Genomic DNA, 72,089 nt, shown 5'->3' with positions numbered 1-72,089 from the left:
TAAATACAGACAGTAAATACAGACAGTAAATACAGACAGTAAATACAGATAGTAAATACAGACAGTAAATACAGACAGTAAATACAGACAGTAAATACAGACAGTAAATACAGACAGTAAATACAGATAGTAAATACAGACAGTAAATACAGACAGTAAATACAGACAGTAAATACAGATAGTAAATACAGACAGTAAATACAGACAGTAAATACAGACAGTAAATACAGACAGTAAATACACATAGTAAATACAGATAGTAAATACAGACAGTAAATACAGATAGTAAATACAGACAGTAAATACAGACAGTAAATACAGACAGTAAATACAGACAGTAAATACAGATAGTAAATACAGACAGTAAATACAGACAGTAAATACAGACAGTAAATACAGACAGTAAATACAGACAGTAAATACAGACAGTAAATACAGATAGTAAATACAGATAGTAAATACAGACAGTAAATACAGACAGTAAATACAGATAGTAAATACAGATAGTAAATACAGACAGTAAATACAGACAGTAAATACATTTACATTTAAGTCATTTAGCAGACGCTCTTATCCAGAGCGACTTACAAATTGGTGCATTCACCTTATGATAGTACATACAGACAGTAAATACAGACAGTAAATACAGATAGTAAATACAGACAGTAAATACAGACAGTAAATACATTTACATTTAAGTCATTTAGCAGACGCTCTTATCCAGAGCGACTTACAAATTGGTGCATTCACCTTATGATAGTAAATACAGACAGTAAATACAGATAGTAAATACAGACAGTAAATACAGACAGTAAATACAGACAGTAAATACAGACAGTAAATACAGATAGATATAGAAAAATAATACGGAAGGTAGCCCTTTTTATTCAAGGTTCTTGTCTAAATATTCCGCAAAACGCAAATACACAACGGGCAAAAAAAACATTTGTTTTTCTCCTCATCACTCAGCTCCATAATACCAGGGTATATCTGGTGGTCTGTCTCCTCATGACTACATAATACCAGGGTATATCTGGTGGTCTGTCTCCTCATGACTACATAATACCAGGGTATATCTGGTGGTCTGTCTCCATAATACCAGGGTATATCTGGTGGTCTGTCTCCATAATACCAGGGTATATCTGGTGGTCTGTCTCCTCATGACTACATAATACCAGGGTATATCTGGTGGTCTGTCTCCTCATGACTACATAATACCATGACTACATAATACCAGGGTATATCTGGTGGTCTGTCTCCTCATGACTACATAATACCAGGGTATATCTGGTGGTCTGTCTCCTCATGACTACATAATACCAGGGTATATCTGGTGGTCTGTCTCCTCATGACTACATAATACCAGGGTATATCTGGTGGTCTGTCTCCTCATGACTACATAATACCAGGGTATATCTGGTGGTCTGTCTCCTCATGACTACATAATACCAGGGTATATCTGGTGGTCTTTCTGGAATAAGAATAAGTGTCTGTCGTGGTCAAAAGGGCAATAGAGGATAACATTTTGTTCTCTATTTCTTCGAGGTCACAATAGTTAGTCCTTCCTCCATCTGCTAAATGGCATATTTCTTTCTTCATATTTCATTTCACCACAATACTGACCTGTTTTGATACTCAGGGACGATACCGATCTCTTGTTCTTAGGTAGGTTGTACACAATATATCTCTCACACATTAATTCACCCTTAAACTAAATATTCTCAATTTGGGACTATGATTCATCTCCTCCATCCATTTATTTTTCATATTTCATCAACAGTTTAAAAAAAAAAGTAAAATCTGTCTCCTTTAACTTAGCATCTTAAGCTTGTGTTCGGCTGCTCGGCCATGGAAACCCATTTCATGAAGCTCCCGACGAACAGTTATTGTGCTGACGTTGCTTTGAGGCAGTTTTGAACTCTGTAGTGAGTGTTGCAACCGAGAACAGGTGATTTTTCACGCTTCAGCACTCTGAGGTCACGTTCTGTGAGCTTGTGTGGCCTACCACTTCGCAGCTGAGCCGTTGTTGCTCCTAGACATTTCCACTTCACAATAACAGCACTTACAGTTGACCGGGGCAGCTCTAGCAGGGCAGAAATTAGACAAACTGACTTGTTGAAAAGGTGGCATCCTATGACGGTGCCACGTTGAGTCACGGCTCTTCAGTAAGGCCATTCTACTGCCAGTGTTTGTGTATTAAAATTGCATGGCGGTGCTCGATTTTATACACCTGTCAGCAACGGGCTGAAATAGCAGAATCCACTAATTTGAAGGGGTCTCCACATACACTATATATACACACAGAAGTATGTTGAGTATTAGTTGGTTAAACATCAGACTGACTGTTGATTGGTTAAACATCAGACTGACTGTTGATTGGTTAAACATCAGACTGACTGTTGATTGGTTAAACATCAGACTGACTGTTGATTGGTTAAACATCAGACTGACTGTTGATTGGTTAAACATCAGACTGACTGTTTATTGGTTAAACATCAGACTGACTGTTGATTGGTTAAACATCAGACTGACTGTTGATTGGTTAAACATCAGACTGACTGTTGATTGGTTAAACATCAGACTGACTGTTGATTGGTTAAACATCAGACTGACTGTTTATTGGTTAAACATCAGACTGACTGTTTATTGGTTAAACATCAGACTGACTGTTTATTGGTTAAACATCAGACTGACTGTTGATTGGTTAAACATCAGACTGACTGTTGATTGGTTCCACAGGGTCGACGGAAGACCGGAGGAAGAAAAAGATGAACAGAGGACAAGAAAAAAAGGGAAGGAGAGAGAGAGGTGGAGTGGATCATTGGACACTTGTCTTCTCTAAAGGAGAGAGGGAGCGAAGGATAGATGGAGAGAGTGGAAGATGGGAGGGATGGAGATTAGACTTTTCTGAACTTTTCATACGCTGACGCTCCTACCTTTACACACACACACACGCGCGCACACACACACACACACACACACACACACACACACACACACACACACACACACACACACACACACACTCTTATAACATCAGTATCAATAACCGTAAGTTGTTTTTGTGATGCATTGTGATATTGTTCACCACATCTGTTCGAGAGAGAGAGAGAGATCTCAAATGATGAAGATCCCATGAGTTGTAAATAGTATCTTTCATGTCTGTGTTATGGTTGTTTTGTTGATTGACTGACTGGGTGCTGTTGTATAGCTTTTAGTTCCTGTCTGTTCCAAATGGTACTGTATTCCCTATATATAGTGCTCTACTTTGGTCTCTGGTCAACAAGAGTGCACAGTATAGGGAATAGGGTGTTATTTTGGCCCCGGATCTGAAAGTGCGCTACTTGTTTTACCCTCAAAATGAAATCAGTTTTTAAACAAGGCCTTTCAGCAATGCTGTCTTTTTGTCATGTTCCCCTGTGTCCTCTTCGCCTGAACCCTGACTTCAACTGAACCCTGACATCAACTGAACCCTGACATCAACTGAACCCTGACATCAACTGAACCCTGACTTCGCCTGAAAATCCTGACTTCGCCTGAAAATCCTGACTTCGCCTGAAAATCCCGACTTCGCCTGAAAATCCCGACTTCGCCTGAAAATCCCGACTTCGCCTGAAAATCCCGACTTCGCCTGAAAATCCTGACTTCGCCTGAAAATCCTGACTTCGCCTGAAAATCCTGACTTCGCCTGAAAATCCTGACTTCGCCTGAAAATCCTGACTTCAACTGAAATCCTGACATTAGATTTCCCGTACATTTACTATTTTACTCTTTTGTGAAGTCAATCATGTAATTTTTCCTTTGTAGTTTTTTAACAACAAAAAAAGTCAATTGGTTTGTTTACAGCATTGTATATTCACGCCTTGTTGAGTTGTCGTTTTTGTTTTTTTAAACCCTCTGGGAGAAAATTTCAGAAAACTGTGTCGGAATGTTGAATGTTTATTATAAATCAATAAAGTTTTAGTGTTCGTTCCATTTGACACCTGGCTGGCACCTCCTGCTGTGATCAGATGTGGTTTTAGTCTGGATAACGCTGCGTTAGAGACTTGGTCTAGGTCCCAAATGGAATCCTGTATAGTCCACTACTTCTGACCAGAGGCTATAGGGCAGTGAGCATACCACCTTCATACCACTGCTGGCTTGTCCCAAATGGCACCCCGTATAGTCCACTACTTCTGACCAGAGGCTATAGGGCAGTGAGCAAACCACCCTTCATACCACTGCTGGCTTGTCCCAAATGGCACCCTATATAGTCCACTACTTCTGACCAGAGGCTATAGGGCAGTGAGCATACCACCTTCATACCACTGCTGGCTTGTCCCAAATGGCACCCTATATAGTCCACTACTTCTGACCAGAGGCTATAGGGCAGTGAGCATACCACCTTCATACCACTGCTGGCTTGTCCCAAATGGCACCCTATATAGTCCACTACTTCTGACCAGAGGCTATAGGGCAGTGAGAAAACCACCCTGCATCCCACTGCTGGCTTGCTTCTGAAGCCAAGCAGGGTTGGTCCTGGTCAGTCCCTGGATGGGAGACCAAATGCTGCTGGAAGTTGTGTCGCAGGGCCAGTAGGAGGCACTCTTTCCTCTGGTCTAAAAAAATATATATGCCAATACCCCAGGGCAGTGATTGGGGACATTGCCCTGTGATGGGACGTTTAAACAGGTGTCCTAACTGTGGTCACTAAAGATCCCATGGCATTTATCGTAAGAGTAAGGGTGTTAACCCTGGTGTTCTGGTTAAATTTCCCAATCTGGCCCTCATACCATCATTGCCACCTAATCATCCCCCCAGTTTCCAATTGGCTCATTAATTCCCCTCCTCTCCCCTGTAACTATTCCCCAGGTCGTTGCTGCAAATGAGAACGTGTTCTCCGTCAACTTACCTGGTAAAATAACGGATAAATTAAAAATGTAAAAACTCAAAGGTCCCTGGTCAAATGTTGTGCACTAGATAAGGAAACCTGTGCCATTGGAGATGCAGATACATACCCCACTTTGGGTGGAGTCTCCTCATCTCTAGATAAGGAAACCTGTGGAGATGCAGATCGCGTCACATCCACCCAGTCAGCTCCTGTTTGTCTCTGTCGTATCGATAAAGTTGTCCATACAACCAGACTTTCTGTGGTTTCTTTATGTAATGTATACACTCACATTGTGTTGATTTTTTTTTGTTGTTGTTGTCACTCCGACTACACACCGCAACTTCCTCAATCCTCTGGAGACAGTTTACAATATATAATATAATAATAATATAATAATATATGCCATTTAGCTGACGCTTTTATCCAAAGCGACTTACAGTCATGTGTGCATACATTCTACGTATGGGTGGTCCCGGGAATCGAACCCACTACCCTGGCGTTACAAGCGCCATGCTCTACCAACTGAGCCACAGAAGGACAGCAGTATGTAGGGTATAGGGTGCAGGCTTAACATGTGGGATCAGTTGCTATGGGAACTGTCTCGTCCACCGCCATGAAAAACAGACACAATGGAACACATTCCCAAAAGAGAGGAGGTTCACCAATACAACATGGTGTTCCATCAGTAACACTCCTACAATGACATAAATACCAGACTCGTGGTAGTGTAACAGAACATACAAAACTGTCATCAAATTGAGAGAGGGGTCCGTGTAACCAGCTCAACACAGTTACAGCAATGACAGCAAAATATTTAAATAAAAAAAATTATCCTTAAGGAAAAACATATATATATCACATGATCTTATGTGAAGTTAATGTGATGACATGTGAATGCAACGTGTTAACATGAAGCTATATGTGAAAACATGATCTCATGTGAAATAAATGTGACAAGATGGGGATGCAACATTTCAACATGTGATACCATGAGATTACACGTGACAACATTTGAAAACTGAAAATTCTATTTTCAAATGTGAATGTGTAGGGAGGGTGATTATGCTGTGTGCCTGGCGGGTGTGGGCCTCAAGACCACCCAGGTTTTCTGAACAGCAACCCCACTCTTCTGCAGCTTCAGGTGAGGGAAACTCCTGGAGGGAGAGGGCAGGTCGCCCCCTCTGGGTCGTTTCCCATCCACACTTCTCGTAATGGAGTCTGATGTCCACAGCGTACTGCAGCACAGTTCCCCTGGTGGATTGATTTGATATGAGTCCCAAATGAAAGCATCAGGACTGGAGTCAATTCAGGAAGTACACAAATTCAGGAATTCAAATTACTCAAATGTTTTTTAAATTGGGAAAATGTTGAATTTGAATTGAAGTTTGGTTTACTTTATAAATTGCAGTGTAATTGACCCCAACCCTGGAAATGATTATGGAAGCCTTCATCTCAGGTTCTCCGTGCCCTCTAGATCTCCTTTCTCCTACCTCTTCTTCATCTCAGGTTCTCCGTGCCCTCTAGATCTCCTTTCTCCTACCTCTTCTTCATCTCAGGTTCTCCGTGCCCTCTAGACCTCCTTTCTCCTACCTCGTCTTCATCTCAGGTTCTCCATGCCCTCTAGATCTCCTTTCTCCTACCTCTTCTTCATCTCAGGTTCTCCGTGCCCTCTAGATCTCCTTTCTCCTACCTCTTCTTCATCTCAGGTTCTCCATGCCCTCTAGACCTCCTTTCTCCTACCTCTTCTTCATCTCAGGTTCTCCATGCCCTCTAGACCTCCTCCTTTCTCCTACCTCTTCTTCATCTCAGGTTCTCCATGCCCTCTAGACCTCCTTTCTCCTACCTCTTCTTCATCTCAGGTTCTCCATGCCCTCTAGACCTCCTTTCTCCTACCTCTTCTTCATCTCAGGTTCTCCATGCCCTCTAGATCTCCTTTCTCCTACCTCTTCTTCATCTCAGGTTCTCCATGCCCTCTAGACCTCCTTTCTCCTACCTCTTCTTCATCTCAGGTTCTCCATGCCCTCTAGATCTCCTTTCTCCTACCTCTTCTTCATCTCAGGTTCTCCATGCCCTCTAGATCTCCTTTCTCCTACCTCTTCTTCATCTCAGGTTCTCCATGCCCTCTAGATCTCCTTTCTCCTACCTCTTCTTCATCTCAGGTTCTCCATGCCCTCTAGATCTCCTTTCTCCTACCTCTTCTTCATCTCAGGTTCTCCATGCCCTCTAGATCTCCTTTCTCCTACCTCTTCTTCATCTCAGGTTCTCCATGCCCTCTAGACCTCCTTTCTCCTACCTCTTCTTCATCTCAGGTTCTCCATGCCCTCTAGACCTCCTTTCTCCTACCTCTTCTTCATCTCAGGTTCTCCATGCCCTCTAGACCTCCTTTCTCCTACCTCTTCTTCATCTCAGGTTCTCCATGCCCTCTAGATCTCCTTTCTCCTACCTCTTCTTCATCTCAGGTTCTCCATGCCCTCTAGACCTCCTTTCTCCTACCTCTTCTTCATCTCAGGTTCTCCGTGCCCTCTAGATCTCCTTTCTCCTACCTCTTCTTCATCTCAGGTTCTCCGTGCCCTCTAGATCTCCTTTCTCCTACCTCTTCTTCATCTCAGGTTCTCCATGCCCTCTAGATCTCCTTTCTCCTACCTCTTCTTCATCTCAGGTTCTCCATGCCCTCTAGATCTCCTTTCTCCTACCTCTTCTTCATCTCAGGTTCTCCATGCCCTCTAGATCTCCTTTCTCCTACCTCTTCTTCATCTCAGGTTCTCCATGCCCTCTAGATCTCCTTTCTCCTACCTCTTCTTCATCTCAGGTTCTCCGTGCCCTCTAGATCTCCTTTCTCCTACCTCTTCTTCATCTCAGGTTCTCCATGCCCTCTAGATCTCCTTTCTCCTACCTCTTCTTCATCTCAGGTTCTCCATGCCCTCTAGATCTCCTTTCTCCTACCTCTTCTTCATCTCAGGTTCTCCGTGTCCTCTAGACCTTTCTCCTACCTCTTCTTCATCTCAGGTTCTCCATGCCCTCTAGATCTCCTTTCTCCTACCTCTTCTTCATCTCAGGTTCTCCGTGCCCTCTAGATCTCCTTTCTCCTACCTCTTCTTCATCTCAGGTTCTCCATGCCCTCTAGATCTCCTTTCTCCTACCTCTTCTTCATCTCAGGTTCTCCATGCCCTCTAGATCTCCTTTCTCCTACCTCTTCTTCATCTCAGGTTCTCCATGCCCTCTAGATCTCCTTTCTCCTACCTCTTCTTCATCTCAGGTTCTCCATGCCCTCTAGACCTCCTTTCTCCTACCTCTTCTTCATCTCAGGTTCTCCATGCCCTCTAGATCTCCTTTCTCCTACCTCTTCTTCATCTCAGGTTCTCCATGCCCTCTAGATCTCCTTTCTCCTACCTCTTCTTCATCTCAGGTTCTCCATGCCCTTTAGACCTCCTTTCTCCTACCCTTCTTCATCTCAGGTTCTCCATGCCCTCTAGATCTCCTTTCTCCTACCTCTTCTTCATCTCAGGTTCTCCATGCCCTCTAGATCTCCTTTCTCCTACCTCTTCTTCATCTCAGGTTCTCCGTGCCCTCTAGATCTCCTTTCTCCTACCTCTTCTTCATCTCAGGTTCTCCATGCCCTCTAGATCTCCTTTCTCCTACCTCTTCTTCATCTCAGGTTCTCCATGCCCTCTAGACCTCCTTTCTCCTACCTCTTCATCTCAGGTTCTCCATGCCCTCTAGACCTCCTTTCTCCTACCTCTTCTTCATCTCAGGTTCTCCATAGCCCCCTAGACCTCCTTTCTCCTACCCCTTATTCATCTCAGGTTCTCATCGTGCCCTCTAGATCTCCTTTCTCCTACCTCTTCTTCATCTCAGGTTCTCCATGCCCTTTAGACCTCCTTTCTCCTACCTCTTCATCTCAGGTTCTCCGTGCCCTCTAGATCTCCTTTCTCCTACCTCTTCTTCATCTCAGGTTCTCCATGCCCTCTAGATCTCCTTTCTCCTACCTCTTCTTCATCTCAGGTTCTCCATGCCCTCTAGATCTCCTTTCTCCTACCTCTTCTTCATCTCAGGTTCTCCATGCCCTCTAGATCTCCTTTCTCCTACCTCTTCTTCATCTCAGGTTCTCCATGCCCTCTAGACCTCCTTTCTCCTACCTCTTCTTCATCTCAGGTTCTCCATGCCCTCTAGATCTCCTTTCTCCTACCTCTTCTTCATCTCAGGTTCTCCATGCCCTCTAGATCTCCTTTCTCCTACCTCTTCTTCATCTCAGGTTCTCCATGCCCTCTAGACCTCCTTTCTCCTACCTCTTCTTCATCTCAGGTTCTCCATGCCCTCTAGACCTCCTTTCTCCTACCTCTTCTTCATCTCAGGTTCTCCATGCCCTCTAGACCTCCTTTCTCCTACCTCTTCTTCATCTCAGGTTCTCCATGCCCTCTAGACCTCCTTTCTCCTACCTCTTCTTCATCTCAGGTTCTCCATGCCCTCTAGACCTCCTTTCTCCTACCTCTTCTTCATCTCAGGTTCTCCATGCCCTCTAGACCTCCTTTCTCCTACCCCTTCTTCATCTCAGGTTCTCCTGCCCTCTAGATCTCCTTTCTCCTACCTCTTCTTCATCTCAGGTTCTCCATGCCCTCTAGACCTCCTTTCTCCTACCTCTTCTTCATCTCAGGTTCTCCATGCCCTCTAGACCTCCTTTCTCCTACCTCTTCATCTCAGGTTCTCCCTGCCCTCTAGATCTCCTTTCTCCTACCTCTTCTTCATCTCAGGTTCTCCATGCCCTCTAGATCTCCTTTCTCCTACCTCTTCTTCATCTCAGGTTCTCCGTGCCCTCTAGATCTCCTTTCTCCTACCTCTTCTTCATCTCAGGTTCTCCATGCCCTTTAGACCTCCTTTCTCCTACCTCTTCATCTCAGGTTCTCCGTGCCCTCTAGATCTCCTTTCTCCTACCTCTTCTTCATCTCAGGTTCTCCATGCCCTCTAGATCTCCTTTCTCCTACCTCTTCTTCATCTCAGGTTCTCCGTGTCCTCTAGACCTTTCTCCTACCTCTTCTTCATCTCAGGTTCTCCATGCCCTCTAGATCTCCTTTCTCCTACCTCTTCTTCATCTCAGGTTCTCCGTGCCCTCTAGACCTCCTTTCTCCTACCTCTTCTTCATCTCAGGTTCTCCATGCCCTCTAGATCTCCTTTCTCCTACCTCTTCTTCATCTCAGGTTCTCCGTGCCCTCTAGATCTCCTTTCTCCTACCTCTTCTTCATCTCAGGTTCTCCGTGCCCTCTAGATCTCCTTTCTCCTACCTCTTCTTCATCTCAGGTTCTCCATGCCCTCTAGATCTCCTTTCTCCTACCTCTTCATCTCAGGTTCTCCGTGCCCTCTAGATCTCCTTTCTCCTACCTCTTCTTCATCTCAGGTTCTCCATGCCCTCTAGACCTCCTTTCTCCTACCTCTTCTTCATCTCAGGTTCTCCATGCCCTTTAGACCTCCTTTCTCCTACCTCTTCATCTCAGGTTCTCCATGCCCTCTAGATCTCCTTTCTCCTACCTCTTCTTCATCTCAGGTTCTCCATGCCCTCTAGACCTCCTTTCTCCTACCTCTTCTTCATCTCAGGTTCTCCATGCCCTCTAGATCTCCTTTCTCCTACCTCTTCTTCATCTCAGGTTCTCCATGCCCTTTAGACCTCCTTTCTCCTACCTCTTCATCTCAGGTTCTCCGTGCCCTCTAGATCTCCTTTCTCCTACCTCTTCTTCATCTCAGGTTCTCCATGCCCTCTAGATCTCCTTTCTCCTACCTCTTCTTCATCTCAGGTTCTCCATGCCCTCTAGATCTCCTTTCTCCTACCTCTTCTTCATCTCAGGTTCTCCGTGTCCTCTAGACCTTTCTCCTACCTCTTCTTCATCTCAGGTTCTCCATGCCCTCTAGATCTCCTTTCTCCTACCTCTTCTTCATCTCAGGTTCTCCGTGCCCTCTAGACCTCCTTTCTCCTACATTTACATTACATTTAAGTCATTTAGCAGACGCTCTTATCCAGAGCGACTTACAAATTGGTGCAAACACCTATGACACCCAGTGGAACAGCCACTTGCATCTAAATCTTGTTGGGGGGGGGTGAGAAGGATTACTTACCCTTACTTACCCTATCCTAGGTATTCCTTGAAGAGGTGGGGTTTCAGGTGTCTCCGGAAGGTGGTGATTGACTCCGCTGTCCTCTTCATCGTGAGGAGTTTGTTCCACCATTGGGGGCCAGAGCTCTAGAACAGTTTTGACTGGGCTGAGGCGGGAACTGTACTTCCTCAGTGGTAGGAGGCGAGCAGGCCAGAGGTGGATGAACGCAGTGCCCTTGTTTGGGTGTAGGGCCTGATCAGAGCAGACCTCTTCATCTCAGGTTCTCCATGCCCTCTAGACCTCCTTTATCCTACCTCTTCATCTCAGGTTCTCCATGCCCTCTAGACCTCCTTTCTCCTACCTCTTCTTCATCTCAGGTTCTCCATACCCCCTAGATCTCCTTTCTCCTACCTCTTCTTCATCTCAGGTTCTCCATACCCCCCCAGACCTCCTTTCTCCTCCCCCTTCTTCATCTCAGGTTCTCCGTGCCCTTTAGATCTCCTTTCTCCTACCTCTTCTTCATCTCAGGTTCTCCATGCCCTCTAGACCTCCTTTCTCCTACCTCTTCTTCATCTTCTCCTCCCTCTGCCTCAGTTGCTCACGGAACTCTTCAACCCTGGAATGAGAGGATACTTAAAAAGGAATTGAAAACGTATGGTTAAGTCAGTGGTCTAAATGAAGGGTTAAGGTTTAGAAGCTAGGGTACGGCGATGGTCAAGGTTAGGTATAGTTTCAGTGAGGTTAGGGACAGGCTTAAACAGTGTGCTTCCATGTGTAAAACACAAAGACATCTACTGTTTTATATTGTTTATTCTCCACCACTTGTATTTTCTTACTAGCACTGATTTAACTGAGGAACACACTGAAATGTGCTGGTCTTACACGTGTGTTTGGTCTATATCTCAGCTAGCCTCATACAGTGTGGGGGGAAAAGTATTTGATCCCCTGCTGATTTTGTACGTTTGCCCACTGACAAAGAAATGATCAGTCTGTCATTTTAAATGGTAGGTTTATTTGAACAGTGAGAGACAGAATATCAACCAAAAAAAAACTGAAAAATGCATGTCAAAAATGTTACTCATTTATTTCTATTTTAATGAGGGAAATAAGTATTTGATCCCCTCTGCAAAACATGACTTTAGTACTTGGTGGCAAAACCCTTGTCTCACCTCGTGGAGTTGCAATGATCATCAGAACGGTGAGGAATCAGCCCAGAACTACACAGGAGGATCTTGTCAATGACCTCAAGGCAGCTGGGACCATAGTCACCAAGAAAACTATTGGTAACACTACGCCGCGAAGGACTGAAATCCTGCAGTGCCCGCAGGGGGCGGCAGGTAGCCTAGCGGTTCGAGTGTAGGGACGGCAGGTAGCCTAGTGGTTAGAGCGTAGGGATGGTAGGTAGCCTAGTGGTTAGAGTGTAGGGGCGGCAGGTAGCCTAGCGGTTCGAGTGTAGGGACGGCAGGTAGCCTAGTGGTTAGAGTGTAGGGATGGTAGGTAGCCTAGAGGTTAGAGTGTAGGGGCGGCAGGTAGCCTAGCGGTTCGAGTGTAGGGACGGCAGGTAGCCTAGTGGTTAGAGTGTAGAGGCGGTAGGTAGCCTAGCGGTTAGAGTGTAGGGGCGGCAGGTAGGCTAGTGGTTAGAGTGTAGGGGCGGCAGGTAGCCTAGCGGTTAGAGTGTAGGGACGGCAGGTAGCCTAGTGGTTAGAGTGTAGGGGCGGCAGGTAGCCTAGAGGTTAGGGTGTAGGGGCGGCAGGTAGCCTAGCGGTTCGGGTGTAGGGGCGGCAGGTAGCCTAGCGGTTAGAGTGTAGGGACGGCAGGTAGCCTAGCGGTTAGAGTGTAGGGACGGCAGGTAGCCTAGCGGTTAGAGTGTAGGGACGGCAGGTAGCCTAGCGGTTAGAGTGTAGGGACGGCAGGTAGCCTAGCGGTTAGAGTGTAGGGACGGCAGGTAGCCTAGCGGTTAGAGTGTAGGGACGGCAGGTAGGCTAGCGGTTAGAGTGTAGGGACGGCAGGTAGCCTAGCGGTTAGAGTGTAGGGACGGCAGGTAGCCTAGCGGTTAGAGTGTAGGGACGGCAGGTAGCCTAGCGGTTAGAGTGTAGGGGCGGCAGGTAGCCTAGCGGTTAGAGTGTAGGGACGGCAGGTAGCCTAGCGGTTAGAGTGTAGGGACGGCAGGTAGGCTAGCGGTTAGAGTGTAGGGATGGTAGGTAGCCTAGCGGTTAGAGTGTAGGGACGGCAGGTAGCCTAGCGGTTAGAGTGTAGGGGCGGCAGGTAGCCTAGCGGTTAGAGTGTAGGGGCGGCAGGTAGCCTAGCGGTTAGAGTGTAGGGACCGAAACGTTGCTGGATCGAATCCCCGAGTTCTTCCCTGGAACAAGGCGGTTTAACCCACTGTTCGCTGGGCGCCGAAGACGTGGATGCCGATTAAGGCAGCCCTCTGCACCTCTGATTCAGAGGGGTTGGGTTAAATGCAGAAGACATATTTAAATGCATTCCGTTGTACAACTGACCTTTTCCCTAAACATGTACCATAACCAGTATGGAGGGTTGAATTACATATAGAACTCATTTAATAGGAACTGTTGACCTGGATGGGGCACCACATACGTACGTGTGTGGAGTTAGACAAGAACAGGGATATATTTACAATGTTTATTTTACTACATTTGATTTTTTTACCTTTATTTAACTAGGCAAGTCAGTTAAGAACAAATTCTTGTTTTACAATGATGGCCTAGGAACAGTGGGTTAACTGGTCTAGGAACAGTGGGTTAACTAGTCTAGGAACAGTGGGTTAACTAGTCTAGGAACAGTGGGTTAACTGGTCTAGGAACAGTGGGTTTAATTGACTTGTTCAGGGGCAGAATGTTAGTGATGTTAGTGATTTGGTCTGAAACAATTAATCTGTTATAACTAGTGATTTGGTCTGAAATAATGAATCCGTTATAACTAGTGATTTGGTCTGTGAAATAATGAATCTGTTATAACTAGTGATTTGGTCTGAAATAATGAATCCGTTATAACTAGTGATTTGGTCTGTGAAATAATGAATCTGTTATAACTAGTGATTTGGTCTGTGAAATAATGAATCTGTTATAACTAGTGATTTGGTCTGTGAAATAATGAATCTGTTATAACTAGTGATTTGGTCTGAAATAATGAATCCGTTATAACTAGTGATTTGGTCTGTGAAATAATGAATCTGTTATAACTAGTGATTTGGTCTGAAATAATGAATCCGTTATAACTAGTGATTTGGTCTGTGAAATAATGAATCTGTTATAACTAGTGATTTGGTCTGTGAAATAATGAATCTGTTATAACTAGTGATTTGGTCTGTGAAATAATGAATCTGTTATAACTAGTGATTTGGTCTGAAATAATGAATCCGTTATAACTAGTGATTTGGTCTGAAATAATGAATCTGTTATAACTAGTGATTTGGTCTGAAATAATGAATCCGTTATAACTAGTGATTTGGTCTGAAATAATGAATCTGTTATAACTAGTGATTTGGTCTGAAATAATGAATCTGTTATAACTAGTGATTTGGTCTGAAATAATGAATCCGTTATAACTAGTGATTTGGTCTGAAATAATGAATCTGTTATAACTAGTGATTTGGTCTGAAATAATGAATCTGTTATAACTAGTGATTTGGTCTGAAATAATGAATCCGTTATAACTAGTGATTTGGTCTGAAATAATGAATCTGTTATAACTAGTGATTTGGTCTGAAATAATGAATCCGTTATAACTAGTGATTTGGTCTGAAATAATGAATCCGTTATAACTAGTGATTTGGTCTGTGAAATAATGAATCTGTTATAACTAGTGATTTGGTCTGAAATAATGAATCTGTTATAACTAGTGATTTGGTCTGAAATAATGAATCTGTTATAACTAGTGATTTGGTCTGAAATAATGAATCTGTTATAACTAGTGATTTGGTCTGAAATAATGAATCTGTTATAACTAGTGATTTGGTCTGAAATAATGAATCTGTTATAACTAGTGATTTGGTCTGAAATAATGAATCTGTTATAACTAGTGATTTGGTCTGGGAAACAATGAATCCGTTATAACTAGTGATTTGGTCTGAAATAATGAATCTGTTATAACTAGTGATTTAGTCTGAAATAATGAATCTGTTATAACTAGTGATTTGGTCTGGGAAATAATGAATCTGTTATAACTAGTGATTTGGTCTGTGAAATAATGAATCTGTTATAACTAGTGATTTGGTCTGAAATAATGAATCTGTTATAACTAGTGATTTGGTCTGAAATAATGAATCTGTTATAACTAGTGATTTGGTCTGAAATAATGAATCTGTTATAACTAGTGATTTGGTCTGAAATAATGAATCTGTTATAACTAGTGATTTGGTCTGTGAAATAATGAATCTGTTATAACTAGTGATTTGGTCTGAAATAATGAATCTGTTATAACTAGTGATTTGGTCTGAAATAATGAATCTGTTATAACTAGTGATTTGGTCTGTGAAATAATGAATCTGTTATAACTAGTGATTTGGTCTGTGAAATAATGAATCTGTTATAACTAGTGATTTGGTCTGAAATAATGAATCTGTTATAACTAGTGATTTGGTCTGAAATAATGAATCTGTTATAACTAGTGATTTGGTCTGAAATAATGAATCTGTTATAACTAGTGATTTGGTCTGAAATAATGAATCCGTTATAACTAGTGATTTGGTCTGAAACAATGAATCCGTTATAACTAGTGATTTGGTCTGTGAAATAATGAATCTGTTATAACTAGTGATTTAGTCTGAAATAATGAATCTGTTATAACTAGTGATTTGGTCTGAAATAATGAATCTGTTATAACTAGTGATTTGGTCTGTGAAATAATGAATCTGTTATAACTAGTGATTTGGTCTGAAATAATGAATCTGTTATAACTAGTGATTTGGTCTGAAATAATGAATCTGTTATAACTAGTGATTTGGTCTGTGAAATAATGAATCTGTTATAACTAGTGATTTGGTCTGAAATAATGAATCCGTTATAACTAGTGATTTGGTCTGTGAAATAATGAATCTGTTATAACTAGTGATTTGGTCTGTGAAATAATGAATCTGTTATAACTAGTGATTTGGTCTGTGAAATAATGAATCTGTTATAACTAGTGATTTGGTCTGTGAAATAATGAATCTGTTATAACTAGTGATTTGGTCTGAAATAATGAATCTGTTATAACTAGTGATTTGGTCTGAAATAATGAATCTGTTATAACTAGTGATTTGGTCTGTGAAATAATGAATCTGTTATAACTAGTGATTTGGTCTGTGAAATAATGAATCTGTTATAACTAGTGATTTGGTCTGAAATAATGAATCTGTTATAACTAGTTATTTGGTCTGGGAAACAATTCATCTTAATGTATGATGTAATCTCAACAGCCAAAGCAAAATGATCTGAGACTGGCAAGCAAGTCTACCACACACACACACACACACACACACACACACACACACACACACACACACACACACACACACACACACACACACACCCCTAACCAAGGACACAAAGTGGAAAAAGATTCACTGCTCCTGGTCTTGACTCACTATAATCACATGACCACATGACCTGTCACCACAAGTGAGACTCTTAACCTGTCAGCAGGGGTGGAAAAAATACCCAATTTTCATACTTGAGTAAAAGTAAAGATACCTTATTAGAAAATGACTCAAGTAAAAGTGAAAATCACCCAGTAAAATACTAATTAAAAGTAAAAGCAGGAAGTAGACAGGGTTAGGTGCAGGCGCAGAGTTAGGGTCAGGGGCAGGGTTAGGGGCAGGCGCAGAGTTAGGGGCAGGGTTAAGAGCAGGTTAAGGGCAGGGTCAGGGTCAGGGTAGGACATAACTGTTTAATACATGTTTACATGTTCACTGCTCGGGGTCGGGGACAGGGACAGGGTCAGGGTTGTTAGGGTCAGGGTTAAGGTCAGGGTTAGGGTCGGGGTTAGGGTTAGGGGCAGGGTTAAGGTCAGGGTTAGGGTCGGGGTTAAGGTTAGGGGCAGGGTTAAGGTCAGGGTTGTTAGGGTCACGGTTAGGGGCAGGGTAGGACATAACTGTTTAATACATGTTCACTGCTCGGGGTCAGGGTCAGGGTTAGGGTCAGGGTTGTTAGGGTCAGGGTTAGGGGCAGGGTAGGACATAACTATTTAACACATGTTCACTGCTCGGGGTCAGGGACAGGGTCAGGGTTGTTAGGGTCAGGGTCAGGGTTAGGGTTAGGGGCAGGGTAGGACATAACTGTTTAACACATGTTCACTACTCGGGGACTGCAGATGTAAATGATCTGTTAAATCTGGTGCAACGAAAACCTTCTCACTTCTGAGGTTAATGTTCATGTTTTTGTTGTACATTGTCCCTGTCCAAATAAACATAATAAATGAATTCACCAGCAGGTGGAGCTCTTTCTTCTGCTCAACATGTATACAGAGTTCCAAATGGCAACCTATTCCCTATCCAACTGGCACCCTATTCCCTATCCAACTGGCACCCTATTCCAGTATAACCAGTAAAACTAGTAATCAGTAAAACTGAGGAAAGATTGTTTTTAAGTGTTTTGCTGTCCAGCCAAATATGGTGTACATGTAGGTAGATACGTGATAATGCACTGATGCATTATCTAATTATAAAGTCATATTTCATACATATCAACCATGACCACCGATCTGACCTACGACCCCTTAAAATATTGATACTGCCCCCCCCTACCTTGGTATGAATTTAAACAACTATATGGGTAATGCAAAAGCAAAGTGAAGTTTTGTGGCGGATGAATCATAATGAGTTGGGTAACAGAGATAATTAAGATGTCTTATCTGCATAATATGCTTATGTGATATACTTGTTATTAGAATGTATCCCTTTGGACTCTGGTGTTGGCAGTTGTACTTCCTCCCTCAGCTGGGGCTCAATCACCTGGGGCCCAGAGAGGGGAGAGGTCAGGCTTGTCTTTCACATGTCCCTGGTGCTATGCAGAATATCAGAAAGGGAAGATTGGAACATTGTCTTCATATGTGAATGTGTCTTTACCTATTCTTAAACCATGTGAAGGGATGGTCGTGATTAATGGGGAACCAATGACTTGTCTCCACAATGTCTGTGCGCCAGTCACTCCCTCCTTTTCCCACTAGGGGGCGGTGTATGGCAGTGTCTGGAACCATTGTATGTCCTCTCTGATCTTACACTTATCCTGGGATAGTGTATGACCTAGAGGCTCACTCCCCTCAGTGAGCTTGTCCAAGAGAGGGGTCAAGAAGTGGTTTTACTTGAGATGGGGGTATCTAGAGTTGATCATTGATATATGCCATTGGATGAGGTAATGGTTCTGTACTATGAAGTACCAGGAACGAGATTAGAACCTTGTCTGAGGAACCAAACTGAACGATAATTTATAGCGAATGTTATCTGGCTAAGGGATACTCCTTTCTTCAGAAAAAAGTATTTCTTTGTGAACAGTTCACTATACAAAAACAAAATAACAACCGTGAAGCTAATGTGAGCTGCGCTGAAACAAGCTGTCAACATAGACAATCACCCACAAACACACAGTGAAACCCAGGCTACCTCAGTATGATTCTCAATCAGAGACAACCAGGCTACCTCAGTATGATGCTCAATCAGAGACAACCAGGTTACCTCAGTATGATTCTCAATCAGAGACAACCAGGCTACCTCAGTATGATTCTCAATCAGAGACAACCAGGCTACCTCAGTATGGTTCTCAATCAGGGACAACCAGGCTACCTAAGTATGATTCTCAATCAGAGACAACCAGGCTACCTCAGTATGATTCTCAATCAGAGACAACCAGGCTACCTAAGTATGATTCTCAATCAGAGACAACCAGGCTACCTCAGTATGATTCTCAATCAGAGACAACCAGGCTACCTCAGTATGATGCTCAATCAGAGACAACCAGGCTACCTCAGTATGATTCTCAATCAGAGACAACCAGGCTACCTCAGTATGATTCTCAATCAGAGACAACCAGGCTACCTCAGTATGATTCTCAATCAGAGACAACCAGGCTACCTCAGTATGATTCTCAATCAGAGACAACCAGGCTACCTCAGTATGATTCTCAATCAGAGACAACCAGGCTACCTCAGTATGATTCTCAATCAGAGACAACCAGGCTACCTAAGTATGATTCTCAATCAGAGACAACCAGGCTACCTCAGTATGATTCTCAATCAGAGACAACCAGGCTACCTAAGTATGATTCTCAATCAGAGACAACCAGGCTACCTCAGTATGATTCTCAATCAGAGACAACCAGGCTACCTCAGTATGATTCTCAATCAGAGACAACCAGGCTACCTCAGTATGATTCTCAATCAGAGACAACCAGGCTACCTCAGTATGATTCTCAATCAGAGACAACCAGGCTACCTCAGTATGATTCTCAATCAGAGACAACCAGGCTACCTCAGTATGATTCTCAATCAGAGACAACCAGGCTACCTCAGTATGATTCTCAATCAGAGACAACCAGGCTACCTCAGTATGATTCTCAATCAGAGACAACCAGGCTACCTCAGTATGATTCTCAATCAGAGACAACCAGGCTACCTCAGTATGATTCTCAATCAGAGACAACCAGGCTACCTCAGTATGATTCTCAATCAGAGACAACCAGGCAAGGCTACCTCAGTATGATTCTCAATCAGAGACAACCAGGCTACCTCAGTATGATTCTCAATCAGAGACAACCAGGCTACCTCAGTATGATTCTCAATCAGAGACAACCAGGCTACCTCAGTATGATTCTCAATCAGAGACAACCAGGCTACCTCAGTATGATTCTCAATCAGAGACAACCAGGCTACCTCAGTATGATTCTCAATCAGAGACAACCAGGCTACCTCAGTATGATTCTCAATCAGAGACAACCAGGCTACCTCAGTATGATTCTCAATCAGAGACAACCAGGCTACCTCAGTATGATTCTCAATCAGAGACAACCAGGCTACCTCAGTATGATTCTCAATCAGAGACAACCAGGCTACCTCAGTATGATTCTCAATCAGAGACAACCAGGCTACCTCAGTATGATTCTCAATCAGAGACAACCAGGCTACCTCAGTATGATTCTCAATCAGAGACAACCAGGCTACCTCAGTATGATTCTCAATCAGAGACAACCAGGCTACCTCAGTATGATTCTCAATCAGAGACAACCAGGCTACCTCAGTATGATTCTCAATCAGAGACAACCAGGCTACCTCAGTATGATTCTCAATCAGAGACAACCAGGCTACCTCAGTATGATTCTCAATCAGAGACAACCAGGCTACCTCAGTATGATTCTCAATCAGAGACAACCAGGCTACCTCAGTATGATTCTCAATCAGAGACAACCAGGCTACCTCAGTATGATTCTCAATCAGAGACAACCAGGCTACCTCAGTATGATTCTCAATCAGAGACAACCAGGCTACCTCAGTATGATTCTCAATCAGGACAACCAGGCTACCTAAGTATGATTCTCAATCAGAGACAACCAGGCTACCTCAGTATGATTCTCAATCAGAGACAACCAGGCTACCTAAGTATGATTCTCAATCAGAGACAACCAGGCTACCTCAGTATGATTCTCAATCAGAGACAACCAGGCTACCTCAGTATGATTCTCAATCAGAGACAACCAGGCTACCTCAGTATGATTCTCAATCAGAGACAACCAGGCTACCTCAGTATGATTCTCAATCAGAGACAACCAGGCTACCTCAGTATGATTCTCAATCAGAGACAACCAGGCTACCTCAGTATGATTCTCAATCAGAGACAACCAGGCTACCTCAGTATGATTCTCAATCAGAGACAACCAGGCTACCTCAGTATGATTCTCAATCAGAGACAACCAGGCTACCTAAGTATGATTCTCAATCAGAGACAACCAGGCTACCTCAGTATGATTCTCAATCAGAGACAACCAGGCTACCTAAGTATGATTCTCAATCAGAGACAACCAGGCTACCTCAGTATGATTCTCAATCAGAGACAACCAGGCTACCTCAGTATGATTCTCAATCAGAGACAACCAGGCTACCTCAGTATGATTCTCAATCAGAGACAACCAGGCTACCTCAGTATGATTCTCAATCAGAGACAACCAGGCTACCTCAGTATGATTCTCAATCAGAGACAACCAGGCTACCTCAGTATGATTCTCAATCAGAGACAACCAGGCTACCTCAGTATGATTCTCAATCAGAGACAACCAGGCTACCTCAGTATGATTCTCAATCAGAGACAACCAGGCTACCTCAGTATGATTCTCAATCAGAGACAACCAGGCTACCTCAGTATGATTCTCAATCAGAGACAACCAGGCTACCTCAGTATGATTCTCAATCAGAGACAACCAGGCTACCTCAGTATGATTCTCAATCAGAGACAACCAGGCTACCTCAGTATGATTCTCAATCAGAGACAACCAGGCTACCTCAGTATGATTCTCAGTCCTTCTGTAGCTCACAGAGCATGGCGCTTGTAACGCCAGGGTAGTGGGTTGATTCTCAATCAGGGACCACCCACACGTAGAATGTATGCACACATGACTGTAAGTCGCTTTGGATAAAAGCGTCTCTAAATGGCATATATTATTATTATTATTATAGAGACAACCAGGCTACCTAAGTATGATTCTCAATCAGAGACAACCAGGCTACCTAAGTATGATTCTCAATCAGAGACAACCAGGCTACCTCAGTATGATTCTCAATCAGAGACAACCAGGCTACCTAAGTATGATTCTCAATCAGAGACAACCAGGCTACCTAAGTATGATTCTCAATCAGAGACAACCAGGCTACCTAAGTATGATTCTCAATCAGAGACAACCAGGCTACCTCAGTATGATTCTCAATCAGAGACAACCAGGCTACCTAAGTATGATTCTCAATCAGAGACAACCAGGCTACCTCAGTATGATTCTCAATCAGAGACAACCAGGCTACCTAAGTATGATTCTCAATCAGAGACAACCAGGCTACCTAAGTATGATTCTCAATCAGAGACAACCAGGCTACCTCAGTATGATTCTCAATCAGAGACAACCAGGCTACCTAAGTATGATTCTCAATCAGAGACAACCAGGCTACCTAAGTATGATTCTCAATCAGAGACAACCAGGCTACCTCAGTATGATTCTCAATCAGAGACAACCAGGCTACCTAAGTATGATTCTCAATCAGAGACAACCAGGCTACCTAAGTATGATTCTCAATCAGAGACAACCAGGCTACCTAAGTATGATTCTCAATCAGAGACAACCAGGCTACCTCAGTATGATTCTCAATCAGAGACAACCAGGCTACCTAAGTATGATTCTCAATCAGAGACAACCAGGCTACCTAAGTATGATTCTCAATCAGAGACAACCAGGCTACCTAAGTATGATTCTCAATCAGAGACAACCAGGCTACCTAAGTATGATTCTCAATCAGAGACAACCAGGCTACCTAAGTATGATTCTCAATCAGAGACAACCAGGCTACCTAAGTATGATTCTCAATCAGAGACAACCAGGCTACCTCAGTATGATTCTCAATCAGAGACAACCAGGCTACCTCAGTATGATTCTCAATCAGAGACAACCAGGCTACCTCAGTATGATTCTCAATCAGAGACAACCAGGCTACCTCAGTATGATTCTCAATCAGAGACAACCAGGCTACCTCAGTATGATTCTCAATCAGAGACAACCAGGCTACCTCAGTATGATTCTCAATCAGAGACAACCAGGCTACCTCAGTATGATTCTCAATCAGAGACAACCAGGCTACCTCAGTATGATTCTCAATCAGAGACAACCAGGCTACCTCAGTATGATTCTCAATCAGAGACAACCAGGCTACCTCAGTATGATTCTCAATCAGAGACAACCAGGCTACCTCAGTATGATTCTCAATCAGAGACAACCAGGCTACCTCAGTATGATTCTCAATCAGAGACAACCAGGCTACCTCAGTATGATTCTCAATCAGAGACAACCAGGCTACCTCAGTATGATTCTCAATCAGAGACAACCAGGCTACCTCAGTATGATTCTCAATCAGAGACAACCAGGCTACCTCAGTATGATTCTCAATCAGAGACAACCAGGTTACCTCAGTATGATTCTCAATCAGAGACAACCAGGCTACCTCAGTATGGTTCTCAATCAGAGACAACCAGGCTACCTAAGTATGATTCTCAATCAGAGACAACCAGGCAGTATGATTCTCAATCAGAGACAACCAGGCTACCTAAGTATGATTCTCAATCAGAGACAACCAGGCTACCTCAGTATGATTCTCAATCAGAGACAACCAGGCTACCTCAGTATGATTCTCAATCAGAGACAACCAGGCTACCTCAGTATGATTCTCAATCAGAGACAACCAGGCTACCTCAGTATGATTCTCAATCAGAGACAACCAGGCTACCTCAGTATGATTCTCAATCAGAGACAACCAGGCTACCTCAGTATGATTCTCAATCAGAGACAACCAGGCTACCTCAGTATGATTCTCAATCAGAGACAACCAGGCTACCTCAGTATGATTCTCAATCAGAGACAACCAGGCTACCTAAGTATGATTAAGTATGATTCAATCAGAGACAACCAGGCTACCTCAGTATGATTCTCAATCAGAGACAACCAGGCTACCTAAGTATGATTCTCAATCAGAGACAACCAGGCTACCTCAGTATGATTCTCAATCAGAGACAACCAGGCTACCTCAGTATGATTCTCAATCAGAGACAACCAGGCTACCTCAGTATGATTCTCAATCAGAGACAACCAGGCTACCTCAGTATGATTCTCAATCAGAGACAACCAGGCTACCTCAGTATGATTCTCAATCAGAGACAACCAGGCTACCTCAGTATGATTCTCAATCAGAGACAACCAGGCTACCTCAGTATGATTCTCAATCAGAGACAACCAGGCTACCTCAGTATGATTCTCAATCAGAGACAACCAGGCTACCTCAGTATGATTCTCAATCAGAGACAACCAGGCTACCTCAGTATGATTCTCAATCAGAGACAACCAGGCTACCTCAGTATGATTCTCAATCAGAGACAACCAGGCTACCTCAGTATGATTCTCAATCAGAGACAACCAGGCTACCTCAGTATGATTCTCAATCAGAGACAACCAGGCTACCTCAGTATGATTCTCAATAAGAGACAACCAGGCTACCTCAGTATGATTCTCAGTCCTTCTGTAGCTCAGTTGGTAGAGCATGGCGCTTGTAACGCCAGGGTAGTGGGTTCGATTCCCGGGACCACCCACACGTAGAATGTATGCACACATGACTGTAAGTCGCTTTGGATAAAAGCGTCTGCTAAATGGCATATATTATTATTATTATTATAGAGACAACCAGGCTACCTAAGTATGATTCTCAATCAGAGACAACCAGGCTACCTAAGTATGATTCTCAATCAATCATGACAACCAGGAGACAGTATGATTCTCAATCAGAGACAACCAGGCTACCTAAGTATGATTCTCAATCAGAGACAACCAGGCTACCTAAGTATGATTCTCAATCAGAGACAACCAGGCTACCTAAGTATGATTCTCAATCAGAGACAACCAGGCTACCTCAGTATGATTCTCAATCAGAGACAACCAGGCTACCTAAGTATGATTCTCAATCAGGGACAACCAGGCTACCTCAGTATGATTCTCAATCAGAGACAACCAGGCTACCTAAGTATGATTCTCAATCAGAGACAACCAGGCTACCTAAGTATGATTCTCAATCAGAGACAACCAGGCTACCTCAGTATGATTCTCAATCAGAGACAACCAGGCTACCTAAGTATGATTCTCAATCAGAGACAACCAGGCTACCTAAGTATGATTCTCAATCAGAGACAACCAGGCTACCTCAGTATGATTCTCAATCAGAGACAACCAGGCTACCTCAGTATGATTCTCAATCAGAGACAACCAGGCTACCTCAGTATGATTCTCAATCAGAGACAACCAGGCTACCTAAGTATGATTCTCAATCAGAGACAACCAGGCTACCTAAGTATGATTCTCAATCAGAGACAACCAGGCTACCTAAGTATGATTCTCAATCAGAGACAACCAGGCTACCTAAGTATGATTCTCAATCAGAGACAACCAGGCTACCTAAGTATGATTCTCAATCAGAGACAACCAGGCTACCTAAGTATGATTCTCAATCAGAGACAACCAGGCTACCTCAGTATGATTCTCAATCAGAGACAACCAGGCTACCTCAGTATGATTCTCAATCAGAGACAACCAGGCTACCTCAGTATGATTCTCAATCAGAGACAACCAGGCTACCTCAGTATGATTCTCAATCAGAGACAACCAGGCTACCTCAGTATGATTCTCAATCAGAGACAACCAGGCTACCTCAGTATGATTCTCAATCAGAGACAACCAGGCTACCTCAGTATGATTCTCAATCAGAGACAACCAGGCTACCTCAGTATGATTCTCAATCAGAGACAACCAGGCTACCTCAGTATGATTCTCAATCAGAGACAACCAGGTTACCTCAGTATGATTCTCAATCAGAGACAACCAGGCTACCTCAGTATGATTCTCAATCAGAGACAACCAGGCTACCTCAGTATGATTCTCAATCAGAGACAACCAGGCTACCTCAGTATGATTCTCAATCAGAGACAACCAGGCTACCTCAGTATGATTCTCAATCAGAGACAACCAGGCTACTCAATCAGAGACAACCAGGCTACCTCAGTATGATTCTCAATCAGAGACAACCAGGCTACCTCAGTATGGTTCTCAATCAGAGACAACCAGGCTACCTAAGTATGATTCTCAATCAGAGACAACCAGGCTACCTCAGTATGATTCTCAATCAGAGACAACCAGGCTACCTAAGTATGATTCTCAATCAGAGACAACCAGGCTACCTCAGTATGATTCTCAATCAGAGACAACCAGGCTACCTCAGTATGATTCTCAATCAGAGACAACCAGGCTACCTCAGTATGATTCTCAATCAGAGACAACCAGGCTACCTCAGTATGATTCTCAATCAGAGACAACCAGGCTACCTCAGTATGATTCTCAATCAGAGACAACCAGGCTACCTCAGTATGATTCTCAATCAGAGACAACCAGGCTACCTCAGTATGATTCTCAATCAGAGACAACCAGGCTACCTCAGTATGATTCTCAATCAGAGACAACCAGGCTACCTAAGTATGATTCTCAATCAGAGACAACCAGGCTACCTCAGTATGATTCTCAATCAGAGACAACCAGGCTACCTCAGTATGATTCTCAATCAGAGACAACCAGGCTACCTCAGTATGATTCTCAATCAGAGACAACCAGGCTACCTCAGTATGATTCTCAATCAGAGACAACCAGGCTACCTCAGTATGATTCTCAATCAGAGACAACCAGGCTACCTCAGTATGATTCTCAATCAGAGACAACCAGGCTACCTCAGTATGATTCTCAATCAGAGACAACCAGGCTACCTCAGTATGATTCTCAATCAGAGACAACCAGGCTACCTCAGTATGATTCTCAATCAGAGACAACCAGGCTACCTCAGTATGATTCTCAATCAGAGACAACCAGGCTACCTCAGTATGATTCTCAATCAGAGACAACCAGGCTACCTCAGTATGATTCTCAATCAGAGACAACCAGGCTACCTCAGTATGATTCTCAATCAGAGACAACCAGGCTACCTCAGTATGATTCTCAATCAGAGACAACCAGGCTACCTCAGTATGATTCTCAATCAGAGACAACCAGGCTACCTCAGTATGATTCTCAATCAGAGACAACCAGGCTACCTAAGTATGATTCTCAATCAGAGACAACCAGGCTACCTAAGTATGATTCTCAATCAGAGACAACCAGGCTACCTAAGTATGATTCTCAATCAGAGACAACCAGGCTACCTCAGTATGATTCTCAATCAGAGACAACCAGGCTACCTCAGTATGATTCTCAATCAGGACAACCAGGCTACCTCAGTATGATTCTCAATCAGAGACAACCAGGCTACCTAAGTATGATTCTCAATCAGAGACAACCAGGCTACCTAAGTATGATTCTCAATCAGAGACAACCAGGCTACCTCAGTATGATTCTCAATCAGAGACAACCAGGCTACCTAAGTATGATTCTCAATCAGAGACAACCAGGCTACCTAAGTATGATTCTCAATCAGAGACAACCAGGCTACCTCAGTATGATTCTCAATCAGAGACAACCAGGCTACCTAAGTATGATTCTCAATCAGAGACAACCAGGCTACCTAAGTATGATTCTCAATCAGAGACAACCAGGCTACCTAAGTATGATTCTCAATCAGAGACAACCAGGCTACCTCAGTATGATTCTCAATCAGAGACAACCAGGCTACCTAAGTATGATTCTCAATCAGAGACAACCAGGCTACCTAAGTATGATTCTCAATCAGAGACAACCAGGCTACCTAAGTATGATTCTCAATCAGAGACAACCAGGCTACCTAAGTATGATTCTCAATCAGAGACAACCAGGCTTATGATTCTCAATCAGAGACAACCAGGCTACCTAAGTATGATTCTCAATCAGAGACAACCAGGCTACCTCAGTATGATTCTCAATCAGAGACAACCAGGCTACCTCAGTATGATTCTCAATCAGAGACAACCAGGCTACCTCAGTATGATTCTCAATCAGAGACAACCAGGCTACCTCAGTATGATTCTCAATCAGAGACAACCAGGCTACCTCAGTATGATTCTCAATCAGAGACAACCAGGCTACCTCAGTATGATTCTCAATCAGAGACAACCAGGCTACCTCAGTATGATTCTCAATCAGAGACAACCAGGCTACCTCAGTATGATTCTCAATTCTCAATGATTCTCAATCAGAGACAACCAGGCTACCTCAGTATGATTCTCAATCAGAGACAACCAGGCTACCTCAGTATGATTCTCAATCAGAGACAACCAGGCTACCTCAGTATGATTCTCAATCAGAGACAACCAGGCTACCTCAGTATGATTCTCAATCAGAGACAACCAGGCTACCTCAGTATGATTCTCAATCAGAGACAACCAGGCTACCTCAGTATGATTCTCAATCAGAGACAACCAGGCTACCTCAGTATGATTCTCAATCAGAGACAACCAGGCTACCTCAGTATGATTCTCAATCAGAGACAACCAGGCTACCTCAGTATGGTTCTCAATCAGGGACAACCAGGCTACCTAAGTATGATTCTCAATCAGAGACAACCAGGCTACCTCAGTATGATTCTCAATCAGAGACAACCAGGCTACCTAAGTATGATTCTCAATCAGAGACAACCAGGCTACCTCAGTATGATTCTCAATCAGAGACAACCAGGCTACCTCAGTATGATTCTCAATCAGAGACAACCAGGCTACCTCAGTATGATTCTCAATCAGAGACAACCAGGCTACCTCAGTATGATTCTCAATCAGAGACAACCAGGCTACCTCAGTATGATTCTCTCAATCAGAGACAACCAGGCTACCCAGTATGATTCTCAATCAGAGACAACCAGGCTACCTCAGTATGATTCTCAATCAGAGACAACCAGGCTACCTCAGTATGATTCTCAATCAGAGACAACCAGGCTACCTAAGTATGATTCTCAATCAGAGACAACCAGGCTACCTCAGTATGATTCTCAATCAGAGACAACCAGGCTACCTAAGTATGATTCTCAATCAGAGACAACCAGGCTACCTCAGTATGATTCTCAATCAGAGACAACCAGGCTACCCAGCTATGTATGATTCTCAATCAGAGACAACCAGGCTACCTCAGTATGATTCTCAATCAGAGACAACCAGGCTACCTCAGTATGATTCTCAATCAGAGACAACCAGGCTACCTCAGTATGATTCTCAATCAGAGACAACCAGGCTACCTCAGTAGTATGATTCTCAATCAGAGACAACCAGGCTACCTCAGTATGATTCTCAATCAGAGACAACCAGGCTACCTCAGTATGATTCTCAATCAGAGACAACCAGGCTACCTCAGTATGATTCTCAATCAGAGACAACCAGGCTACCTCAGTATGATTCTCAATCAGAGACAACCAGGCTACCTCAGTATGATTCTCAATCAGAGACAACCAGGCTACCTCAGTATGATTCTCAATCAGAGACAACCAGGCTACCTACCTCAGTATGATTCTCAATCAGAGACAACCAGGCTACCTCAGTATGATTCTCAATCAGAGCTCACAACCAGGCTACCCAGGGTAGTGATTCGATTCCCGGGACCACCCACACGTAGAATGTATGCACACATGACTGTAAGTCGCTTTGGATAAAAGCGTCTGCTAAATGGCATATATTATTATTATTATTATAGAGACAACCAGGCTACCTAAGTATGATTCTCAATCAGAGACAACCAGGCTACCTAAGTATGATTCTCAATCAGAGACAACCAGGCTACCTCAGTATGATTCTCAATCAGAGACAACCAGGCTACCTAAGTATGATTCTCAATCAGATGGTTCTCAACAACCAGGCTACCTAAGTATGATTCTCAATCAGAGACAACCAGGCTACCTCAGTATGATTCTCAATCAGAGACAACCAGGCTACCTAAGTATGATTCTCAATCAGGACAACCAGGCTACCTCAGTATGATTCTCAATCAGAGACAACCAGGCTACCTAAGTATGATTCTCAATCAGAGACAACCAGGCTACCTAAGTATGATTCTCAATCAGAGACAACCAGGCTACCTCAGTATGATTCTCAATCAGAGACAACCAGGCTACCTAAGTATGATTCTCAATCAGAGACAACCAGGTTACCTAAGTATGATTCTCAATCAGAGACAACCAGGCTACCTCAGTATGATTCTCAATCAGAGACAACCAGGCTACCTCAGTATGATTCTCAATCAGAGACAACCAGGCTACCTCAGTATGATTCTCAATCAGAGACAACCAGGCTACCTAAGTATGATTCTCAATCAGAGACAACCAGGCTACCTAAGTATGATTCTCAATCAGAGACAACCAGGCTACCTAAGTATGATTCTCAATCAGAGACAACCAGGCTACCTAAGTATGATTCTCAATCAGAGACAACCAGGCTACCTAAGTATGATTCTCAATCAGAGACAACCAGGCTACCTAAGTATGATTCTCAATCAGAGACAACCAGGCTACCTCAGTATGATTCTCAATCAGAGACAACCAGGCTACCTCAGTATGATTCTCAATCAGAGACAACCAGGCTACCTCAGTATGATTCTCAATCAGAGACAACCAGGCTACCTCAGTATGATTCTCAATCAGAGACAACCAGGCTACCTCAGTATGATTCTCAATCAGAGACAACCAGGTTACCTCAGTATGATTCTCAATCAGAGACAACCAGGCTACCTCAGTATGATTCTCAATCAGAGACAACCAGGCTACCTCAGTATGATTCTCAATCAGAGACAACCAGGCTACCTCAGTATGATTCTCAATCAGAGACAACCAGGTTACCTCAGTATGATTCTCAATCAGAGACAACCAGGCTACCTCAGTATGATTCTCAATCAGAGACAACCAGGCTACCTCAGTATGATTCTCAATCAGAGACAACCAGGCTACCTCAGTATGATTCTCAATCAGAGACAACCAGGCTACCTACCAGTATGATTCTCAATCAGAGACAACCAGGCTACCTCAGTATGATGCTCAATCAGAGACAACCAGGTTACCTCAGTATGATTCTCAATCAGAGACAACCAGGCTACCTCAGTATGGTTCTCAATCAGGACAACCAGGCTACCTAAGTATGATTCTCAATCAGAGACAACCAGGCTACCTCAGTATGATTCTCAATCAGAGACAACCAGGCTACCTAAGTATGATTCTCAATCAGAGACAACCAGGCTACCTCAGTATGATTCTCAATCAGAGACAACCAGGCTACCTCAGTATGATGCTCAATCAGAGACAACCAGGCTACCTCAGTATGATTCTCAATCAGAGACAACCAGGCTACCTCAGTATGATTCTCAATCAGAGACAACCAGGCTACCTCAGTATGATTCTCAATCAGAGACAACCAGGCTACCTCAGTATGATTCTCAATCAGAGACAACCAGGCTACCTCAGTATGATTCTCAATCAGAGACAACCAGGCTACCTCAGTATGATTCTCAATCAGAGACAACCAGGCTACCTAAGTATGATTCTCAATCAGAGACAACCAGGCTACCTCAGTATGATTCTCAATCAGAGACAACCAGGCTACCTAAGTATGATTCTCAATCAGAGACAACCAGGCTACCTCAGTATGATTCTCAATCAGAGACAACCAGGCTACCTCAGTATGATGCTCAATCAGAGACAACCAGGCTACCTCAGTATGATTCTCAATCAGAGACAACCAGGCTACCTCAGTATGATTCTCAATCAGAGACAACCAGGCTACCTCAGTATGATTCTCAATCAGAGACAACCAGGCTACCTCAGTATGATTCTCAATCAGAGACAACCAGGCTACCTCAGTATGATTCTCAATCAGAGACAACCAGGCTACCTCAGTATGATTCTCAATCAGAGACAACCAGGCTACCTCAGTATGATTCTCAATCAGAGACAACCAGGCTACCTCAGTATGATTCTCAATCAGAGACAACCAGGCTACCTCAGTATGATTCTCAATCAGAGACAACCAGGCTACCTCAGTATGATTCTCAATCAGAGACAACCAGGCTACCTCAGTATGATTCTCAATCAGAGACAACCAGGCTACCTCAGTATGATTCTCAATAAGAGACAACCAGGCTACCTCAGTATGATTCTCAGTCCTTCTGTAGCTCAGTTGGTAGAGCATGGCGCTTGTAACGCCAGGGTAGTGGGTTCGATTCCCGGGACCACCCACACGTAGAATGTATGCACACATGACTGTAAGTCGCTTTGGATAAAAGCGTCTGCTAAATGGCATATATTATTATTATTATTATAGAGACAACCAGGCTACCTAAGTATGATTCTCAATCAGAGACAACCAGGCTACCTAAGTATGATTCTCAATCAGAGACAACCAGGCTACCTCAGTATGATTCTCAATCAGAGACAACCAGGCTACCTAAGTATGATTCTCAATCAGAGACAACCAGGCTACCTAAGTATGATTCTCAATCAGAGACAACCAGGCTACCTCAGTATGATTCTCAATCAGAGACAACCAGGCTACCTAAGTATGATTCTCAATCAGAGACAACCAGGCTACCTCAGTATGATTCTCAATCAGAGACAACCAGGCTACCTAAGTATGATTCTCAATCAGAGACAACCAGGCTACCTAAGTATGATTCTCAATCAGAGACAACCAGGCTACCTCAGTATGATTCTCAATCAGAGACACCAGGCTACCTAAGTATGATTCTCAATCAGAGACAACCAGGTTACCTAAGTATGATTCTCAATCAGAGACAACCAGGCTACCTCAGTATGATTCTCAATCAGAGACAACCAGGCTACCTCAGTATGATTCTCAATCAGAGACAACCAGGCTACCTAAGTATGATTCTCAATCAGAGACAACCAGGCTACCTAAGTATGATTCTCAATCAGAGACAACCAGGCTACCTAAGTATGATTCTCAATCAGAGACAACCAGGCTACCTCAGTATGATTCTCAATCAGAGACAACCAGGCTACCTAAGTATGATTCTCAATCAGAGACAACCAGGCTACCTAAGTATGATTCTCAATCAGAGACAACCAGGCTACCTAAGTATGATTCTCAATCAGAGACAACCAGGCTACCTAAGTATGATTCTCAATCAGAGACAACCAGGCTACCTAAGTATGATTCTCAATCAGAGACAACCAGGCTACCTAAGTATGATTCTCAATCAGAGACAACCAGGCTACCTAAGTATGATTCTCAATCAGAGACAACCAGGCTACCTAAGTATGATTCTCAATCAGAGACAACCAGGCTACCTCAGTATGATTCTCAATCAGAGACAACCAGGCTACCTCAGTATGATTCTCAATCAGAGACAACCAGGCTACCTCAGTATGATTCTCAATCAGAGACAACCAGGCTACCTAAGTATGATTCTCAATCAGAGACAACCAGGCTACCTCAGTATGATTCTCAATCAGAGACAACCAGGCTACCTAAGTATGATTCTCAATCAGAGACAACCAGGCTACCTCAGTATGATTCTCAATCAGAGACAACCAGGCTACCTAAGTATGATTCTCAATCAGAGACAACCAGGCTACCTCAGTATGATTCTCAATCAGAGACAACCAGGCTACCTCAGTATGATTCTCAATCAGGACAACCAGGCTACCTCAGTATGATTCTCAATCAGAGACAACCAGGCTACCTCAGTATGATTCTCAATCAGAGACAACCAGGCTACCTCAGTATGATTCTCAATCAGAGACAACCAGGCTACCTCAGTATGATTCTCAATCAGAGACAACCAGGCTACCTCAGTATGATTCTCAATCAGAGACAACCAGGCTACCTAAGTATGATTCTCAATCAGAGACAACCAGGCTACCTCAGTATGATTCTCAATCAGAGACAACCAGGCTACCTCAGTATGATTCTCAATCAGAGACAACCAGGCTACCTCAGTATGATTCTCAATCAGAGACAACCAGGCTACCTCAGTATGATTCTCAATCAGGGACAACCAGGCTACCTCAGTATGATTCTCAATCAGAGACAACCAGGCTACCTCAGTATGATTCTCAATCAGAGACAACCAGGCTACCTCAGTATGATTCTCAATCAGAGACAACCAGGCTACCTCAGTATGATTCTCAATCAGAGACAACCAGGTTACCTCAGTATGATTCTCAATCAGAGACAACTAATGACACCTGCCTCTGATTGAGAACCATACTAGGCCGAAACATAGAAATCCCCAAATCATAGAAAAACAAACATAGACTGCCCACCCCAACTCACGCCCTGACCATACTAAATAACGACAAAACAAAGGAAATAAAGGTCAGAATGTGACAGAATGTTTAAACTTTTTAAGAAATATTTGACTTATCATTATAAACACTGTACATTGCTTTATGTTAGCTAGCTATTAAATATTTTGTTTGCTATCTTTCTTACCATTATCTGGGTATTTGCGTTTCATAATTTCTCAGCAGGATTGTGCCATGTTTATAGATCGCTGGCTATCTCACGGTGTCGTGTGTCATGATCGGGATCGGGATGGCCTGAACTCGGAGCCTGATAGATTACCAGTCAAAACATGGCAGAACAAAGCCAGACTGCAGACTGCACTTATTAACTTCACTTACTGCTGTTTACATGGATTTTTTACTGTGATTTTGTAGTTACTGTCACTCCATGTTCTCTGAAGCGGACGACAATTGAACCAGGACACTTTGTCACAAGATAAAACACATACTACAAAGCCCGATTTCGGGTCTTAACTCATCATTTACCAAATGTGTAACAACAATTTGCAATTCTCCCGCAGAATAGCTGTACACATAATCCCAATTCTTCTTTATGGATTACATTTGAACATTTCCTTCTTTTAGGGCGTGAACTGGTATGGTCAGATTGAATCACAACAGCTAATTTAACAATACTAGTTGTAAATCTTGTTGACATTCGTCCAAGGACACCTTGACTTGCATTACACTCTCACTGCAGAATACTTTTGTCATTAAATCATGTGACTTCTACTTAGAGAAAAGGATTCCTGTAAACACACCCTGCTTCAAGCAGGAACCAAGTTACGGAGGAACCAGAAAAGTGACATATCTGTTTGATAGTAACCCTGAATGATGAATGTGTGAACTATCTTGTCATCTTTTTGGCTAACCACATTGGAACATTCTAGTCTTTAAGGACATGAACTGGCAGAACAGGTTTAAGTAAAGTGTGATGCCATTGTTTTCAGGAAGGTGTACCCATGGCGATACGAGGGACAGGAGGCAGACTAATGGCAAGGGCAGCCACCTGAACTGTGCTACAAAAGCAAAGCGCAGTCTAGGCAAACAGTGAATCTGACAAAAATGGCTTTAGAGTTGGTGTTTTTTACTGTCCATGCATATCAACCATGTCCACTGATCTGACCTATGACCCCTTAAATGTGGATACTGCATTCTGCCTTTCTTTGACCTTATTGGGTGTCATGTCTTTGGCATCATTAAAAGTGAAGACTGTTATTTTATCAAATCAATTCTCTGTAATTATTGTTATTTGATTAAACTAATCATGTAAATGTAATTAACTAAAAAATCAGGGCACCATTGGGAATTCTTCAGATTCCAAAATTATAATTTTCCTTATATAACTCTTCAGATATTTTAATATCTGATCAATTAGAATATTTTTCGGCGTTGTCGTGACCGCAATTTCCAGTCAATTTCTCAGCCAAACGTGAAGAACAAACGGAGCTATTTCTCCTACAAAAATAATATTTTGGGAGAAAATTAACTTTGGCTATCTACCTGGGAGTCTCGGTAAACGATTTAATTTGATTGCTTTTCTGATTTGTGCTGCTGCTCCAGTTTCAACTGTTCTGCCTGTGGCTATGGAACCCTGATCTGGTTACCGGACGTGCTACCTGTCCCAGACCTGCTGTTTTCAACTCTCTAGAGACAGCAGGAGCGGTAGCGATACTCTGAATGATCGGCTATGAAAAGCCAACTGACATTTACTCCTGAGGCGCTGACCTGTTGCACCTGTTGCACAACCACTGTGAATATTATTATTTGACCCTGCTGGTCATCTATGAACATTTGAACATCTTGGCCATGTTCTGTTTTAATCTCCAGCCGGCACAGCCAGAAGAGGCCTGGCCACCCCTCATAGCCTCTCTAGGTTTTTTCCTAGGTTTTTCCTAGCCAACGTGCTTCTACATCTGCATTGCTTGCTGTTTGAGGTTTTAGGCTGGGTTTCTGTACAGCACTTTGTGACATCAGCTGATATAAGAAGGGCTTTATCAATACATTTGATTGATTGATTGCACATGAATGCTCACCTATTTGGGAATAATTGCAATCAAAATATATTTTTGCCCATGTGTTGTTGTGATCTTTTCTGTTGGAATCCGGTCCATCTGCTGGAGAGTTAATCCGAGTCTCTCTTTCTGTTTCCCTGAAGATCAAAGTCTTCCGTGGTTAGAATGGATACTTCAGAGTACCATTCAGAAATGTGTTCATAGAATAGGTGTTTCGGTGATTGTCGGTTTTCTCTTCCCAGGTTTATATAATTTCTACCTGCAGACTAGTAATTAGTACTGAAGATTTGCTCATATTCTGTAGGGATCGACAGTCTCAGAGTTTAACCATTTCCAGCAGTGTAGCCAATGCTCCACGTGGTATGGTTAATTCAACAACCATTGCAACCTTAGCTTACACTGAGGTTTTTGTGGTCTGAAGAGGATTTCCTCAGGAGGGGTTTTAGTCGTAACAATAGAAAAGGGCTGTTCCATGACGCCAGATCATGTCTGTGGGGCCAATGACTTAGTTAAACTTTAAAGGGAAAACAATTCTCTCACATTAAAGGTTTAACATGACATCATTTTACAAATAGTTTAATCTTTACTCATTAAGAGTTAGATGCAAGCCTCAAAACTGAGGCACCTGTATACAGTCGTGGCCAAAAGTTTTGAGAATGACACAAATATTCATTTTCACAAAGTCTGCTACCTCAGTTTGTATGATCGCAATTTGCATATACTCCAGAATGTTATGAAGAGTGATCAGATGAATTGCAATTAATTGCAAAGTCCCTCTTTGCCACACAAATTAATTGAAACCCCCCCAAAACATTTCCACTGCATTTCAGCCCTGCCACAAAAGGACCAGCTGACATCATGTCAGTGATTCTCTCGTTAACACAGGTGTGAGTGTTGACGAGGACAAGGCTGGAGATCACTCTGTCATGCTGATTGAGTTCGAATAACAGACTGGAAGCTTCAGAAGGAGGGTGGTGCTGGGAATCATTGTTCTTCCTCTGTCATCCATGGTTATCTGCAAGGAAACACGTGCCATCATCATTGCTTTGCACAAAAAGGTCTTCACAGGCAAGGATGTTGCTGCCAGTAAGATTGCACCTAAATCAACCATTTATTGGATCATCAAGTACTTTAAGGAGAGCGGTTCAATTGTTGTGAAGAAGGCTTCAGGGCGCCCAAAAAAGTCCAGCAAGCGCCAGCACCATCTCCTAAAGTTGATTTAGCTGCAGGATCAGGGCACCACCAGTACAGAGCTTGCTCAAGAATGGCAGCAGGCAGGTGTGAGTGCATCTGCACGCACAGTGAGGCGAAGACTTTTGGAGGATGGCCTGGTGTCAAGAAGGGCAACAAAGAAGCCACTTCTCTCCAGGTTAAACATCAGGGATGGACTGATATTCTGCAAAAAGGTACAGGGATTGGACTGCTGGGGGCTGGGGTAAAGTCATTTTCTCTGATGAATCCCTTTTCCGTTTGTTTGGGGCATCTGGAAAAAAGTTTGTTCGGAGAAGACAAGGTGAGCGCTACCTTCAGTCCTGTGTCATAACAACAGTAAAGCATCTTGAGACCGTTCATGTGAGGGGTTGCTTCTCAGCCAAGGGAGTGGGCTCACTCACAATTTTGTCTAAGAACACAGCCATGAATAAAGAGCAGTATCAACACATCCTCCGAGAGCAACTTCTCCCAACCATCCAGGAACAGTTTGGTGATGAACAATGCCTTGTCCAGCATGATGGAGCACCTTGCCATAAGGCAAAAGTGATAACTAAGTTGCTCGGGGAACAATATTTTGGGTCCATGGTCAGGAAACTCCCCAGACCTTAATCCCATTGAGAACTTGAGGTCAATCCTCAAGAGGCAGGTGGACAAACAAAAACCCACAAATTCTGACAAACTCCAAGCATTGATTATGCAAGAATGGGTTGCCATCAGTCAGGATGTGGCCCAGAAGTTAATTGACAGCATGCCAGGGGGGATTGCAGAGGTTTTGAAAAAGAGGGGTCAACACTGCAAATATTGACTCTTTGCATCAACTTCATATATTAGTCAATAAAAGCCTTTGAAACTTATGAAATGCTTGGAATTATTCTTCAGTATTCCATAGTAACATCTGATAAAAATATCCACAATTTAGACCCAGAAATGGCCACGTCATGACAAGGGCAATATAAACACTAGGCTGTAGAACACCAGCTAACTGTTGGCATTTGTATTTGTATGTATTATGGATCCCCATTAGCTGCTGCCAAGGCTACTCTTCCTGGGGTCCAGCTAAATTAAGGCAGTTATACAATTTTAAAAACAAAGGGGATTGTAAGTATGCATTTCACTGTAAGGTGAAATACACCTGTTGTATTCGGCACATGTGACTAACACAATTTAATTTGATTTATTTATTTGATTTATTACCGTTTTTAATGTCCCGTTGGTAGGACATACGTGCTTTCAGTTTTCCTCATTTATTTTCCAGCGATTGAATTTTAGCGAGCAGGAGGGCAAAGGCAGATTATCCACTGGTCGCTTGATCCTCACAAGACAGATCTCTTTCCGCAAAATCTCAGTTTCCTTCTCAAGTGAATGACAAGGGCCTGTTCTGGTGTTTGGAGTATATCCTTCCCGTCTGACTCATTAAAGATAAACTCTTTGTCCGGTTCGAGGTGAGTAATCGCTGTTCTGATGACTAGAAGCTCTTTTCGGTCATAAGAGACAGTAGCAGCAGCATTATGTACAAAACAAGTTATGAACAACGCAAAAAAAAAGCAAATAAAATGTCGCCATCAAGCCACAGAAAAAGGAAGCAACCTTTCCACTAGCCACGATTGGCTGAGATAATGAGTGGGCTGGACATGCCGAGAGAGGAGTTCGGATTGGTCTGCCTGTCACGTTGTTCGTAATAATGAATCTCGGACCAAGGCGCAGCGGACTTTGAGTTACACATAATTTTAATGAATAATGTGAAACCCTGGAAGCGTACTGGAGACCAGGAGCGCTGAGCCACCACAACCCGTCCTAGAGAGATACCCATTTTAGCACGACAAATGCAGGGAGCTTTCACAGAACGCACCGGGCTGTGAAGGCGTACTGGAGACCTGGTGCGTATAACACACTTCTCAGGATGAGTATGGAGAGCTGACTCAGGTGGCTTTAAATCGATAACACGCTCCTTAGGACAAATGTCGTGCATCCTCCACCAATTCAATAACTCTAATTTCTCTCTCCTCCACATTCTCCCTCAACTCACTGACAGTCTCTGGTTCACTCCCCTCAACTTTCACCAACCACTCCTCACTCAATCTGTCCCAATATTCCTCCTCGGTCTCTGACTCACCCCTCAGCGTCGCCGACCACCCCGTGTGCACCCCCCAAAAAATTGGGCTGTCTTTGGGGCTTGCGTCGTGGCCGTGAACCCTGGCGTTGTCGCTGTCCTTCCTTCACCGCTTGCGTCTCCCGCCATGGAAGGCGATCCTGTCCTGCCAGGATTTCTTCCCAAGTCCAGGATACTTCCTCCTCCTGGGCACGCTGCTTGGTCCTTTGTTGATGGGATATCCTGTCACACTGTTCGTAATAATGAATGTCTGACCAAGGCGCAGCGTACTTTGAGTTCCACATACTTTTAATGAATAAAGTGAAACTTAAGCAAATACAAAACAAATAAAGAATAAACGAACCGTGACGACAATGCAGTGTGAACAGGCAACTAAACATAAACTATATCCCATAACCCACAGGTGGAAAAAATTATACTTAATTAAGTATGATCCCTAATTAGAGACAACGATAGCCAGCTGCCTCTAATTGGGAATCATACTAAAACACCAACATAGAAAAAACAAACTAGAACCCCACATAGAACATATAAACTAGACTAAGCCCCTAGTCACACCCTTATCTACCATAGACAATAAAAGCTTTCTATGGTCAGGATATGACACTGCCATATAGAAGGCTTCTGTCTATTTGAGCTGGTCAGTATGTGTAGGTAATCCTGTCTAATGCAGCTATTTTTTTTATGTATCGTGTAGTGGAGCTGCATGTGTTGCTCTCCACTTTCTGGAGGATTGAGTTTTGAAATCAGTGGAATTAGAATATGATAGCTAAAGAGATGGAGAAAACACCTGTCTACGGATTACATCTTCAAACTAAGGGCAACCATGACATCCATGGCAGGGAGAAGCGTCCATCATGCATGATGTATATGGGTAGATAGACTTGCTAGAGCTAGACGAGATGTTTACCACATGTCCTCACATGTGAATCCTTAAAGAGATGGGTGGGGATAAGGCATAAGAACGATGCTGAATACGTGTAGACAAAGAAGAGCTCTCCAGTAGGTGTACCATAATATTCAAGGGCCATTTTCTCAAAAGTAGGGTTACAAGTTCATCAACTTTCAAAGCAGAATTCCTTTCCCTTGTTCCCTTAAATGCAGTGTATGATATACCATTTTGTAGCTCTGTGTCTCTCCTTTTACCAAATGTAAAAAAACAGAATTAAAAATGTTGCTACATAAGACCGAATCAAGGCAATAGGTCACAAATAGCATTGTATCTGGTCAAACAGGTTGATTGGTCGGCTATTTGAGACAGTAAAGGGGGCTTTACTGTTCTTAGGTATGGGAATGACTTTTGCTTCCCTCCAGGTCACTTTCCTGTAGGCTTAAAGTGGAGGTATGGCAAATAGGAGAGGCAATATCGTCCGCTATTATCCTCAGTAATTTTCCATCCAAGTTGTCAGACCCCGGTGGCTTCTCATTGTTGATATCATTTTCTTCTTGTAGGCTACTACCAAATGTGTAAACTAACTCCAATGACATGGTTACATTTTTGATTGATTTCACATGCCTGTATCTGCAATGGGTCACACTCACTGGAGTACCACAACCTAACACAATATCTATCCCCTAAAATGCATAACTGCTTGCCATTGCATTCTGGTGCAACACAAACAAACAACGTCATATCCTCGGCTGTGTGATTGTCCCTCAGCCCTGTCTGCATCCTCAGCAGCATGTGGTCCTGTCTCTCCAGCCCCTGTCTGTCCTTGACATCATTGGGGACAGCTTCTATTGACTGCCTGGTGCACAGGTAACATGTCTACATTGTCATCCTCCTTACAAAAGTCTGAGAGCTGACAGTCCATCAGTGTCCTATAGACAGGGAGAGAGAGTTAAAAAACAGACCTTGTATACTGTAGGTACAGTGCCTTCGGGAAAAGTAGTCAGACCCCTTGACCTTTTTCCGAGATATAGGTGATGGAGTTGCTGAATGAGTGGAAACTTATATAGTTCCCCTTGGTCCATTTGATAATGACATGAAAATGATATGCTCATAATTGAAACATTTAATCAGATAGCAATAATATAATATATTCAACCTCTTTGTCTTCCTATGAAGGTCATCTGCCTACGGCTGCTATAATTCATGAAGAACAATCTAAGTGACTAACAAACCAGGTTTCCTTTTTTATTTTATTTTTTATATATGCGTTACAGCCTTTTTATATAATGGATTTACAAAATAAACATCCTCAGCAATCTACACACAATGACCCATATTGACAAAGCGAAAACAGGTTTTTATATTTATTTTGCTATTTTATAAAATATAAAAACCAGAAATACCTTATTGACATAAGTATGCAGACCCTTTGCTCTGAGACTCAAAAATGAGCTCAGAAGCATCCTGTTTCCATTGATCATCCTTTCTACAACTTGATTTGAGTCCACCTGTGGTAAATTCAATGGATTGGACATGATTTGGAAAGGCACACACCTGTCTATATAAGGTCCCTACAGTTGACAGTACACGTCAGAGCAAAAACCAAGTCATAAGGTTGAAGGACTTGTCAGTAGAGCTCCGAGACAGGATTGTGTTGAGGCACAGATCTGGGGAAGGGTACCAAAAAATGTGTGCAGCATTGAAAGTCCCCAAGAACACAGATGGGAACCACCAAGACTCTTCCTAGAGCTGGCCACCCCGTCAAACTGAGCACTGAGGTGACCAAGAACCCAATGGTCACTCTGACAGAGCTCTAGATTTCCTCTGTGGAGATGGGAGAACCTTCCAGAAGGACAACCATCTCTGCAGCACTCCACCAATCAGGCCTTTATGGTAGAGTGGCCAGACTGAAGCCACTCCTCAGTAAAAGGCACTTGACAGCCTGCTTGAAGTTTGACAAAAGGCACCTAAAGACTAACAAGAAACAAGATTCTCTAGTTTGGAACCACCAAGACTCTTCCTAAAATGCCAATTGTCATGTCTGGAGGAAACCTGGCAACATCCCTATGGTGAAGCATGGTGGTGACAGCATCATGCTGTGGGGATGTTTTTCAGCAGCAGGGACTGGGAGACTAGTCAGGATTCAGGGAAAGATGAATGGAGCAAAGGACAGAGATATCCTTGATAACAACCTGTTCCAGGCCGCTCAGGACCTCAGACTGGTTCACCTTCCAACAGGACAACGACCCTACGCACACAGCCAAGACAAAACAGGGGTGGCTTTGGGACAAATCTCTGAATGTCCTTGAGTGGCCCATCTAGAGCCCAGACTTGAACCCGATCGAACAGCTCTAGAGACCTGAAAATAGCATTGCGTCGACGCTCCCCATCCAACCTAACAGAGCTTGAGAGGATCTGCAGATAAGAATGGGAGAACTCCCCAAATACAGGTGTGCCAAGCTTGTAGCATCATATCCAAGAAGACTGTGTGTGTGTGTGTGTGTGTGTGTGTGTGTGTGTGTGTGTGTGTGTGTGTGTGTGTGTATATATATATATATATATATATATATATTATATTATATCACAAAAGTGAGTATACCCCTCACACTTTTGTAAATATTTGAGTATATATTTTCATGTGACAACACTGAAGAAATGACACTTTGCTACAATGTAAAGTAGTGAGTGTACAGCTTGTATAACAGTGTACATTTGCTGTACCTTCAAAATAACTCAACACAAAGCCATTAATGTCTAAACCGCTGGCAACAAAAGTGAGTACACCCCTATGTGAAAATGTCCAAATTGGGCCCAAAGTGTCAATATTCTGTGTGGCCATCATCATTTTCCAGCACTGCCTTAACCCTCTTGGGCATGGAGGTCACCAGAGCTTCACAGGTTGCCATTGGAGTCCTCTTCCACTCCTCCATGACGACATCACGGAGCTGGTGGATGTTAGAGAGCGATAGAAAACCGATCACGCAAATGTCACCATTTCAAAGAAAATTGTGCGGGCGCCCCGTGCCAGCCCCGGCACAATGCCTCCCTGTGTGGCTACCCATGTTGCCTATTCCTAAATCCTAAATCCGCTACTGCCCCAGGTTGTTGGAGGTAAGGGGAGACTGTATGAGTTGCTGACTCACTTTATCCATCCTGAGATCATCATGAAGGTACGCCATACACACTGAGCAATAACAATGGGTTGAAGTATGTGCGTTGTTACGTTCCCCAGCAAGAAACCAAAAATCGGCACTCAAACCTTCACTGGTAGGCTAGCCTAAGCCTCACCCCAACAACAATGGAATCAAAGACAAGATCAGACTCGAGTTCCACATTATACAAAGGAATTTCCATGAAACACATCTCCACGCCTTGTACTAACACACTGTAACCAGTTGCTGAAGTGTCAGACAAAGGCAAAACACCCTCCTAACTGAAGGACAGTGTCTTGCAGTATCTTCACCAGTATCTGCTTAATTAACAGCATCGCTGCATGTTCTTCTAGTTTTTGTTCTCGTCTGGCTGCGTGTTTTTGTTCTAGTCTGGCTGCATGTTTTTGTTCTAGTCTGGCTGCTTGTTTTTGTTCTAGTCTGGCTGCATGTTCTTCTAGTTTTTGTTCTAGTCTGGCTGCATGTTTTTGTTCTAGTCTGGCTGCATGTTTCTGTTCTAGTCTGGCTGCACGTTCTTCTTGTTTTTGTTCTAGTCTGGCTGCACGTTCTCCTTGTTTTTGTTCTAGTCTGGCTGCACGTTCTCCTTGTTTTTGTTCTAGTCTGGCTGCATGTTCTCCTTGTTTTTGTTCTAGTCTGGCTGCACGTTCTCCTTGTTTTTGTTCTAGTCTGGCTGCATGTTCTTCTAGTTTCTGTTCTAGTCTGGCTGCATGTTTTTGTTCTAGTCTGGCTGCATGTTCTCCTTGTTTCTGTTCTAGTCTGGCTGCATGTTTTTGTTCTAGTCTGGCTGCATGTTTTTGTTCTAGTCTGGCTGCATGTTCTCCTTGTTTCTGTTCTAGTCTGGCTGCACGTTCTTCTTGTTTCTGTTCTAGTCTGGCTGCATGTTTTTGTTCTAGTCTGGCTGCATGTTTCTGTTCTAGTCTGGCTGCATGTTCTCCTTGTTTCTGTTCTAGTCTGGCTGCATGTTCTTCTTGTTTCTGTTCTAGTCTGGCTGCATGTTTTTGTTCTAGTCTGGCTGCATGTTCTCCTTGTTTCTGTTCTAGTCTGGCTGCACGTTCTTCTTGTTTTTGTTCTAGTCTGGCTGCATGTTTTTGTTCTAGTCTGGCTGCATGTTCTCCTTGTTTCTGTTCTAGTCTGGCTGCATGTTTTTGTTCTAGTCTGGCTGCATGTTTTTGTTCTAGTCTGGTTGCATGTTCTCCTTGTTTTTGTTCTAGTCTGGCTGCATGTTCTCCTTGTTTTTGTTCTAGTCTGGCTGCATGTTTTTGTTCTAGTCTGGCTGCATGTTCTCCTTGTTTTTGTTCTAGTCTGGCTGCATGTTTTTGTTCTAGTCTGGCTGCATGTTCTCCTTGTTTTTGTTCTAGTCTGGCTGCATGTTCTCCTTGTTTTTGTTCTAGTCTGGCTGCATGTTTTTGTTCTAGTCTGGCTGCACGTTCTTCTTGTTTCTGTTCTAGTCTGGCTGCATGTTTGTGTTCTAGTCTGGCTGAACGTTCTGCTTGTTTGTGTTCTAGTCTGGCTGAACGTTCTTGTTTGTGTTCTAGTCTGGATGAACGTTCTGCTTGTTTTTGTTCTAGTCTGGATGCATGTTCTTGCTTTTGTTCTAGTCTGGCTGAACGTTCTTCTTGTTTGTGTTCTAGTCTGGCTGAACGTTCTGCTTGTTTGTGTTCTAGTCTGGATGCATGTTCTTGTTTGTGTTCTAGTCTGGCTGAACGTTCTGCTTGTTTTTGTTCTAGTCTGGATGCATGTTCTTTCTTTTGTTCTAGTCTGGCTGAACGTTCTTCTTGTTTGTGTTCTAGTCTGGCTGAACGTTCTTCTTGTTTGTGTTCTAGTCTGGCTGAACGTTTGTTCTGTCTTGTGTTCTTTCTTTTGTTCTAGTCTGGCTGAACGTTCTTCTTGTTTGTGTTCTAGTCTGGCTGAACGTTCTGCTTGTTTGTGTTCTAGTCTGGCTGAACGTTCTTCTTGTTTGTGTTCTAGTCTGGCTGAACGTTCTGCTTGTTTGTGTTCTAGTCTGGCTGAACGTTCTGCTTGTTTGTGTTCTAGTCTGGCTGCATGTTCTCTGTCCCTTTCCTTGTGCTTGAGCTCTATTTTCTGTTGTTCTAATTTTGCCTTTAGTTCTAACTGATGAAACACCTGGCTAACGACATGACTGGTGTGTGTTTTTGGGCTGGTGACAGAGTTTCTAGGTTACTGTGATGGTCAGCTGAAGGCGGAGGTGACCCACATGGCAGCCCACTATGAACACAGACTGCAGCAGAGCAGTATACATTTAAGACATTTTGCATGTCTGGTAATAAAGATATGCATCTGTTGGACACAAAAAGGTAGGGGTGTGGATCAGTAAACCAGTCAGTATCTGGTGTCACCACCATTTGCCTCATGCAGCACGTCACATCTCCTTCACATAGAGTTGATCAGGTTGTTGATTGTGGCCAGTTTGTGGATTGTGGAATCTTGTCCCACTCCTCTTTAATGGCTGTGTGAAGTTGCTGGATATTGGCAAGAACTGGAACACGTTGTCGTACACGTCAATCCAGAGCATCCTAAACATGCTCAATGGGTGACATGTCTGGTGAGTAGACAGCCCATGGAAGAACTGGGGCATTTTCCACTTCCAGGAATTGTGTACAGATCCTTGCAACATGAGGCCGTGCATTGTCATGCTGAAACATGAGGATGAATGGCACGACAATGGGCTTCAGGACTTTGTCATGGTATCTCTGTGCATTAACATTGCAATCAATAAAATGCAATTGTGTTCGTTGTCCATAGCGTATGCCTGCCCCTACTATAATCCCACCACCATCATGGGGACGCTCTGTTCATAACGTTGACATCAGCAAACAGTTGTCAGGCCGCTTAGACATGCTGCCAAATTCTTTAAAACGGTGTTGGAGGCGGCTTGTGGTAGAGAAATGAACATTACATTCTCCTGCAGTCAGCATGCAAATTGGACAGTCCCTCAAAAGTTGAGAAATCTTTGGCATTGTGTAACAAAACTGCACATTTCAGTGTCCTTTTATTGTCGCCAGCACAAGGTGCACCTGTGTAATGATCATGCTGTTTAATCAGCTTCTTGATATGCCACACCTGTCAGGTGGATGGATTATCTTGGTAAAAGAGAAATGCTCACTAAAAGTGACATAGACAAATCTGTTCACAAATTTGAAGAGAAATACGTTTTTGTACGTGTGGAAAATATCTGGATTCTGTTATTTCAGCTTATGAAACATGGAACCAACACATTTATATGTTTATATTTTTGTTCAGTGTATGATAAAACAGATCAAAACAATAATACATTGAAGGAATATAGTTATAAAAACAGTGATAAAGAGCAATGCAGAAGAAAAAATAAGTCTTCAAAAGTAGATTTAACAACAAAAAATATTCATGCAATTTTCACTTCCCCAAACAAAATATTTTGTATAATTTTTGTTTGATATTTAACAGGCCGGAACTACAGGATCTAGCATATTACATTCAAAAGGCAATTTATAAACATGTATCTTGCATTTATTGCTATTGGATTAACTGTCTGTTAAAAAAACTACATCGAGAAGATTCCATTATGTTGTGTTTTGGTGATTAAATCAATGTTCTCATGGTATTTTACAGTAAACGTATATTTTGGATAAATTGTTATGTGGTGAAAGATGTCTCCAAACAAAATGAATGCACAATAAACGGTTTTGAGTATACTTGCTGCGTTAAAAGCGTTATCAGTATTGAGGTTGTACTACATTTTTTTATATTTCATTACAAGTAGCAGTGCGGAAAAAGCAAGACATTTCCAGTGTTTCTTTAAAAAATCACCGAAGCCCAATCCCTTTACATCTGCAAATATCTCATTGGTGAAGCAGATTCCTCCAATCTCCTCCACCATTCTGTCTATCTTCTCCATCAGCTCTGTGACCTGAACTCTGTTTCCTATGGCTTTATTGTTGAGAACATGGTACCTCCCCCCACACTGCTCTACCACTCTACTGAGGTCTCTGTTCCCACCAATCAGCTTCTCTAGACTGTCTCCCTCTAAAGCATCTCCATGGGTGAAGAGGATGATGGAGTGCTTTGCCAGTCCTGACCCAAACACACTCTCTAGAGTTTCAATAGCTTGTTTTTCCTGCTCTGTGAACCTGTCATTCACTCGTAAAACTATGAGGAAGGCATGAGGCCCTGGGCTAGACTCATAGATGCTCGTACCAATCTCCTTTGCTAATTCGTCAGCAGTAAGCGTTGTGTCAAACAGTCCTGGAGTGTCAACCACACGGACATCCCTCCCATCTACTGCTGCCTGCTTCATTTCTGTTTTACATGTTACAGAGGACCAGTTCAGTTCAGAATGGAAACTTGTCCCACCCAGGATGGTGTTTCCTGTTGCACTCTTCCCAGTACCGGTTTTTCCAAGCAGAACAATCCTCCTCTCTGGGAGATTCATGGTGGAGGAGTAACTGTTGAATCTGTATAGAGAAATACATCACATTTGATAAACTGATACAGTAAAATGACTACAATCTCATCCCCTGTACAGGCAGTTATTGGTGCACTGAATAATGATTTAAGTCTGGTGTTTAAATCTTTATGGTGAGTTCAGGTGAGATTTGTACAAACTCGGGAGCTCTTGTACGCAAGTCAACTTATTAAAGCTTTAATCTCTGCATTAATTCTTGAAGAATAATTAGTTGACATTGTTGTTATCCCAGATTGTATAGCTTTAACCATAAATCCAGATTGTATAGCTTTAACCATAAGTCCAGATTGTATAGCTTTAACCATAAGTCTAGATTGTATAGCTTTAACCATAAGTCCAGATTGTATAGCTTTAACCATAAGTCTAGATTGTATAGCTTTAACCATAAATCCAGATTGTATAGCTTTAACCATAAGTCTAGATTGTATAGCTTTAACCATAAATCCAGATTGTATAGCTTTAACCATAAGTCTAGATTGTATAGCTTTAACCATAAGTCTAGATTGTATAGCTTTAACCATAAGTCCAGATTGTATAGCTTTAACCATAAGTCCAGATTGTATAGCTTTAACCATAAATCCAGATTGTATAGCTTTAACCATAAGTCCAGATTGTATAGCTTTAACCATAAGTCTAGATTGTAGCTTTAACCATAAGTCTAGATTGTATAGCTTTAACCCATAAGCTTTCTCCAGATTGTATAGCTTTTAACCATAAGTCTAGATTGTATAGCTTTAACCATAAGTCTAGATTGTATAGCTTTAACCATAAGTCTCCAGATTGTATAGCTTTAACCATAAATCCAGATTGTATAGCTTTAACCATAAGTAACCATAAGTCTAGATTGTATAGCTTTAACCATAATAAATAGCTTTAACCATAAGTCCAGATTGTATAGCTTTAACCATAAGTCTAGATTGTATAGCTTTAACCATAAGTCCAGATTGTATAGCTTTAACCATAAGTCCAGATTGTATAGCTTTAACCATAAGTCCAGATTGTATAGCTTTAACCATAAGTCCAGATTGTATAGCTTTAACCATAAGTCCAGATTGTATAGCTTTAACCATAAGTCAGATTGTATAGCTTTAACCATAAACCAGATTGTATAGCTTTAACCATAAGTCCAGATTGTATAGCTTTAACCATAAGCTTTAACCAGATTGTATAGCTTTAACCATAAGTCCAGATTGTATAGCTTTAACCATAAGTCTAGATTGTATAGCTTTAACCATAAGTCTAGATTGTATAGCTTTAACCATAAGTCTAGATTGTATAGCTTTAACCATAAGTCTAGATTGTATAGCTTTAACCATAAGTATAGCTTTCTAGATTGTATAGCTTTAACCATAAGTCTAGATTGTATAGCTTTAACCATAAGTCTAGATTGTATAGCTTTAACCATAAGTCCAGATTGTATAGCTTTAACCATAAATCCAGATTGTATAGCTTTAACCATAAGTCTAGATTGTATAGCTTTAACCATAAGTCCAGATTGTATAGCTTTAACCATAAGTCTAGATTGTATAGCTTTAACCATAAGTCTAGATTGTATAGCTTTAACCATAAATCCAGATTGTATAGCTTTAACCATAAGTCCAGATTGTATAGCTTTAACCATAAGTCCAGATTGTATAGCTTTAACCATAAGTCCAGATTGTATAGCTTTAACCATAAGTCTAGATTGTATAGCTTTAACCATAAGTCTAGATTGTATAGCTTTAACCATAAGTCCAGATTGTATAGCTTTAACCATAAGTCCAGATTGTATAGCTTTAACCATAAGTCCAGATTGTATAGCTTTAACCATAAGTCTAGATTGTATAGCTTTAACCATAAGTCTAGATTGTATAGCTTTAACCATAAGTCCAGATTGTATAGCTTTAACCATAAGTCCAGATTGTATAGCTTTAACCATAAGTCCAGATTGTATAGCTTTAACCATAAGTCCAGATTGTATAGCTTTAACCATAATAGATTGTATAGCTTTAACCATAAGTCTAGATTGTATAGCTTTAACCATAAGTCAGATTGTATAGCTTTAACCATAAGCTTTAACCAGATTGTATAGCTTTAACCATAAGTCTAGATTGTATAGCTTTAACCATAAGTCTAGATTGTATAGCTTTAACCATAAGTCCAGATTGTATAGCTTTAACCATAAGTCCAGATTGTATAGCTTTAACCATAAGTCCAGATTGTATAGCTTTAACCATAATAAGTCCAGATTGTATAGTCCAGATTGTATAGCTTTAACCATAGATTGTATAGCTTTAACCATAAGTCAGATTGTATAGCTTTAACCCAGATTGTATAGCTTTAACCATAAGTCCAGATTGTATAGCTTTAACCATAAGTCCAGATTGTATAGCTTTAACCATAAGTCCAGATTGTATAGCTTTAACCATAAGTCTAGATTGTATAGCTTTAACCATAAGTCTAGATTGTATAGCTTTAACCATAAGTCCAGATTGTATAGCTTTAACCATAAGTCCAGATTGTATAGCTTTAACCATAAGTCTAGATTGTATAGCTTTAACCATAAGTCCAGATTGTATAGCTTTAACCATAAGTCCAGATTGTATAGCTTTAACCATAAGTCCAGATTGTATAGCTTTAACCATAAGTCCAGATTGTATAGCTTTAACCATAAGTCCAGATTGTATAGCTTTAACCATAAGTCCAGATTGTATAGCTTTAACCATAAGTCAGATTGTATAGCTTTAACCATAAGCTTTAACCATAAGTCTAGATTGTATAGCTTTAACCATAAGTCTAGATTGTATAGCTTTAACCATAAGTCTAGATTGTATAGCTTTAACCATAAGTCTAGATTGTATAGCTTTAACCATAAGTCTAGATTGTATAGCTTTAACCATAAGTCCAGATTGTATAGCTTTAACCATAAGTCTAGATTGTATAGCTTTAACCATAACCATAAGCTTTAACCATAAGTCAGATTGTATAGCTTTAACCATAAGTCCAGATTGTATAGCTTTAACCATAAGTCCAGATTGTATAGCTTTAACCATAACCAGATAAGCTTTAACCATAAGTCAGATTGTATAGCTTTAACCATAAGTCCAGATTGTATAGCTTTAACCATAAGTCCAGATTGTATAGCTTAACCATAACCAGATTGTAAGCTTTAACCCAGATTGTATAGCTTTAACCATAAGCTTTAACCATAAGTCAGATTGTATAGCTTTAACCATAAGTCCAGATTGTATAGCTTTAACCATAAGCTTTAACCCAGATTGTATAGCTTTAACCATAAGTCTAGATTGTATAGCTTTAACCATAAGTCTAGATTGTATAGCTTTAACCATAAGTCTAGATTGTATAGCTTTAACCATAAGTAACCCAGATTGTATAGCTTTAACCATAAGTCCAGATTGTATAGCTTTAACCATAAGTCCAGATTGTATAGCTTTAACCATAAGTCCAGATTGTATAGCTTTAACCATAAGTCCAGATTGTATAGCTTTAACCATAAGTCCAGATTGTATAGCTTTTGTATAGCTTTAACCATAAGTCCAGATTGTATAGCTTTAACCATAAGTCCAGATTGTATAGCTTTAACCATAAGTCCAGATTGTATAGCTTTAACCATAAGTCCAGATTGTATAGCTTTAACCATAAGTCCAGATTGTATAGCTTTAACCATAAGTCCAGATTGTATAGCTTTAACCATAAGTCCAGATTGTATAGCTTTAACCATAAGTCAGATTGTATAGCTTTAACCATAAGTCCAGATTGTATAGCTTTAACCATAAGTCCAGATTGTATAGCTTTAACCATAAGTCCAGATTGTATAGCTTTAACCATAAGTCCAGATTGTATAGCTTTAACCATAAGTCTAGATTGTATAGCTTTAACCATAAGTCCAGATTGTATAGCTTTAACCATAAGTCCAGATTGTATAGCTTTAACCATAAGTCCAGATTGTATAGCTTTAACCATAAGTCCAGATTGTATAGCTTTAACCATAAGTCCAGATTGTATAGCTTTAACCATAAGTCCAGATTGTATAGCTTTAACCATAAGTCCAGATTGTATAGCTTTAACCATAAGTCCAGATTGTATAGCTTTAACCATAAGTCCAGATTGTATAGCTTTAACCATAAGTCAGCTTTAACCAAGTCCAGATTGTATAGCTTTAACCATAAGTCCAGATTGTATAGCTTTAACCATAAGTCTAGATTGTATAGCTTTAACCATAATTCCATAAGTAGCTTTAACCCAGATTGTATAGCTTTAACCAACCATAAGCTTTAACCATAAGATTGTATAGCTTTAACCATAAGTCCAGATTGTATAGCTTTAACCATAAGTCTAGATTGTATAGCTTTAACCATAAGTCTAGATTGTATAGCTTTAACCATAAGTCTAGATTGTATAGCTTTAACCATAAGTCCAGATTGTATAGCTTTAACCATAAGTCCAGATTGTATAGCTTTAACCATAAGTCTAGATTGTATAGCTTTAACCATAAGTCTAGATTGTATAGCTTTAACCATAAGTCTAGATTGTATAGCTTTAACCATAAGTCCAGATTGTATAGCTTTAACCATAAGTCCAGATTGTATAGCTTTAACCATAAGTCCAGATTGTATAGCTTTAACCATAAGTCCAGATTGTATAGCTTTAACCATAAGTCCAGATTGTATAGCTTTAACCATAAGTCAGATTGTAGATTGTATAGCAGATTTAGCTTTAAGCTTTAACCATAAGTCCAGATTGTATAGCTTTAACCATAAGTCCAGATTGTATAGCTTTAATTGTATAGCTTTAACCATAAGTCTAGATTGTATAGCTTTAACCATAAGTCCAGATTGTATAGCTTTAACCATAATTGTCATAAGTCTAGATTGTATAGCTTTAACCAGATTGTATAGCTTTAACCATAAGTCCAGATTGTATAGCTTTAACCATAAATCCAGATTATATAGCTTTAACCATAAGTCTAGATTGTATAGCTTTAACCATAAGTCCAGATTGTATAGCTTTAACCATAAATCCAGATTGTATAGCTTTAACCATAAGTCCAGATTGTATAGCTTTAACCATAAATCCAGATTATATAGCTTTAACCATAAGTCTAGATTGTATAGCTTTAACCATAAGTCCAGATTGTATAGCTTTAACCATAAGTCTAGATTGTATAGCTTTAACCATAAGTCTAGAGGGGTCTTTCACCGCATGTTATGGTTCAAATGCTTCCTGTCATCACTAAATGGGTAGTGTGATGTATTTGAATATTACTATTTTTAACACAAAAGAACATCGGATTAATTCAATATTCAATCAATCTTCCTCAAGTACATATCAACAGATATTCAAGCTTTCAAACCACTTGAGCCGCAGACTCCAAATAAGTGGCATGATGTTGGAAACATTGCACACAACATTGCACAGTTATTATTTTCAAGATTTGGACATTCATTCGCTTTCCAAAGCCAATAAACTGGTAGAAATGTGAGCAGCATTTTTGTAATCCTTGTTGAATTAGCTAGTGAGCATAAACAAAATACAAACTTGTTTTACATTTGAATTTCAATAGCTCTTTGGTCATGTGACCCACTGGACTCAAACAAGGAAAATAGAAAATAGACAAACTAAAGGGTGTGCAATGTGTAGGTCGACTGACTGTACATTCTGAACCTTGTTTGAGGTCAGTAGGTCATGTGACCAAGGAGCTATTGGAATTCTAAAGATGACAAAATTAATGTAAAATCGTGTGAGATGAAAAAGGACACACTAAAGGGTGTGCAATATAGAAGGGTAGTCAGTGGACATTCTGAACCTTGTTTGAGGTCGGTAGGTCACATGACCAAGGATCTATTGAAATTCTAATGTAAAAAAAGAATTTAAAATAGTGTGAGATGTAAATCGACAAAAAAAGTTTGTGCAATATGTGTCTATGCTATCAGGTTAGCTAGAACCAGTTTTGAACGTTTTAGGAGTAATGGTTAAAGAGCTATTGACATTTGAAACATTTGATTTGTCACTATGTTGACTGCTGTTGGTGGACTTAAGGAAATAACTTCTCAACTAACGTGAATTCAAAGTGAAATCAACAAAACCCTGAGCCATGTCATTGCATTTTGGTTAAAAGTTGTTTTAAACTGACAGCTTTCCTGCTTTGTTTCAGGAATAGGACATTTATCGTAAAACCATCAGTCTTCATGTAAAATGACTTTGTTGAAAATGACAGTTTATTACTGAAAGAAAAACATAACACATAACATAGCATAACACAATTATATTGACAATAGGCATATGTCTATGGACAATACGTCTTCACTGACGCAGTTCTACATTTCCAAATTCAGACCACTTAGGAAGCTAACACATTGTTTTTCATTTAGCCCATTATTCTACTGTAGACCGTACTAGGCTACTAATAATCTAGTCTTCTAATTTACATTAATCATTAATCATTCAAATAAATAACAACTTACCTACTTTCGTGTTAGGCTATATATCTTCAACGGCAACAACAGTTTGACTTTAAGCCTTGAGTGTTCTTATTTTATCTGTCACTGAAACCACTCCCAGGCCTATAGGCAAAATCATTCATAAACGTAGCCTGCTGAGGCCAGTAAACAATCAAAGGCGCATTGTGGGCAAACACACTGTAGGCTATAGGCTACTGTCTGCACTTTTTAAAATGCAATTTCCATTACGCAAATGCGGAAGATTTTGGCTCAAGCCTAAATTACCTTTAAAATGCATGTGCTCTGCCCTTGTTGACAATGAGCTCTCCCGGCCGGCCAATTCAGGGCCAATTCAGGGCCAATTCAGGGCCAAAATCGGGGCCAATTCAGGGCCAATTCAGGGCCAAAATCCGGGCCAATTCAGGGCCAATTCAGGGACAATTCAGGGCCAATTCAGGGCCAATTCGAAAAGTATTGTTTGAAATGTTCACTACAATCTTAGCCGGCTGCAGATAATGATCAGCTAGGGGGGAGTCTAATTTTCAACTTTTTGAGGTAGAATTCAAGATCAGGGAATATATTAAATGTACAGGCTACAATGTGGGGAACTCATGCTTGGTAATAACTACATGTACAGTGGGGAGAACAAGTACTTGATACACTGACGATTTTGCAGGTTTTCCTACTTACAAAGCATGTAGAGGTCTGTAATTTTTATCATAGGTACACTTCAACTGTGAGAGACGGAATCTAAAACAAAAATCAAGAAAATCACATTGTATGATTTTTAAGTAATTAATTAGCATTGTATTGCATGCAATAAGTATTTGATCACCTACCAACCAGTAAGAATTCCGTCTCTCACAGACTTGTTAGTTTTTCTTTAAGAATCCCTCCTGTTATCCACTCATTCATTACCTGTATTAACTGCACCTGTTTGAACTCGTTACCTGTATAAAAGACACCTGTCCACACACTCAATCAAACAGACTCAAACCTCTCCACAATGGCCAACACCAGACAGCTGTGTAAGGACATCAGGGATAAAATTGTAGACCTGCACACGGCTGGGATGGGCTACAGGACAATATGCAATCAGCTAGGTGAGAAGGCAACAACTGTTGGCGCAATTATTAGAAAATGGAAGAAATTCAAGATGACGGTCAATCACCCTCGGTCTGGGGCTCCATGCAAGATCTCACCTCGTGGGGCATCAATGATCATTTAAGTATGCTTTCTCTAATTCACTCTTTCTCTCTTTCTTTCTCTCTCTCGGAGGACCTGAGCCCTAGGACCATGCCCCAGGACTACCTGACATGATGACTCCTTGCTGTCCCCAGTCCGCCTGGCTGTGCTGCTGCTCCAGTTTCAACTGACCTGAGCCCTAGGACCGTGCCCCAGGACTACCTGACATGATGACTCCTTGCTGTCCCCAGTCCACCTGACTGTGCTGCTGCTCCAGTTTCAACTGTTCTGCCATGTTATTATTGGACCATGCTGGTCATTTATGAACATTTGAACATCTTGGCCATGTTCTGTTATAATCTCCACCCGGCACAGCCAGAAGAGGACTGGTCACCCCACATAGCCTGGTTCCTCTCTAGGTTTCTTCCTAGGTTTTGGCCTTTCTAGGGAGTTTTTCCTAGCTACCGTGCTTCTACACCTGCATTGCTTGCTGTTTGGGGTTTTAGGCTGGGTTTCTGTACAGCACTTTGAGATATCAGCTGATGTACGAAGGGCTATATAAATACATTTGATTTGATTTGGTTGTGTAGCTGGATGGTAGCTGGTTATGTAGCTGGATGGTAGCTGGTTGTGTAGCTGGATGGTAGCTGGTTGTGTAGCTGGATGGTAGCTGGTTGTGTAGCTGGATGTTAGCTGGTTGTGTAGCTGAATGGTTGCTGGTTGTGTAATGTGGCTGGATAGTAGCTGGTTGTCTAGTGTGGCTGGATGGTAGCTGGTTGTGTAGTGTGGCTGGACGGTAGCTGGTTGCGTAGTGTGGCTGGACGGTAGCTGGTTGCGTAGTGTGGCTGGACGGTAGCTGGTTGCGTAGTGTGGCTGGACGGTAGCTGGTTGCGTAGTGTGGCTGGACGGTAGCTGGTTGCGTAGTGTGGCTGGACGGTAGCTGGTTGCGTAGTGTGGCTGGACGGTAGCTGGTTGCGTAGTGTGGCTGGATGGTAGCTGGTTGTGTAGTGTGGCTGGATGGTAGCTGGTTGTGTAGTTTCGGCTGGACGGTAGCTGGGGTTGAAGAGTGGGTGGATAGTAGCTGGTTGTGTAGTGTGGCTGGATGGTAGCTGGTTCTGTAGTTTTGGCTGGACGGTAGCATGGCTGGATGGTAGCTGGTTGTGTAGCTGGATGGTAGCTGGTTGTGTAGCTGGATGGTAGCTGGTTGTGTAGCTGGATGGTAGCTGGTTGTGTAGCTGGATGGTTGCTGGTTGTGTAATGTGGCTGGATAGTAGCTGGTTGTCTAGTGTGGCTGGATGGTAGCTGGTTGTGTGGCTGGATGGTAGTTGTTTGTGTAGTGTGGCTGGATGGTAGCTGGTTGTGTAGTGTGGCTGGATGGTAGCTGTTTGTGTAGTGTGGCTGGACGGTAGTTGGTTGTGTAGTGTGGCTGGACGGTAGCTGGTTGCGTAGTGTGGCTGGATGGTAGCTGGTTGTGAAGTGTGGCTGGATGGTAGCTGGTTGTGTACTGTGGCTGGATGGTAGCTGGTTGTGTAGTGTGGCTGGATGGTAGCTGGTTGTGTAGTGTGGCTGGATGGTGGCTGGTTGTGTAGTGTGGCTGGATAGTAGCTGGTTGTGTAGCGGGATGGTAGCTGGTTGTGTAGCTGGATGGTAGCTGGTTGTGTAGCATGATGGTCGCTGGTTGTGAAGTGTGGCTGGATGGTAGCTGTTTGTGTAGCTGGATGGTAGCTGGTTGTGTAGTGTGGCTGGTTGTGTAGCTGGATGGTAGCTGGTTATGTAGTGTGGCTGGATGGTAGCTGGTTGTGTAGTGTGGCTGGATGGTAGCTGGTTGTGTAGCTGGATGGTAGCTGGTTGTGTAGTGTGGCTGGATGGTAGCTGGTTGTGTAGTGTGGCTGGATGGTAGCTGGTTGTGTAGTGTGGCTGGATAGTAGCTGGTTGTGTAGTGTGGCTGGATGGTAGCTGGTTGTGTAGTGTGGCTGGATGGTGGCTGGTTGTGTAGTGTGGCTGGATAGTAGCTGGTTGTGTAGCGGGATGGTAGCTGGTTGTGTAGCTGGTTGTGTAGCATGATGGTCGCTGGTTGTGAAGTGTGGCTGGATGGTAGCTGTTTGTGTAGCTGGATGGTAGCTGGTTGTGTAGTGTGGCTGGATGGTAGCTGGTTGTGTAGCTGGATGGTAGCTGGTTATGTAGTGTGGCTGGATGGTAGCTGGTTGTGTAGTGTGGCTGGATGGTAGCTGGTTGTGTACTGTGGCTGGATAGTAGCTGGTTGTGTAGTGTGGCTGGACGGTAGCTGGTTGTGTAAAGTGGCTGGATGGTAGCTGGTTGTGTAGCTGGATGGTAGCTGGTTGTGTAGTGTGGCTGGATGGTAGCTGGTTGTGTACTGTGGCTGGATGGTAGCTGGTTGTGTACTGTGGCTGGATAGTAGCTGGTTGTGTAGTTTCGGCTGGACGGTAGCTGGTTGTGTAGTTTCGGCTGGACGGTAGCTGGTTGTGTAGTTTCGGCTGGACGGTAGCTTGTTGTGTAAAGTGTGGCTGGATGGTAGCTGGTTGTGTAAAGTGGCTGGATGGTAGCTGGTTGTGTAAAGTGGCTGGATGGTAGCTGGTTGTGTAGCTGGATGGTAGCTGGTTGTGTACTGTGGCTGGATGGTAGCTGGTTGTGTACTGTGGCTGGATGGTAGCTGGTTGTGTAGTGTGGCTGGATGGTAGCTGGTTGTGTAGTTTCGGCTGGACGGTAGCTGGTTGTGAAGTGTGGCTGGATGGTAGCTGGTTGTGTAAAGTGGCTGGATGGTAGCTGGTTGTGTAGCTGGATTGTAGCTGGTTGTGTAGTGTGGCTGGATGGTAGCTGGTTGTGTACTGTGGCTGGATGGTAGCTGGTTGTGTACTGTGGCTGGATGGTAGCTGGTTGTGTAGTGTGGCTGGATGGTAGCTGGTTGTGTACTGTGGCTGGATAGTAGCTGGTTGTGAAGTGTGGCTGGATGGTAGCTGGTTGTGTAAAGTGGCTGGATGGTAGACCTGGGAGCCAGTTCCACTGGGGACTGATTTAGACCTGGGAGCCAGTTCCACTGGGGACTGATTTAGACCTGGGAGCCAGTTCCACTGGGGACTGATTTAGACCTGGGAGCCAGTTCCACTGGGGACTGATTTAGACCTGGGAGCCAGTTCCACTGGGGACTGATTTAGACCTGGGAGCCAGTTCCACTGGGGACTGATTTAGACCTGGGAGCCAGTTCCACTGGGGACTGATTTAGACCTGGGAGCCAGTTCCACTGGGGACTGATTTAGACCTGGGAGCCAGTTCCTACGAGGACTGATTTAGACCTGGGAGCCAGTTCCTACGAGGACTGATTTAGACCTGGGAGCCAGTTCCTACGAGGACTGATTTAGACCTGGGAGCCAGTTCCACCGGGGACTGATTTAGACCTGGGAGCCAGTTCCACCGGGGACTGATTTAGACCTGGGAGCCAGTTCCACCGGGGACTGATTTAGACCTGGGAGCCAGTTCCACCGGGGACTGATTTAGACCTGGGAGCCAGTTCCACCGGGGACTGATTTAGACCTGGGAGCCAGTTCCACCGGGGACTGATTTAGACCTGGGAGCCAGTTCCACCGGGGACTGATTTAGACCTGGGAGCCAGTTCCACCGGGGACTGATTTAGACCTGGGACCCAGTTCCACTGGGGACTGATTTAGACCTGGGACCCAGTTCCACTGGGGACTGATTTAGACCAGGTGGGTGTAATTATTTACCAGGTAGAACAGAAAACCAGGATGCTCTAGACCTTACAGTGTAAGAATTGAATACCCATGTGTTAGGGATTGTAATGATCTCTCCAACCCTGTTCCTGGAGAGCTACTGTCCTGCAGGTTTTCACTCCAACCCTAATCTAGCACACCTGATCCTAATAATTAGCTGGTTGATAAACTGAATCAAGTTAGTTACATCTTGGGTTGGAGTTAAAACCTACAGGAGGGTAGCTCTCCGGGAACAGGGTTGGAGTTAAAACCTACAGGAGGGTCTCCAGGAACAGGGTTGGAGTTAACCTACAGGAGGGTAGCTCTCCGGGAACAGGGTTGGAGTTAAAACCTACAGGAGGGTCTCCAGGAACAGGGTTGGAGTTAAAACCTACAGGAGGGTAGATCTCCAGGAACAGGGTTAGAGAGCCCTGGGTTATGGTATTAATTATGTATTAGTTATGAGGTTATGGTTAGCTTTGCTATTGGTTTGAATGAGTTGCTTGTGTGCTGTGATTGGTTGCAGGTGTGATGCAAAATGCACCTCTACATGTTTTCAACAAAACGGGGGTGCATTGCACTTCTGCCAGTTACAAGGCCCTCCACCAATAACGCAGACCTACTTCAGTGAACATACTGTACATTACTACCTGCTATAGACCACGACCTGTATTATAAAATGGAAACGGTGGTGAACCACATAGGTTGCTGCTACCTTATATAATGTTACTTACCCTACATTATTCATCTCATATGCATACGTATATACTGTACTCTATATAATCTACTGCATCCTTATGTAATACATGTATCACTAGCCACTTTAACTATGCCACTTTGTTTACATACTCATCTCATATGTATATACTGTACTCGATACCATCTACTGTATCTTGCCTATGTTGGCCTGTACCATCACTCATTCATATATCCTTATGTACATATTCTTTATCCCCTTACACTGTGTATAAGACAGTCGTTTTAGAATTGTTAGTTAGATTACTTGTTGGTTATTACTGCATTGTCGGAACTAGAAGCACAAGCATTTCGCTACACTCGCATTAACATCTGCTAACCATGTGTATGTGACCAATTTGATTTGATTTTTGATTTGGTTTTGCTGTTGATTACATCGGGAGTGTAACCTAGCCAGCAGGTCTGACCCGCTTGTTTACAGCTGCACTAGGGTCTGACAGGCCTCCGGTGTAGTTAAGACACAGAGTGGAGCCGGCAAGATAAAGCTCGGAAAATGTACCTCAATCCAGGGATGAGAATTGTCCCTTTATCCCCAACTGTTACACTGAGAAGATTGAACGACTGGTAGTTTTTCAAATAAACTGCTGTTTTCGTCGTCATGCTTGCTAGCAGTATGAAAGCCAGTTCAATCACACACACCAGCTGCTGCTCCTGTTACACAGTAATAGTTACACACGTTTTATGTTAAAATAATTATTTTTGCACCAAAGTAGTGCACTGAGCCTTTAATAGTTCTGTATTAGTGATCCGATATAGCCATCTGCAGCATGGGCAAATATATTTTTCCAGCACTGAGACACCGACGCCCTACTTCCCGTGACCATGGTTACGTAAGTGTGTACGGATTTAGCTACTTTATGGGTCTAAAACAGCAATACTGTTTTTATAGTAACAACAAACATTACATTCCCAGACTAATGGGTTTTCCTGCGGTAAAGTGTCATGGTAACCTGGTCCCAGATCTGTTTGTGCTGGCGTAACAATAACCATAGGAGTTGGCAAGACTGCACCAACAGATCTGGGATGTGTCCCTAAATACTCTGTTGGGACAGTGTATGATCAGAGACACATAAGGCCAGTTTCCCCAGACACAGATTAGGCATTGTCCTGAACTAGAGTGCCCCCATTGAGATTGGCATGCTTTTTAGTCCTAACCTATCTTTAATCTGTTGTCTGGGAAACCAGCCCATAATGTTTCATATTTTATTTGTCATTTTTTAACCAGGTAAGAACACATTATCTGTTACAATAACAACCTATACACATCATCAGACATACAGTAGATTATTTAATTTGATTGGGCCACGTAAAGGTGACCTAGCCCTTCAATCCTCAGGGACAGATTGAATGAATTTGAGGACACAAGTTTAATCCTCACAACAAAACTAATGGCATTTCCTTCACTCATGTCCTCTGTCTCACCGTCATGGTCAGTCAGTCCTGTTTGATGCCAAAATAAAACCCTCTACAGACTTTCATACAGATAGGAATGCTAGTCTGGCTGTACGACAAAATATCAAACTTAGAATGCTTCCCAAATGGCACCCTATTCCGTATATAGTGCACTACTTTAGAACATGGGCCATATGTTGAGGTAAAAAGTAGTGCACTATACAGGACATAGGGTTCCATAGAACACTGTGACACAGCGTGTCATAAACCTTACATAGGGTTCCATAGAACACCGTGACACAGCGTGTCATAAACCTTACATAGGGTTCCATAGAACCCCGTGCCACAGCGTGTCATAAACCTTACATAGGGTTCCATAGAACACCGTGACACAGCGTGTCATAAACCTTACATAGGGTTCCATAGAACACCGTGACACAGCGTGTCATAAACCTTACACAGGGTTCCATAGAACACCGTGACACAGCGTGTCATAAACCTTACATAGGGTTCCATAGAACACCGTGACACAGCGTGTCATAAACCTTACACAGGGTTCCATAGAACACCGTGACACAGCGTGTCATAAACCTTACACAGGGTTCCATAGAACACTGTGACACAGCGTGTCATAAACCTTACACAGGGTTCCATAGAACACCATGACACAGCGTGTCATAAACCTTACACAGGGTTCCATAGAACACCGTGACACAGCGTGTCATATACCTTACATAGGGTTCCATAGAACCCCGTGACACAGCGTGTCATATACCTTACATAAGGTTCCATAGAACCCCGTGACACAGCGTGTCATAAACCTTACATAGGGTTCCATAGAACACTGTGACACAGCGTGTCATAAACCTTACATAAGGTTCCATAGAACCCCATGACACAGCGTGTCATAAACCTTACATAGGGTTCCATAGAACCCCGTGACACAGCGTGTCATAAACCTTCCATAGGGTTCCATAGAACCCCGTGACACAGCGTGTCATAAACCTTACATAAGGTTCTATAGAACCCCGTGACACAGCGTGTCATAAACCTTACATAAGGTTCTATAGAAACCCGTGACACAGCGTGTCATAAACCTTACATAGGGTTCCATAGAACCCAGTGACACAGCGTGTCATAAACCTTACATAAGGTTCTATAGAACCCCGTGACACAGCGTGTCATAAACCTTACATAGGGTTCCATAGAACACCGTAACACAGCGTGTCATAAACCTTACATAGGGTTCCATAGAACCCCGTGACACAGCGTGTCATAAACCTTACATAAGGTTCTATAGAACCCCGTGACACAGCGTGTCATAAACCTTACATAAGGTTCTATAGAACCCCGTGACACAGCGTGTCATAAACCTTACATAGGGTTCCATAGAACCCCGTGACACAGCGTGTCATAAACCTTACATAAGGTTCCATAGAACCCCGTGACACAGCGTGTCATAAACCTTACATAAGGTTCTATAGAACCCCGTGACACAGCGTGTCATAAACCTTACATAGGGTTCCATAGAACACCGTAACACAGCGTGTCATAAACCTTACATAGGGTTCCATAGAACACCGTGACACAGCGTGTCATAAACCTTCCGTCCTCCTCCTACATGTCAGCCATACAGCAGATTGTCTACACTGTCCATACCATAGGGCGATTCCATGTCAGTGTAGTCTGATTTTGTTTTTTTGGTATCTCAGATTGTTCTGGAAATTGTCACATCGTAACTTCATTGGGAGGAAGGATGTTTGACATGCTTTTTACATTTGTATCACAAAACCTTTAGGCAATTTTTAGATCTATACGTTCCTATGAGCTGTGAACCAGACAGGATACAGACATCTTGCTGTCATTATACTCCTTATAGTGTGCTCTAACAAATGGAGTATGCATAGATTCTGAAATACACATTTTCACGTGAATTAGTTCAACATTACAAATATTTATGAATATCTCAAAACCACCCTTTGATTGTTCTTATTTTAAAAAAAAACTGTTTCTAACAATATACTCTTCGAACCCTTCACATTTCCAGAGTGGTGCTTTCTGGTACTTTTCATGATATGGCTCATTTTATACCTAAAACTTGACAGTATAGGTCATTAACCAATCACAGCACTCCTTTAGGATTGCACATTCAGCAAGTCACCAGCAGAGGGAGTTCTCTTTAAATCCATTTTCCCATTCACCGTGTTGTGGGTTCTCATAACATGTTTCATAACTTCAGAATTAGCACAGAGCCCACTCTGGAAATGTGATGTACTTGTAGAGTATATTGTTCCAAACAATATGTCTTAAAATTAACAAAATCAATAAGGGTAGTTTGGAGATATTAATATTTGTAATGTGAAAGGTTTAATTTCAGAATCTAGACATACTACGTATTTTAAAACACACTATAGGGAGTTTAACGACATGAAGATGCCTGTATCATGTACGGTGCACAGATCATAGGGTCTTACAGGAGAATATACACTGAGTCTACAAAACATTAAGAACATTTCCTACTATTGAGTTGCACTCTCCCCTTTTGCCCTCAGAACAGCCTCAATTCATCAGGACATGAAACTCTACAAGGTGTTGAAAGCGTTCCACAGGGTTGCTGGCCCACGTTGACTCCAATGCTTCTCACAGTTGTGTCAAGTTGGCTGGATGTCAATTTGGGTGGTGAAACCGTTCTTGATACACACAGGAAATTGTTGAATGTGAAAAACCCCAGCAGCTTTGCAGTTCTTAACACACTCAAACCACGTTCAGAGGCACTTGAGTATTTTGTCTTGCCTGTTCACCCTATGAATGGTACACATACATGGCCCATAGGCATTTCCAACGACAGTCACATCACATCATGCTGTTGTTGTGAATCGGAAAGTTACTTTCTGTCTATGTCCATCATGCTTTACCTTAAACGTACAGGGTGGACCATAATCAGATGTTTATGGAATGGTTAGATGATATATCTGGGGTGGCAGGTAGTAGTTTGAGTGTAGGGATGGTAGGTAGCCTAGTGGTTAGATGATATATCTGGGGTGACAGGTAGTAGTTAGAGTGTAGGGATGGTAGGTAGCCTAGTAGTTAGAGTGTAGGGATGGTAGGTAGCCTAGTGGTTAGAGGATATATCTGGGGTGGCAGGTAGTAGTTAGAGTGTAGGGATGGTAGGTAGCCTAGTGGTTAGAGCGTAGGGATGGTAGGTAGCCTAGTGGTTAGAGCGTAGGGATGGTAGGTAGCCTAGTGGTTAGATGATATATCTGGGGTGGCAGGTAGTAGTTAGAGTGTAGGGATGGTAGGTAGCCTAGTAGTTAGAGTGTAGGGATGGTAGGTAGCCTAGTGGTTAGAGCGTAGGGATGGTAGGTAGCCTAGTAGTTAGAGTGTAGGGATGGTAGGTAGCCTAGTGGTTAGAGGATATATCTGGGGTGGCAGGTAGTAGTTAGAGTGTAGGGATGGTAGGTAGCCTAGTGGTTAGAGCGTAGGGATGGTAGGTAGCCTAGTGGTTAGAGCGTAGGGATGGTAGGTAGCCTAGTGGTTAGATGATATATCTGGGGTGGCAGGTAGTAGTTAGAGTGTAGGGATGGTAGGTAGCCTAGTAGTTAGAGTGTAGGGATGGTAGGTAGCCTAGTGGTTAGAGCGTAGGGATGGTAGGTAGCCTAGTAGTTAGAGCGTAGGGATGGTAGGAGCCTAGTGGTTAGAGTGTAGGGATGGTAGGTAGCCTAGTGGTTAGAGTGTAGGGATGGTAGGTAGCCTAGTGGTTAGAGTGTAGGGATGGTAGGTAGCCTTGTGGTTAGAGCGTAGGGATGGTAGGTAGCCTTGTGGTTAGAGCGTAGGGATGGTAGGTAGCCTAGTGGTTAGAGTGTAGGGATGGTAGGTAGCCTAGTGGTTAGAGCGTAGGGATGGTAGGTAGCCTAGTGGTTAGAGCGTAGGGATGGTAGGTAGCCTAGTGGTTAGAGTGTAGGGATGGTAGGTAGCCTTGTGGTTAGAGCGTAGGGATGGTAGGTAGCCTAGTGGTTAGAGTGTAGGGATGGTAGGTAGCCTAGTGGTTAGAGTTTAGGGATGGTAGGTAGCCTAGTGGTTAGAGTTTAGGGATGGTAGGTAGCCTAGTGGTTAGAACGTAGGGGTGGCAGGTAGCCTAGTGGTTAGAACGTATGGGTGGCAGGTAGCCTAGTGGTTAGAACGTAGGGATGGTAGGTAGCCTAGTGGTTAGAGCGTAGGGATGGTAGGTAGGCTCGTGGTTAGAGCGTAGGGATGGTAGGTAGCCTAGTGGTTAGAGTGTAGGGATGGTAGGTAGCCTTGTGGTTAGAGCGTAGGGATGGTAGGTAGCCTAGTGGTTAGAGTGTAGGGATGGTAGGTAGCCTTGTGGTTAGAGCGTAGGGATGGTAGGTAGCCTAGTGGTTAGAGTGTAGGGATGGTAGGTAGCCTTGTGGTTAGAGCGTAGGGATGGTAGGTAGCCTTGTGGTTAGAGCGTAGGGATGGTAGGTAGCCTAGTGGTTAGAGTGTAGGGATGGTAGGTAGCCTAGTGGTTAGAGCGTAGGGATGGTAGGTAGCCTAGTGGTTAGAGCGTAGGGATGGTAGGTAGCCTAGTGGTTAGAGTGTAGGGATGGTAGGTAGCCTAGTGGTTAGAGTGTAGGGATGGTAGGTAGCCTTGTGGTTAGAGCGTAGGGATGGTAGGTAGCCTAGTGGTTAGAGTTTAGGGATGGTAGGTAGCCTAGTGGTTAGAGTTTAGGGATGGTAGGTAGCCTAGTGGTTAGAGTGTAGGGATGGTAGGTAGCCTAGTGGTTAGAGTGTAGGGATGGTAGGTAGCCTAGTGGTTAGAGCGTAGGGATGGTAGGTAGCCTAGTGGTTAGAGTGTAGGGATGGTAGGTAGCCTAGTGGTTAGAGCGTAGGGATGGTAGGTAGCCTAGTGGTTAGAGTGTAGGGATGGTAGGTAGGTATCCCAGTGGTTAGAGTGTAGGGATGGTAGGTAGCCTAGTGGTTAGAGCGTAGGGATGGCAGGTGGGGGCTTGTTTCTATTTCTGTTAAAGTTTTTTTTTAAAGTTTTATAAAATAATATTCTTCCCCTCTCACCCCATCTCTCTCTCTCCCCCTCTCTCTCTCTTGCTCTCTCTCTCTCTCTCTCTCTCTCTCTCTCTCTCTCTCTCTCTCTCTCTCTCAATTCAATTCAATTCAAGGGCTTTATTGGCATGGGAAACATGTGTTAACATTGCCAAAGCAAGTGAGGTAGATAATATATAAAGTGAAATAAACAATAAAAATTAACAGTAAACGTTACACATACAGATGTTTCAAAACAATAAAGACATTACAAATTTAATATTATATATATACAGTGTTTTAACAATGTACAAATGGTAAAGGACACAAGATAAAATAAATAAGCATAAATATGGGTTGTATTTACAATTTTTTAATTTTTAATTTTATTTCACCTTTATTTAACCAGGTAGGCTAGTTGAGAACAAGATTCCATTTGCAACTGCGACCTGGCCAAGATAAAGCATAGCAGTGTGAGCAGACAACACAGAGTAAACAATAAACAAGTCAATAACACAGTAGAGAAAAAGGGGGAGTCTATATACAATGTGTGCAAAAGGCATGAGGAGGTAGGCGAATAATTACAATTTTGCAGATTAACACTGGAGTGATAAATGATCAGATGGTCATGTACAGGTAGAGATATTGGTGTGCAAAAGAGCAGAAAAGTAAATAAATAAAAACAGTATGGGGATGAGGTAGGTGAAAATGGGTGAGCTATTTACCAATATCAAATCAAATCAAATCAAATTTATTTATATAGCCCTTCGTACATCAGCTGATATCTCAAAGTGCTGTACAGAAACCCAGCCTAAAACCCCAAACAGCAAACAATGCAGGTGTAAAAGCACGGTGGCTAGGAAAAACTCCCTAGAAAGGCCAAAACCTAGGAAGAAACCTAGAGAGGAACCGGGCTATGTGGGGTGGCCAGTCCTCTTCTGGCTGTGCCGGGTAGAGATTATAACAGAACATGACCAAGATGTTCAAATGTTCATAAATGACCAGCATGGTCGAATAATAATAAGGCAGAACAGTTGAAACTGGAGCAGCAGCAGTCAGGTGGAATGGGGACAGCAAGGAGCCATCATGTCAGGTAGTCCTGGGGCACTGTCCTAGGGCTCAGGTCCTCCGAGAGAGAGAGAAAGAAAGAGAGAATTAGAGAGAGCATATGTGGGGTGGCCAGTCCTCTTTTGGCTGTGCCGGGTGGAGATTATAACAGAACGTGGCCAAGATGTTCAAATGTTCATAAATGACTAGCATGGTTGAATAATAGTAAGGCAGAACAGTTGAAACTGGAGCAGGAGCATGGCCAGGTGGACTGGGGACAGCAAGGAGTCCTCATGTCTGGTAGTCCTGGGACATGGTCCTAGGGCCCAGGCCAGTTGAAACTGGAGCAGCAGCATGGCCAGGTGGACTGGGGACAGCAAGGAGTCATCATGTCAGGTAGTCCTGGGGCATGGTCCTAGGGCTCAGGTCCTCCGAGAGAGAGAAAGAAAGAGAGAAGGAGAGAATTAGAGAACGCACACTTAGATTCACACAGGACACCGAATAGGACAGGAGAAGTACTCCAGATATAACAAACTGACCCTAGCCCCCGACACAAACTACTGCAGCATAAATACTGGAGGCTGAGACAGGAGGGGTCAGGAGACACTGTGGCCCCATCCGAGGACACCCCGGACAGGGCCAAACAGGAAGGATATAACCCCACCCACTTTGCCAAAGCACAGCCCCCACACCACTAGAGGGATATCTTCAACCACCAACTTACCATCCTGAGACAAGGCCGAGTATAGCCCACAAAGATCTCCGCCACGGTACAACCCAAGGGGGGCAACCCAGACAGGCCGACCACAACAGTGAATCAACCCACCCAGGTGACGCACCCCCCAGGGACGGCACGAGAGAGCCCCAGCAAGCCAGTGACTCAGCCCCCGTAACAGGGTTAGAGGCAGAGAATCCCAGTGGAAAGAGGGGAACCGGCCAGGCAGAGACAGCAAGGGCGGTTCGTTGCTCCAGAGCCTTTCCGTTCACCTTCCCACTCCTGGGCCAGACTACACTCAATCATATGACCCACTGAAGAGATGAGTCTTCAGTAAAGACTTAAAGGTTGAGACCGAGTTTGCGTCTCTGACATGGGTAGGCAGACCGTTCCATAAAAATGGAGCTCTATAGGAGAAAGCCCTGCCTCCAGCTGTTTGCTTAGAAATTCTAGGGACAATTAGGAGGCCTGCGTCTTGTGACCGTAGCGTACGTGTAGGTATGTACGGCAGGACCAAATCAGAGAGGTAGGTAGGAGCAAGCCCATGTAATGCTTTGTAGGTTAGCAGTAAAACCTTGAAATCAGCCCTTGCTTTGACAGGAAGCCAGTGTAGAGAGGCTAGCACTGGAGTAATATGATCAAATTTTTTGGTTCTAGTCAGGATTCTAGCAGCCGTATTTAGCACTAACTGAAGTTTATTTAGTGCTTTATCCGGGTAGCCGGAAAATAGAGCATTGCAGTAGTCTAACCTAGAAGTGACAAAAGCATGGATTAATTTTTCTGCATCATTTTTGGACAGAAAGTTTCTGATTTTTGCAATGTTACGTAGATGGAAAAAAGCTGTCCTCGAAATGGTCTTGATATGTCCTTCAAAGAGAGATCAGGGTCCAGAGTAACGCCGAGGTCCTTCACAGTTTTATTTGAGACGACTGTACAACCATTAAGATTAATTGTCAGATTCAACAGAAGATCTCTTTGTTTCTTGGGACCTAGAACAAGCATCTCTGTTTTGTCCGAGTTTAATAGTAGAAAGTTTGCAGCCATCCACTTCCTTATGTCTGAAACACATGCTTCTAGCGAGGGCAATTTTGGGGCTTCACCATGTTTCATTGAAATGTACAGCTGTGTGTCATCCGCATAGCAGTGAAAGTTTACATTATGTTTTCGAATAACATCCCCAAGAGGTAAAATATATAGTGAAAACAATAGTGGTCCTAAAACAGAACCTTGAGGAACACCGAAATGTACAGTTGATTTGTCAGAGGACAAACCATTCACAGAGACAAACTGATATCTTTCCGACAATAGACTATGTTCAATTTGTAAGTCGCTCTGGATAAGAGCGTCTGCTAAATGACTTAAATGTAAATGTAAATGTACAGCTGCAGCGATCGGTTAGCTGCTCAGATAGCTGATGTTTGAAGTTGGTGAGGGAGATAAAAGTCTCCAGCTTCAGCGATTTTTGCAGTTCGTTCCAGTCACAGGCAGCAGAGTACTGGAACGAAAGGCGGCCAAATGAGGTGTTGGCTTTAGGGATGATCAGTGAGATACACCTGCTGGAGCGCGTGCTACGGATGGGTGTTGCCATCCTGACCAGTGAACTGAGATAAGGCGGAGCTTTACCAAGCATGGACTTGTAGATGACCTGGAGCCAGTGGGTCTGGCGACGAATATGTAGCGAGGGCCAGCCGACTAGAGCATACAAGTCGCAGTGGTGGGTGGTATAAGGTGCTTTAGTGACAAAACGGATGGCACTGTGATAGACTGCATCCAGTTTGCTGAGTAGAGTGTTGGAAGCCATTTTGTAGATGACATCGCCGAAGTCGAGGATCGGTAGGATAGTCAGTTTTACTAGGGTAAGCTTGGCGGCGTGAGTGAAGGAGGCTTTGTTGCGGAATAGAAAGCCGACTCTTGATTTGATTTTCGATTGGAGATGTTTGATATGAGTCTGGAAGGAGAGTTTGCAGTCTAGCCAGACACCTAGGTACTTATAGATGTCCACATATTCAAGGTCGGAACCATCCAGGGTGGTGATGCTAGTCGGGCATGCGGGTGCAGGCAGCGATCGGTTGAAAAGCATGTTCTTCACTGGTTGCCCTTTTCTCGTGGCAACAGGTCACAAATCTTGCTGCTGTGATGGCACACTGTGGAATTTCACCCAGTAGATATGGGAGTTTATCAAAATTGGATTTGTTTTCGAATTCTTTGTGGATCTGTGTAATCTGAGGGAAATATGTGTCTCTAATATGGTCATACATTGGGCAGGAGGTTAGGAAGTGCAGCTCAGTTTCCACCTCATTTTGTGGGCAGTGAGCACATAGCCTGTCTTCTCTTGAGAGCCATGTCTGCCTACGGCGGCCTTTCTCAATAGCAAGGCTATGCTCACTGAGTCTGTACATAGTCAAAGCTTTCCTTAATTTTGGGTAAGTCACAGTGGTCAGGTATTCTGCCGCTGTGTACTCTCTGTGTAGGGCCAAATAGCATTCTAGTTTGCTCGGTTTTTTTGTTAATTCTTTCCAATGTGTCAAGTAATTATCTTTTTGTTTTCTCATGATTTGGTTGGGTCTAATTGTGCTGCTGTCCTGGGGCTATGTAGGATGTGTTTGTGTTTGTGAACAGAGCCCCAGGACCAGCTTGCTTAGGGCACTCTTCTCCAGGTTCATCTACCTGTACGTGATGGCTTTGTTGTGGGAGGTTTGGTCTCTCTCTCTCTCTCTCTCTCTCTCTCTCTCTCTCTCTCTCTCTCTCTCTCTCTCTGTGTCCCTCTCTCTCTGTGTCTCTCCCCCTCTCTCTCTCTCTCTCTCTCTCTCTCTCTCTCTCTCTCTCTCTCTCTCTCTCTCTCTCTCCTCTCTCTCTCTCCCCCTCTCTCTCTTTCTCTCTCTCTCTCTCTCTCCTCTCTCTCTCTCTCTCTCTCTCTCTCTCTCTCTCTCTCTCTCTCTCTCTCTCTCTCTCTCTCTCCCCTCTCTCTCTCTCTCTCTCTCTCTCTCTCCCTCTCTCTCTCTCTCTCTCCCCCCTCTCTCTCTCTCTCTCTCTCTCTCTCTCTCTCTCTCTCTCTCTCTCTCTCTCTCTCTCTCTCTCTCTCTCTCTCTCTCTCTCTCTCTCTCTCTCTCTCTCTCTCTCTCTCTCTCTCTCTCTCAGGGGTATAGTGGACAAGGATTAGGGCTTGTTTCTAACTTTCTAGGTCCGTTAAAATAAAGATGAAAAAAATTACAAAAATGCTCCCTCTCTCCCCCATCTCTCTCTCTACACCTCCCTCTCCCCCATCTCTCTCACTACACCTCCCTCCCCCATCTCTCTCTACACCTCCCTCTCCCCATCTCTCTGTCTACACCTCCCTCTCCCCCATCTCTCTCTACACCTCCCTCTCCCCCCCATCTCTCTCTCTACCCCCCCCTCTCCCCCCTCTCTCTCACTACACCTCCCTCTCCCCCATCTCTCTCTACACCTCCCTCTCCCCCATCTCTCTGTCTACACCTCCCTCTCCCCCCATCTCTCTCTACACCTCCCTCTCCCCCCATCTCTCTCTCTACACCTCCCTCTCCCCCCATCTCTCTGTCTACACCTCCCTCTCCCCCCATCTCTCTCTCTACACCTCCCTCTCCCCCATCTCTCTGTCTACACCTCCCTCTCCCCCCATCTCTCTCTCTACACCTCCCTCTCCCCCATCTCTCTGTCTACACCTCCCTCTCCCCCCATCTCTCTCTCTACACCTCTCTCTCCCCCCATCTCTCTCTCTACACCTCCCTCTCCCCCATCTCTCTGTCTACACCTCCCTCTCCCCCCATCTCTCTCTCCACACCTCCCTCTCCCCCATCTCTCTGTCTACACCTCCCTCTCCCCCATCTCTCTCTCTACACCTCCCTCTCCCCCATCTCTCTGTCTACACCTCCCTCTCCCCCCATCTCTCTCTCTACACCTCCCTCTCCCCCCCTATATTTGTCATTACCTTGTAGGCCTGTTATAGAGGAAT

The 72,089-nt window shown here is 43.1% G+C and overlaps 3 protein-coding genes and 1 long non-coding RNA gene across 6 annotated transcripts in view; 2 read left to right on the top strand and 2 right to left on the bottom strand.

The window, feature by feature from the left end:
• The window catches only part of pds5b (PDS5 cohesin associated factor B), a 102,763-nt gene extending 98,783 nt beyond the window's left edge, over positions 1 to 3,980 (top strand). Inside the window, exon 35 of the mRNA XM_052520427.1 lies at positions 2,740 to 3,980. Within this exon, the coding sequence (XP_052376387.1) occupies positions 2,740 to 2,772 (33 nt within the window). The 3' untranslated portion in view covers positions 2,773 to 3,980. The remainder of the gene's footprint in view (positions 1 to 2,739) is intronic.
• An 8,677-nt stretch (positions 3,981 to 12,657) lies between these two features.
• Positions 12,658 to 13,208, top strand: LOC127930846 (uncharacterized). Of its 2 annotated transcripts, none has more exons than XR_008139602.1 (3): positions 12,658 to 12,928; positions 12,961 to 13,024; positions 13,153 to 13,208. It is a non-coding gene; the product is annotated as an uncharacterized LOC127930846 (long non-coding RNA). The 2 variants fall into 2 exon arrangements; XR_008139603.1 differs by lacking the exon at positions 13,153 to 13,208 and adding an exon at positions 13,057 to 13,124.
• Positions 13,209 to 46,592: 33,384 nt separating this feature from the next.
• LOC118377927 (GTPase IMAP family member 9-like) lies at positions 46,593 to 54,377 on the bottom strand. Of its 2 annotated transcripts, none has more exons than XM_035764854.2 (2): positions 54,287 to 54,377; positions 46,593 to 47,811 (listed from the first exon to the last, which is right to left on the bottom strand). In XM_035764854.2, exon 2 carries the CDS (start codon positions 47,787 to 47,789, stop codon positions 47,091 to 47,093), a length of 699 nt encoding a protein of 232 aa, XP_035620747.1. In that variant the 5' UTR covers positions 47,790 to 47,811; positions 54,287 to 54,377; the 3' UTR covers positions 46,593 to 47,090. The 2 variants fall into 2 exon arrangements, with proteins under 2 accessions (XP_035620747.1, XP_035620748.1); XM_035764855.2 differs by having other exon boundaries at positions 54,291 to 54,377.
• A 980-nt stretch (positions 54,378 to 55,357) lies between these two features.
• Positions 55,358 to 60,752, bottom strand: LOC127930820 (soluble scavenger receptor cysteine-rich domain-containing protein SSC5D-like). The gene is made up of 3 exons (XM_052521746.1): positions 60,740 to 60,752; positions 56,014 to 58,452; positions 55,358 to 55,380 (listed from the first exon to the last, which is right to left on the bottom strand). Exons 1-3 carry the CDS (start codon positions 60,750 to 60,752, stop codon positions 55,358 to 55,360), a joined length of 2,475 nt encoding a protein of 824 aa, XP_052377706.1.
• Positions 60,753 to 72,089: the final 11,337 nt, after the last annotated feature.

The sequence above is a fragment of the Oncorhynchus keta genome, chromosome 6 (assembly GCF_023373465.1).
Source record: "Oncorhynchus keta strain PuntledgeMale-10-30-2019 chromosome 6, Oket_V2, whole genome shotgun sequence".
Lineage (NCBI taxonomy): Eukaryota > Metazoa > Chordata > Actinopteri > Salmoniformes > Salmonidae > Oncorhynchus > Oncorhynchus keta.
The sequence above is the reverse complement of the archived record's forward strand: the minus strand, read 5'-3'. Positions and strand labels throughout refer to the sequence as shown.

Bases quoted from the DNA above. Each gene is read 5' to 3' on its own strand.
- LOC118377927 (XM_035764854.2), bottom strand. From the start codon at position 47,789: ATGAATCTCCCAGAGAGGAGGATTGTTCTGCTTGGAAAAACCGGTACT.
- LOC127930820 (XM_052521746.1), bottom strand. The intron at 55,381-56,013 runs GTATTTATATAG...TTGCGCCAACAG, and splicing joins ACAACCAAATCAAATCAAAT to TTGTTGCCTTCTCACCTAGC.